Raw genomic sequence first — 72,089 nt, 5'->3', positions numbered from 1 at the left:
GTTCTAGAGGGAGGGGGTATGGTTGATTGACATACAGCGGTGGTGGTGGTGGTGATTTAGTTGCTAAGTCGTGTCTGACTTTTGCGATCCCATGGACTGTAGCCTGTCAGGGTCCTCTGTCCATGGGATTCTCCAGGCAAGAATATTGGAGTGGGTTGCCATTTCCTTCTCCAGGGGATCTTCTCATCCCAGGAATTGAACCTGGGTCTTCTGCATTGCAGGCAGATTGTTTACCAACTGAGCTATGAGGGAAGCCCCTGACATACAGCAGAAACCAACATAATCTTGTAAAGCAATTATCCTCCAATTAAGAGTAAATTTTAAAAAATATAAAAAGCAAATAAACAAAAAGACTATGTAGGACCTTTCTAACTAGAGCTTGTATCTTGTGGGATGACGCATTTGTTAAAAAAGGAAACCAATAAAATCAAGAACCATACCGAATAGTGAGAAGGGCTATGCTAAGAATAAAGTCAAGTGTGGCTGCTGAGGGTGATCAGGTGGCTCTTTTGGACTGGACTCAGAAGGGGTTGTTGACCCTGAGAGTTAAAAGATGAGTCCACCATGCAGAAGGTCAGGGACACAGTGTGCCAATCAACGAGCCTCGTGCCAAGACTCCAAGAGGAGAATCCTCCTGTGGTTGAGGAATAGAAACGAGCCATGGCTGGAGCATCCTAAGTGAGGGGAAGGTCAGGGATTGGGTGGGAGGTGGACAGTACCCAGACCATACAGAGCTTTGATTTTACTTTAAGTGGGATGAGAGTTTAACTGAGAGGGGATATAATCTGACTTACATTTTAAAAAGGTCCCTTCTGCTATAGCTCAGACTCTATCGGTGTGTGATGCCCAGCTATTAAATATACTATCACTACCGCTGGAGAGAAATTGCTTCTTACAGGTTTTTTGTTAACACCTATATAGTGCTTTATAGTTTATAAAGCATATTTATATACCTTATTTCATTTGATCTTTGAAAAAAAATCCCCTGAGACTAATCTTACTACAAATCTCATGTTACCAACAGGAGAAACTAAAAGCTAAGAAGAATGAGATTATTCTAAGGCCGCATGTCCTCTAAGAGTTGACATTTGAAAATGGGGAGATTTTACATAAAAATTTGGGTTTTTTGCTTTAAGGTAATAAAGATGTGTCCCGACCGAACCCACATTCCTCATGGAGAAGGCAGACAGGGGCTGCTGTGGGGTGGCCCCTTAGGCTGAGAGCTGCCTGCTCAATCATACCAGATCTGCTTCAGTCTCTATTATCTGTTGATCCCTGGCTTTCTCTGAATTCTAGCCTCCTGCTCTCAGGTGACTTTAGCTTGCTTCTTTGGTACATCTTAAAGAGCCATTTCCCTCTCCCTGCATCAAATCCGTTCCCAGAAAAAGAGAGAAAGAGGGAGCCTGGTGCCGCCTTGCTACTTCCAGTCAGGGGATGGTGGTCTTGTTGTCCTGGGGCTAAGCCCACTGCAGCCCATGTAGCATGCAAGTTTCTCTGATGTACATGCTTCAGCTTAGAAATTTATGCAAAAGTTACCTTTGCTCTATAATATGGCTACCAGGTGGTGCAACAGTAAAGAATCCACCTGCCAATGCAGGAGACTCAGGTTCCATCCCTGGGCCAGGAAGATCATCCCCTGAGGGAGAAAATGGCAACCCACTCCAGCATTCTTACTTGGAGAATCCTATGGATGGGCTACTGTCCATGAGGTCGCAAAGAGTTGAACACAACTGAGCATGCATGTAGCACACACTTGAGATTCTGATTCTCCAGAAAAATAAAACCCTTGTTTATTCTATCTTTTCACTTCCTTTAACCTCTGGATTGCTGGGAGGCCCCCTAAAATTATATGCAAATTTTGTGTTTGTGTGTTTTTTTCCTAGGGAGAGGGTTTATAACTTGATTTAGACTTTCCAAGGGATCCAGATCACAGATCCAGAGTCATTTCTGGCATAGGGATTGAGAGTCAGACTGAGCAGAGTCAAAGCTTGGCTCTGCCACTAGTTAAATCTGAAGTCCCCCAAATCTCTGACCTTTTCGGTTTTCTCATTTAAAAAATGAGTTTATTATTCCTGAGCTTGTAGGGCACTGATTAAATGAGGTAGCATACAGGAAGTGCTTAACTCAGAGTCTGGCACACAGGAGACCCTCAGCGGCAGAAATCAGTGTCATCATTGCTGGTGTTGGATCCGTCTTCTCCCATAATATCTAAGTGATTTCTGTGGACTAAATTGTGTCCCCAATTCATATGTTGCAGCCCTAGCCCCTCTTCTCCTCAATGAGACTGTATCTGGAGATTGAGCTTTTAGGAAGAAACTAAGGTTATATGAGGTCATAAGGATGGGGTCCTAATCTGATAGGATTGCTGATCTTTTATTTTATGTACATACGTATGAATGCATTTTTGGCCACCAGGCACAGCATGCAGGATCTTATTTCCCCAACCAGGGGTCAGATCCTCAGAGTCTTAACCATTGGACTAGCCGGGGAAGTCCCAGGACTAGTGACCTTCTAAAAAGAGGCCAAGGGAGTCTTCTCTCTCTTCATACATAGTAACCAAGGAAAGGCCATGTGAGCACAGAGAGAACCAGGCTGCCTGCAAACCAGAAAGAGCAGTCTTACCAGAAACCACCCATGCTGGCACCCTGATCTCAGACTTCCCACCTCCATAACTGCAAGAGAACATCTCTGCTGTTTAAGCCATCTAAGGCATACTGTTATGGCAGCCTGGGAGGTAAGGCAATGCCCAACACCCTGCTCTCTTAAGCTGGTTCCTTCTAGAACAGAGACAACAGAAGGAGCCCCTACACCATCCCTGGAGGTGAGGTTGGTTGAAATTAGTCTGGCTGCTGTACAGTCTAGAAGTCATTGTGCCTGAAGTATGCTGATGGTTACTAAGATGCAGCTTTTATTTTTTATCTTTCTACAATAGGAACATATTTATTTAACATTGTACACCTTTGAATTGAATTTGGAAAACTTTTTTTTCTCCCCAAGATTTCCACGATCCAAATCCAAAGAATATTCTTTCTAATATAATTCATGAAAATTAGTATTGAATTTATATCATCTGGTTTTTTTAATTAATTTTTTTTACTGAAGGATAATTGCTTTACAGAATTTTGTTGTTTTCTGTCAAACCTCAACATGAATCAGCCATGGGTATACATATATCCCTTCCCTTTTGAACCTCCTTCCCATTTCCCTCCCCATCCCAGCCCTTCAGGTTGATACAGAGCCCCTGTTTGAGTTTCCCGAGACATACAGCAAATTCCCATTGGGCATCTATTTTACATGTAGTAATGCAGGTTTCCATGTTACCCTTTCCATACATCTCACCCTCCCTTCCCCTCTCCCCATGTCCATAAGTCTATTCTCTATGTCTGTTTCTCCACTGCTGCCCTGTAAATAAATTTTTCAGTACCATTTTTCTAGATTCCATATATATGTGTTAGAATACAATATTTATCTTTCTCTTTCTGACTTACTTCACTCTGTACAATAGGTTATAGGTTCATCCACCTCATTAGAACTGACTCAAATGTGTTCCTTTTTATGGCTGAGTAATATTCCATTGTGTATATGTACCACACCTTCTTTATCCATTCATCTGTCGATGGACATCTAGGTTGCTTCCACGTTCTAGCTATTGTAAATAGTGCTGCAATGAACAATGGAATACATGTGTCTTTTTCAATTTTGGTTTCCTCAGAGTATATGCCTAGGAGTGGGATTGCTGGGTCATATGATGGTTTCATTCCTAGTTTTTAAAGGAATCTCCATACTGTCTTCCATAGTGGCTATATCAATTTACATTCCCACCAACAGTGCAAGAGGGCTCCCTTTTCTCCACACCCTCTCCAGCATTTATTGTCTGTAGACTTTTTGACGAGGGCCATTCTGACTGGTGTGAGGTGATATCTCATTGCAGTTTTATTTGCATTTCTCTAATAATGAGCAATTTTGAGCATCTTTTCATGTGTTTGTAGTCATCTGAATGTCTTCTTTGGAGAAATGTCTGTTTAGTCTTTTTCCCACTTTTTGATTGGGTTGTTTGTTTTTCTTATATTGAGTTGTATGATCTGCTTGTATATTTTGGAAATTAATCCTTTGTCAGTTGTTTCATTTGCTATTATTTTCTCCCATTCTGAGGGTTGTCTTGTCACCTTGCTTATAGTTTTCTTTGCTGTGCAAAAGTTTTTAAGTTTATTATTATTTGTTTTTAATGACTGGTAGGTTGACCTGTGCTACAGCCAAGCTCTGGCTGTCTTTCCTACTGAGTGAGTGTTCCACTTCTCTGTTGATTAGAGCATAATCCTTATCATTAGCCTTTTGAAGAAGCAGTGTGTTTAATGTTTAAAGACGTGGATTCTATAGCCACCTTGCCTGGTTCTGAAGCCACTCACTAGCTGTGTGACCTTGGCAAGTTACTTAACCTCTCCGTGCTTTAGTTTCTTCACTTGTTAAAATGGTATTAATAATAGGGGGGTCTGTATAGGAGGGTCACTGTCAGATTAAATAATTTAATGCATGAAAAGTGCTTGAGTCCTCACCTAACCTTGGTTGATCCCTTCCCGTGATGGTCTTGGAGTTGATCCCCTCCCATGATGGTCTTGGATTTCCTATTAGAGCAGCTACTTGTGGAAGTCCTACTCCAACCGGACGTAGCAGGTGCCTGATGTTTATAACCTCACCTGGAAACTCTGGCCACTGTAACCCACTTGCTAGACTCTTCTTTGTAATGCAGTATCCTAAGCAACCCAGATAATGGGATGAAAATGTGAAATTCATGTTGATAACTTGAGGCCTTTCTCTGTTCCTAATAATAATTAAAAGTGTGCATGGGAAATATTTGTTATTTCTCTATATAAGATCTCATCTACTAAGAGGGTTATGTAGTCTGATTATGGGGTGAGGAGAGGAATATAACTCTGGTTTCCAAACATAGTGGTTAAGGAACAAAATCTCTTGCATGCTGAGTCACACCTGACTCTTTGTGATCGCATGGACTGCAGTCCCCCCAACCCCAGGCTCCTCTGTCCACGGCATTCTCCAAGCAAGAATATTGAGTGGGTTGCCATTTCCTCCTCCAAGGGATTTTCCTGACCCAGGGATTGAACCTGAGTTTCCTGTGTCTCCTGCATTGGCAGGTGGATTCCTTACCACTGAGTCACCTGGGAAGCCCCCCAGATCCCTTGAGGGACTTATTGCTAACCTGGATCCCTAGGTTCCACAACCACAGCCTTTGTTCAAGCAGGTCTGGGGTGGAACCTATAAAAATGTATTTTTAATAAGCACCTCAGTTAATCCTAATGCTGCTGTTTAGCTGACTTTTTTTGAGAATTACTTGGCCAAATATTCTTTCAAGGTCTCTTTTAGCTTTCAACATGTAACATTCCAGAATGAATATAAAGACTGGGAAAGATGAGAAAATAACCTGGAGCAAGGTTCTACTTCTTTAAAGTGCTTCCCAGGTCAATAGCTGCCTGACAAAACCACAGCCAGACCTGCTCATGTTAGGTTTTAACTAGATTTTCACCTAAACGAGGTGCTGAATATCTCTAGCTTACAGCAACCAAAGAACTGGCAGTGACCATGTCAGAGAATGGAATCACAGAGTAAGTTATCATAGTTCAGTGTGTAAATAGCCATTCTTAAAGTTCTAGGAAGGGTCAGTGGAATGGTGGTCTCATTTAATTTACTATAAATTACCTTCTGGGCAAACTAAATAGCTGACACCTGTGGCAATGTTTATCTGTGAGAACAAATTATCTACGGTGGTTAAACTCTTTCTTGTACTAACTAGACTTTCAGAGTAGCTGGAATAAGAATCATCCTTTTAGGGAAGACAAATCTTAGAAATGACTACCTTGGAAATAAAATGCCATCTTCATGCATCCAGTGAAGACAGTCTGGGGTTTGTTGAGAAAGCTAGCTGGTGTCAAGGAGGCTGCAGGCATTGCCCATTGAAAGGTGTCTCCCTTTTGACGAGTGTTTAATTTGGGCTTGTTAGTGTATGAAGTGCAGACATTTAATTTGTTTGACAGAATCAAGCCCCAGGCTCCTCCTGTAATACTGAGCCACAGGGTTTCAAGAGTCCTACCACATGTTAGGCGTAATCTGGGAGTCTGTATGAAATAAACTTCCGGTCAGAAGACTAGTTTGACAGTAAGAACACCAGTTTGACAAAGATGCACTTTAATTAAAAGACACAAATCTCTCTTTTCTGAACCAGGTGGAGGGACATAAAGGAGTTCCCCCTCTGCCATCTTGTTCTAAGGAAGACTTCCTTAAGAGATTCCTTCCTGTAAGAGGTCAATGGTGTCTTGAGGCAGGCAAGTAGAAATCTATCCATGGGTCCTAGAATGTCTGGTGTTTCTGGCCTCCTGAAACATTCTCTTTCCTTCAACAATGCTGGCTATCTGCCACAATATCAATTATCTCTAGCTGAGACAGTAATGATCTAGGATACCACTTTTTTAATATTATGTTCTAACAAAGCAGAATTAGGAAACTCTACAAAATTCACACACTTTGACATCCTGTGCATTAATATCCAGCTGCTCATAAATCAACCACATCCATCAAGCTTTTCTGCCTCAGGCATGTTAAATGACCATATTTTAACCATCTATTAATTATTTTCCCAATCTGAGCATTCTTTGTCATTGTTCATGCCAACTGCTTAAGCTTGGTCATTTTTGTGTGAAGAGCATGTAGTTCCCTACTCCTCTGGGAGAAATCTAAGAGGTGACAAACTAGGCTAGAGTGTACTTGAAATACACGTATGGCTCCTTTTCTTTGGTGAGGGGGAATCATTCACTCTGAATTTCCTTTTTCTCACAACATGGTCTAATCTTCCCTTTCCATCTCATTTTCTGCCACTCTCTTCCTTGCTCAGCATGCCTGATGGCCATCTTGAGTTCCTTCAAAACGGATATGGAGACTTCCCTCACAGTCCAGTGATTAAGACTCCGACCTTCCACTGCTGGGGTCACGGGTTCAGTCCCTGGTCAGGAAACTAAGATTTCCACTTGCCATGTGCTATGGCCAAAAAATAAAAATCGATACAGCCTCCTACCCCAGGTCCTTTGAGAGAGGGATGTATCTACTGAGAAATGTTCCCCCTTTATTGTTGGTTGTGACATCCCCAGGCCCCTTGCACTAGTTCCTTTGTTATATTTACTGAGGTCCCACATTTGCCAAAGACTTGAGTGAATGAAACTGATTCACCATCCCCATACCACTCATATTCTTGTTGGGGGTGAGGTGGTACTCAGACCAAAAAGAAACATAATAAATAAGTAAATTGTTTGTTAGAAGATGATAATTGATAGGGAAGATTAGAGAGGAGTAAGGTCTATGAAAAGTGCTTGTTATTTTGAATAGGGAGGACGTCTTTACTCACAGGGTAAAATTTAAATTAATTCTCAATTGTTCTTAGAATTTAGCTCAAATTAATTTCCTCAGGGATGTCTTCCAGCCTAGATCTATCAGCGAGTCTTTGAATACCTAGGCCATCTTCTATTATATGCTCTCATAATCCCCAATACTTTTCATGCAAAGTTCTTAGCACCATTTGTAATTACATACTCACATGATTATTTATTAAAGAATATCCTGTCTACTGTATTGTAAACTCTATAAAGGCAAAGATGAGATTCTTTTTGAGTACTTCTCTATCTCCAAAGCTTGTTCAAGACAAGTGTTCACTTTATATAAATTTGTTGAATGAATGAAAGGATCAGTACAGTGTGGACAAAAAATATACTTTCAGTCTCTTTTTTAAGAGAATCAATTGAGATAATAGTGAATGAATGATATGAATGATTATGAATAAGTTGCTTTTATAAATTGCAAAGTTTATAAACATGCATCCATCATTACTTCTGTGGCTAAAAACCATCTTGTATCAGTGTGATTCTGTGTTCATTGATATTATATAATTCGGAATCTCCTTTATGGAAGCAGTGAAGTTTAGTGGATAAGACTGTGGCTGCTGAAACCAGACTTGCCTGGGTTGATTCTTATCTGTCACTTACCTTGTGGTCTTGTTGTGCTTCTACTTCCTCATCAATAAAATGGAATGACAATGGTACCAACCTCACAGTAAGATTAAAAGAGTTGGTATCTCTAAGGTGTTAGAAGAACACCTGGCATATAGTAGGTATAAATGAATGTAGGTAGTCATAAATATTATTATGACTATAGCTGTTATTATCAGCCTTGCTTTCAACTGCCATCCAGGGATGATTTATTGACTGAAATCTTTCTTGGTTTCTTCTTAGGGACAAATTAATAATTCCTAGTTAAGTGAGGTTTTCTTTAACATAAGTCAAAGAGTGAGGGTGACTCTTTTTCAGGCCTCTTCCTATAGGTTTCAGCATCTGTTCTGGTTCATCAGTGACTTTTGCTTTAACTTTCCAGTTGTCTTGGCAGCTGGAAGTAAAGCTGGCTGAGAAAACTGGGTCTAAATCCTAGTTCTGCCACTTACTGGTGGAAAGACCTTTGGCAAGATATTAAACTCTGAGGTTCACCCTCTCATCTATAAAATGGGACTCATAATTGCTCACCACAGGGTTGCTGTGGGGACTAAGTGAGCTAATGTCCATGAAAAAGCTTAGAGAAGAGTTCTACAAACATTAGTTCTGCTTCACTTGCCTTGCGTGCATGCTGCATGCTAAGTCACTTCAGTCATGTCCGACTCTTTGTGACGCCATGGACTATAGCCTGCCAGACTCCTCTGTCCAAGGGATTCTCTAGGCAAGAATACTGGATTGGATTGCCTCCAGGGGATCAATCTTCCCAACCCAGGAATCAAACCCACTTCTCTTGTGTCTCCTGCATTGGCAGATGTTTTTGTTTGTTTTTTTTTTGTTTTGTTTTTTACCACTTGTGCCACTGAACAAATCTACATTTTAAAAGGAAACTTCTGGAGACATGGTGACATTGGTCTATGATGAATGCTCTGACAAGTATTCTAAACCAGGAAGCTAAAGTTGACACATTTGGAACTCACTACACATGCCCTAAAATGATTCATATTATTGGCAGAGATCGGTGCAGTAAGCACAGTGTTTATTTGTTAACCTATAATCAAGAGGAAAACAGTCATTCAAAAAATATTATTTTTATTATCAGAAGTATATCAATTTATAGAGAACTACCTGACTAGCTAATCAACTAGAAAAGCCATACGAAGTATATTGTCGATTGCAGAAAAATTTTACAAAACAAATTCTTATTGCTAAAACAAATATTAGTTAGGGATATCTGATGGTATAATAGTCATAGGAACTTAGAAGAATCTGCCTGAATGTTCAAAGTTACTGCTTGCTGATTGCAGTTAGGCATTGCCCCAGGTTGTGTGTGAGTGTATGCATATGATTTGGACAAAAAGGAAAATAAGTCCAGAATGTTCCCTTCACATGCACAAATGTTCTAGATTCTCTTTTTTCTTCCCTGGATGTTTTTGCTGACCTTAGATGATAATTTTCCCCAAGTTCTCACTTGCAAAATATGTTTTTCAATATGTCACAGTTCAGACTTGGCAAATTCTGTTCCACTTCAAAAGACCTGGTTTTGATTTCCAAATCTTTCTCCTATGTTTGCAGTTTTTGATCAACAAATGTTTATTGAGGCACCACTGTGTAAATGGCAGGCTCCCAGAGTGGCTTTTCCAGGGTCCTTGGTGTTCCAGATGTTGGGTAAATTGGAAATCTATGGATCTGAGGTTAAAGCAGATTTAAAATTATGTGTGAACATGAGCTGAGCACTTAGAGGGCAACACGCTGTTCACCATGGGCAGCAGCAGAATGGGGGATTTCTTTTCTGCTTATTGGCTTAAAATGTGGTATCTAGCTGTGCGGGAGCCTAGCCTACCTGTCCTGAGGGACTCTTCATGCCAAAGCTGCTGCTGCTGCATCGCTTCAGTCGTGTCCGACTCTGTGCGACCCCATAGAGGCAGCGCACCAGGCTTCCCGTCCCTGGGATTCTCCAAGCGAGAACACTGGAGTGGGTTGCCATTTCCTTCTCCAGTGCATGAAAGTGAAAAGTGAAAGTGACGTCACTCATTCATGTCTGACTCTTTGCGACCCCATTCATCTGACACTTGTTTGCTTGGTGAATATTCTGGCCATTCATTGTTGTTCTAGTCAGCGTCTTTGATAGCATTTCATAGTCAAATTCTGGCATTCTAGGCTCTTTATGGTATGGATTCTGCTTACGTGTCCAGCCCTGTCTTCTTTTTACTCCTCTGCTAGCTCCTAAAATTTAGCTGGAACCAACTTTTTACTCTTCCTCCTCGTTTTCTGAGTACTTACTCTTGGCCAAGCACTGCTTCCTTAATTTTAAAGAACATTTGATTCCCTCAGTTTTCCTGGGAAGTAGTTATGGTTATCTTCACCTGATAGATGAAGATACTGAGACTCAGAAATATCAACTGAATTTTTCTAATTCATGGGTGAGCATGTGGATGAGTTGTTGATGTAACGTAGGTCTCTAACTTCAAAGCCACAGTGGAAAGGGCTCCTTCCATCACACTAGGTGCTTTCTTCCTCACAAATGTTGCATACCTGTCTCATTCTGCTTCCTCCTTGTAATGGCAAAATAATGGCCCCTTGAAGATGCCCATGTCACAGTCCTTGAAACTTTTGAATAGGTCACCTGACATGGTAAGGAGGATTTAAGGTTGATAATCAGCTGACTTTAAGATGGGGAGATGATCCTAGATTATCCAGGTAGATCCAATGTATAAATGAAAGTCCTTAAAAGTGGAAGTGGGAGGCTGAAGAGGAGAGTCAGAGAAGATGTGAGGATGAAAGTACAATCAGACACAAGCAATGCTGCTGGCCTTGAAGACAGAGAAAGGGACCAGGAACCAAGGGCTATAGGTAGCCTCCCAGAAAAGGCAAAGAATGGATTCTCGCTGCTGGTCCATAGAAAGTTGGGGAAGGAGGTGCCTGACAGGGTGACCTCAGCTAGAAGCATGAAACCTACTGTTCTGTGGTTTATTTTCTATGCAACTGCTTAGGGCCATCTTTCCACACTGTCAAGCTTATCATGCCCCCAGTCTTCAGAAACACTTTTCATCCTGACCCTCAGCTCCTTCTCTAGGGTGACTTGCTGCTCCTCCACCTCAGGCATTCAGCGCTTTAGTTGCTCCTTACTTCCTCTTGTGGATGTATCTGCTCTAGTGGTGACATTGCCTGGAATGTACTTACCCACTTTATTTGTCTAAAGCGCTGCTACTCCCTTATTATATAAGGTTTAATGAAACCCAGCCCACACATGCCTCTGTGAAGCCTTCCCTGACCTCTCCCTCATGAGTCTGGGGTACCTGGTGTCTTATACAGATCTCTTAGTCCACTGCGCATATTACAGTAAATTAACTCTTTATTTATCAACCTCCTCCATCAAACTGGGTGTTCCTGGAGAGCGGTTTTGTGCATCATTCATCTCTGTATTTCTAGCACATAACTGAGATTCAATAAATGTTTGACAAATGACTGATTGACTGATTAAGTGAATGAAAGTCAGACAGATCTTCAGAATTTTCTAGTAGCTAAGACTTGTAAAAAGGTAGATTGGGAGTCCTATAAGTAATTACACTATCACATTCTGTAACGGATTGGTGCTAGCCAGGGAATGACAGTATGTCCAAAAGGTAATGAATTAAAACCTCACTTTGTCGTATCCTCTTTCAAAAATGGGAGTAGTCTTTCAAGTGACTTGAAAAATAGGCTTCAGTAAAAGTATAAGAAAATATATGCAATTAGACTCAATCAATAAAGTTGTCCTTGACTAATGTCTACATTTAAGGGAGTTTAATTAAATTATGAAACAGCCTTTCTGATTTAACTGTCAGTCTGGTTTATTGTGTATGAACATGAGCTCTGTATAGGGTTTTCTTTCAAGATTTTGAGACCCTCAACCAATGCAAAGATATAAATTATCAACACATGGCTTAAGAGGCGAGAGTCTAATATGTGACTTCAAGAAAGCAAGGAAGAAAGGCAATTTTTCCAGGAAGGCTGATGGAAATAGAAATTGTGTGGAATGACTTTTCTCCCTTCATTCATTCAGACAGTATTAATTCAGCACATACTATATGTCAGGGGTTGCCCTAGGTGCTGGCAATGCCATGGAGTGGAAAAGGCAGACATTCTGAAGAAATACAAATAATGATAGTTTATGTTTATTATGTTTATGCTCCCCGAAGCCCAGAATGCCCTATCTTCTTTATTTTGTTTATATAACTTCAACAGCCTTGCAATAAATAAGAAGTAAGGAATAATATAAAAAATGTGTGGAATCTGCTGTATGTCAGACACTATGCTAGAAACTGGGGACACAAAAATACCTTCAAGGACCTTACAGATTTAGTGGGAGAAACAGACATGTGAATGATATAAAAAAGCAAAACAGCAGAAAAGTGTAGTGACAGAGGTAAGCACGGGTGCAGTCAGAGGAGCATGGAGCAGGGGCGCATCCTTCTTTCCTCCACACGGCACAGTGGCTGCACAGGGGATGGGGAGAAAGTGAGTAACATCACCAACAATTTTTCCTCCAGATAGCTAGCTTTGCAAGGAACTCTACCCCTCTTCCTACCTCCTGTCCTACATGAGAAGAGAAAGGGTGGGCTGCAGGCAGGGTCATTTCTCCTGGACAGAAAAGGGAGAGAGAAGAAGTGCTGCAGTTAGGAGCTCATGGACAGAGAAGAAGAGCTGCCCAGAGTAGCAGTGGTCCTAAAGGTTGCTTTTAGGGGCTTGACCCTGCAGGAGACTTTGCAGCCCACCTGGACTGACTCCATCACACACAGTTGCTCTAAGCTGCCCCAGGCAGAAGGGACTAATGTCAAAGACAGCAACAGAACCAATAACGGCCAAGGAAGATTCAGCTAAAATTTCTTAATTTTTTTAAGGTTTTTTTTTTTGGTTTTAACATGGACCATTTTTTAAGTCTTTGTTGAATTTGTTACAGTATTGCTTCTGTTTTATGTTTTGGTTTTTTGGCCTCAAGGTATGTGGGATCTTGGCTCCCTGACCATGGATTGAACCTCCACCTCCTGCACTAAAGGCTAAGTCTTAACCACTGGATCACCAGGGAAGTCCCTAAAATTTCATATTTGAAATCTATTTAATTTCACTGATTCTATTTAAAACATCTTAAATACTTCTGAGATCCACTAAATAAAACAAGTTCTGAAATACCAATAGTATCATTTTGCTTTGGCTGTGACCAACAGCCCACCTCACAACTTGCAGTCACAGGACGAATTTCGAATGCAGACATATTTTGCTGTTCAAGCGCATTTAACAATTTTAGAATAGAAAAAATGCCTTTATAGGTGGGGCAGGCTTTCTCTGCTCACCATGGCTCTGAACACCACCTGTTGGCAGCTACTGTCATCTATGTGACCTTCTTGGTCCTAGAGAGTGGTTGAGGTTGCAACCTCTCCTTTAGGCTGAGTCCTTCCTTTTGCTGACGAGGAAGTGAAGACTTGAAGAGAAAAGTGACTATAATACAGTAGAGCTAGGATTAGTATCTTGGGGTCCCCACCTCTCTAGGCTCTTCCTGTGACAGGGGCTGCCTCTCAGAGAAGCACTTTGTGAACTGCACCCAGGCTGCACGAAGCAGCCATCTCCAGCTACCTGGTGCAAAGGGAAAAATTCCCTTTAGGAGCAATAACTGCAGGTGATGGGATTCAGAGGGAAAGGCCTCTGCGAGCTATGTGGTAGTTTGGTCTTGTGCCCCAAGATGAGTGACAGGCTGCTCCCACGGGATGGCCATGTAACCCGTCTCCCTTTAGCGTGTCCATGCAGGTGAGAGATGGGTGTCTGTGAATGGAGCTCGGGGCAGGGTTTGGCTGGCGAGAACAGAGCATGTCGAAACCCCTGGGAGCCAAGGTCACTTCTGAATATCTATTTGCAAACTCAGATGTGGATGGGTGGGGAAGATTATGCATTAGGGCTTATCTCTCCCTCTCAGCTGGGTTTCTGTTATCCCAGGGCTCTGTGGTGGAGGCTGGCAGAGGAGCTGACCTATTTGCTTGGCAGATTTGATCAACACGTGCTCATCTTCACCGCCAGCAAGGAGAGAGTCTAGCGTGTGGGTGGGGTGGGGGAGGTGGATTCAATCAGAATGCAGCTAGGAAAAAGAAATCAAATCTACTTGTCCAAACATAAACTTACAAAAATATGGGATAACTGGCTGGCCCTCACTATTCAAGCAAGCCAGGCCAACCTATTTAGGGAGAATTTGCTTCTGGGAGGAAGGCTGATAAATAGTCTTTTTCCCAGGCAAACCATGCCCTTGCCCAACCAGCATACAATTCTTATAACTCATTGCCACTAATCACAGGATGGAGTGAGGTAGGGGGTGAGAATGGGGGTGGGGGTGGTCCCTGAATGGGCTTTATAAGGCTGTGACTCCCTACAATTAGGTGCACTACCTAGAGATTTCTCACCCACACGGGCACCCTGAAAGGTGACAGGGAATCAGGCCATCTGTTGCAGAGAAGCTTGTCACTTTCTCAGAGGGTCCCTGGCAGACAGTCACTTACTTTACAGAGGCCGTGTAAGTCACTGCCGGTCCCCTGTCTCAGTCTCACCACACACATCCAAGGACATCTGGAGGGGATCTTCACTCTCGTAAAAAGGTCTGGGTACATGAGTTCAGTGTCTTCTACCTTGTGCTGACAGATGGCTTCTGAGGCAGCCTCTGTCATAAGAGCCCTGGCCCTGGAGTCTATTTGAGTGACATCTTGCTTTCTCTACAGACAGATCCTGAAGTGTTACTTCCGCAGATTAACGAAGGATCTTATAACATCAAAGAAAGGTAAAGGACCCTTGTCCCAGACATGACATTCTTAAGAGAAGAAATGATGACTTATCTAGGACCTGTACTGCTTTACAGGGCCAATACTGTGGTTGACACAGGGTTTGGTGCCTGACAAAGGAGCCTCAAATAAATTTGCAGGGTGCTAATTACAGAGTATAGTACTTTCCCACTGGGCTAATCAGGACACAAATAAGGTGCATGCTTAATCCACAAAGCACTTAAATTTTATGGGGAGAAGATGCAAATAAGGAGGTTCATTCACAGAAAAGAAGAAAGGGTGATCATCCACTGTGGAAGGAAGAGCACAAGCAAGGGTGTGGAAATGGACAATTTCTCCTGACATTGCCCTCCTGCAGGGGCAGGGCACCTCGTTGATTTATGAAGAAATGGCGCAAGCCTTGTGCCCCGGGTTTCCCATTTCCCTGCAGAACTGTGCTGGGTTGGGTTATAGGTGCTGTGTCTTATGTGTGGGTCTCTGGCCCACTTACTGTGTTTCCTACAGGTAGTCACCCTGTCACTGGAACCACTGTTGGCGATCAGATTCACTTTAAGAACAAGTTTTCTGGACGTCTTTTAGAGCTCATTTTTGAAAGATGGTCCACCTGGTGCCTGCTCCCCAGCTCTGGATAGAGGCCAGGGGATGACAGCAGCATGAACTCGCTGTGGATAACAAGTCCTCTGTTATGACTGGGAGCGTTTGCAATGCTATAAATAACTCTATCAATATTGTGATAATGGCACTTTAAAGAGGTCTATTTTACAAGTGCTGAATGTAAGAGAGACCGCAGCTGCGCTCATTAATTCTGAAGTATGCCTCCCGCCATGTACGACTTGCAGGTGTAACAATAGGCATGTTGACTCAATGAAAGTCTAGATAATGTTTAGATTAAGAAAAAGGTTAGAGTAACACTGTTAGTTTTTCCATTGTGTTTGGCATAATGAAAACAAATTATAATAGCTTAATTGGAAATGGAAAAGAAAAAGGGCAAAACATAACTTGCTTACAGATTTCAGAGGCTCACAAATAGCTCCTCCCCCCTCAAGAGCAAGTATCATAATTGACAGCAGTAGATCTTTTGATAATTAATTGCAGTAAATTATCACTTGGCACAAAGAAGGCATAATTGTAATTAATTTGCAACCTTCCCAGCATAACACTGAATTAGAAATGGCACTGCCATCATTTTTCCAAGGGAGGAAATCGGAGTGGGGTGGGGGAACAGTATGCTTTTCCTCTGATGCACATTTGGAATTTTGAGGCAAGCCCTGGTTGTAATTTTTCCGGTATGATTGTGACATCTCTGCGACTCTCTTGGGCTAGGGGTGTTTAATTTAGATTGTGACTATTGGCTCTGGTCTATGATGGTTAGCAGGAGGGGCCCCTGCTGAGTTCTGCCATGGTTTTCCATCGTGTCAGCCACCAGCTAGTCACTTAAACTCAGCATTTTTCCATTATCTTTCTGTATCTGTCTCATTCACCAGGGTGCTGAAAGACCTCATTAGTTCAGGCGATAGATATTCTTTTAGGTTAAAATATTATTATATTTTTAATTGAATGAATTAAGGCCCTCAAAATATTTTTCCTCTTTTTTTTCCTCCAGAACATCTTACTTTTGTGGTGATGCCTATGATTCTTAAGACTCTGAAGTGGTACAATTTTATAGTGACTGCTACAGATCAAGGTTCAATCTAATTGCTCAACAATTAATTAGAAACAGAAATGAGGAATAGAAACTATTTTCAGTGGATACTAGGGAACTGTTTGTATTTCATCAGAGTGCCTGGGAGAAAAAAATCATTGAGCTATAAAAGATTCCATCTGGGTTTCAATTAAAGTCAAGAAGATTCAGTAAGCCAAATGGTGGCCCAGGGATTACTGCCATGGTGTGCTACACTGCTGACCAAAGCCTTCCAGGGGTCATGGAATTCCTTCCCTTGCTTCATGAATGTCCACTTGAGACAATGAGGAGGATCTTCTGACAATAAAGGCAAGGAATTGTTCTGTGTAGTGGTTAGTCATAAAAAAAGAGATAAAGATCATGGCCCTATTTCAAGTAGACCCATATAACAAAAATAAGCTTTATTAAATTATTCTGGACACTCTTCGAAGTTCTTAAAGCCATTGTTATAAATGCTGAAATAAGGTGAATTTATAGCCAGAGCCCTTTAGCACAGCTGCCCTAGCAATGAACTCAGGTTTGACCTATATGTAACACCTTCTCTGGGGGTTAACAAATCATTCAGTCTTCATTCATGCAAGTTTTCTTTCTCAAAAAGCAATGCCTTAAGTCACCCCAGCTACCCTGCATCCCGCCAATAACTTCCTCCAGTTGGGCTGGATTAGTCATGATAGTTTTACTGTGTGAGCTAATACTCACAAGTGTCAGAGTTCAAGCCACCAACATATTTCACAGGAGACTTCAAATTGAGCTCAAACCTTAGCCCTAGTTGCCAAAGGCCCTGATGTTTATCTTCCTGAACGCCCCATATGAAGAAGCAGAGCACGTAACAAGGACATGGAGACACCACGTACAAGTGCTGGGTTTTGTGCCCATGACCCTGTTAGGTAGGAATCTTCACTGGGCACAGAGCTTTGCTTTTCTGATCTAAAACGGAAACATGATTTCTATGGAACAAATGGAGGAAAGACATTTATGAGAGGCTCTTATTTGAAAAAGGAGGTAGCTTTAATCTGTATATCCTCAAAGAGCAGAAGAAATAAAATCATGAATGAATGCTTCAGGGAGATAGGTTTTGGCTTTCAGAAGAATCATTTTCACATTTACAGGTGTTTGAGGGGCAAAAAGATGCCCACAGCAGGAGGAGCTGTTAGAAGAGAACAGAGATCTGTAGGTAGGGAGAGTAAAGAGATTCAGGCATGGGATCTGAGAGGGAAGCCTGAAGGCTTTAGATGACATGCTTTTAAAAAGCCTCTTATGATTTAGGAATATTTTATGGGTGTTTGCATGATGTATGGCAGGAAGTTAACACAAAAACCAAAGTCTAGGAATCTAGTTTCTGCTGTGGAGGATGGGATAGGGTGGGTAGTTCTCAGTGGGTAAAGGTCTAGGCCCCCGCTGAGGATCTAATGAATTAGTTTCCAGTTCTTTGGGCCGAATTGCTGATAAATGAGTGGTTAAGCTGAAGGTCATTTGTTTATTCTTTTCAGTCATTCATTCATTTAACTAGGGTTTCAGCCACTTCCTGGTGTGCTGGGTCCTCCTGATGTCCTGAGGCTCTGCATTATTCAGCTATAATCCCTGCTCTGTGACCGTTCTTAGTCATGCTGGCCAATGTGCCTCAGTATCTTGATATTTTTATTTCTTATCCTGATGAGTGTCCAAATGAAAATACATTTGGTAATGAGAAAAAAAAATGAGCAAAATTTTCTGAATCTTGGCTTCCCTGGTGGCTTAGTGGTAAAGAATCTGCCTGCCAATGCAGGAGACATGGGTTCGATTCCTGGTCTGGGAAAATCTCACATGCCGCAGAGCAATTAAGCCCATGTGCCACAACTATGGACTCTGTGCTTTACAGCCCGGGAGCCGAAACTACTGGAGCCTGCTCGCCCGAGAGCCTGTGCTCGCAACAATGAGAAGCCTGTGCACCACAACTCGAGAGTAGCCACTGTAACTAGAGAAAAGCCTGTGTAGCAGTGAAGACCCAGCAGAGCCAAAAATAAATGAATAAATAAAATTATAAACTTTTTTCTGAATTCTACATAAGATTTAGCTTGATCATACAAGCTTGGTCTGGCCCCTGCTTAGCTCCCCTCACTAACCTCATCTCATGACTCTCACCATTGTCCTTTCCCACCAGCCACACTGGCCTTCTTTCTTCCAGTTCTGTATTTTTAAATTAAATTTATTTATTCATTGGCCACTTTGCATGGCTTGCGGGATCTTAGTTCCCCCACCAGGGATTAAACCCATGCCCCCAGAAATGGAAGTACAAAGTCCTTAACACCGGAGCACCAGGGAATTCCCTCTTTCACTTCATTAATTACCCCATGTTTTTTCCTGTTGTAGGATCTCCATTCATGTTGTTCCCTTGGCCTCCCCACACTTCCGCATCCTTTAACTCCCAAACATAACTTTCTTCAGTAAATCTTCCTTGCTCCACCAATCTCAAGCCCCTGAATGTTCTCTGGGCATCTTGTAATTTTCTTTTCTAACACTGAATCACAGTTTAAAAATATTCAAATTTATTACAAAATTGAAATGTGATTCCCTTATTTGCAGAATTCCTAAAACATCAACTGACTCACAGTTTGAGATTCAGTGGTATAAAGGATTGGGCTAAAATCTTCAGCACAGCTAAAAAGGTGCTGGGTGCACTAAGTCGCTTCAGTTATGTCCAAATTTTTGCATCCCCATGGAGTGTAGCCTGCCAGGCTCCTCTGACCGTGGGATTTCCCAGGCAAGAATACTGGAGTGGGTTGCTATACCCTCCTCCAGGGGATCTTGCCAACCTACAGATTGAACGCAAGTCTCCTGTGGCTCCTGCATTGCATGCAAGAGAAGCCCACAACGGTGTTAAACTAATAAGGCAATAATAATATCTTAAATTATAAACATGTTATAGTTTACATTATTTTAACGCATATTTCTCTTCTGTTCCTCAACACAGACTTGTATGGCAGGCATTCGTTTCTCTCCCATCTCACAGATAAGTTGTCAGAGGTTGCACAGCTAGGAAGTGGCAGAACTGGCTCAAGAAATCAGACCCCATGACTCTGGTTCAAGATTCACTCTATTCATAATGGCAACTTCCTTCTTCAGTGTGTTCTTACAGTTAGATGGAGGTCTTCTGGGTCAGAAGGTAAAGAATCCTCTTGCAATGCAGGAAACCCAGGTTGGGTTCCTGGGTCAAGAAGATCTCCTGGAGAAGGGAATGGCAACTTACTCCAGTATTCTTGCCTAGAGAACTCCATGGATAGAAGAGCCTGGCAGGCTACTGTCCATGGGGTCACAAAGAGTCGGACATAGCTGAGCAACTACACTTTCACTTTTCATATACACTTATGCAAACTACCGCACGATTGCGAACTCATCTCACACGCTAGTAAAGTAATGCTCAAAATTCTCCAAGCCAGGCTTCAGCAATATGTGAACCGTGAACTTCCTGATGTTCAAGCTGGTTTTAGAAAAGGCAGAGGAACCAGAGATCAAATTGCCAACATCCGCTGGATCATGGAAAAAGCAAGAGTTCCAGAAAAACATCTATTTCTGCTTTATTGACTATGCCAAAGCCTATGACTGTGTGGATCCCAATAAATTGTGGAAAATTCTGAAAGAGATGGGAATACCAGACCACCTGATCTGCCTCTTGAGAAATTTGTATGCAGGTCAGGAAGCAACAGTTAGAACTGGACATGGAACAACAGTCTGGTTCCAAATAGGAAAAGGAGTACATCAAGGCTGTATATTGTCACCCTGCTTATTTAACTTATATGCAGAGTACATCATGAGAAATGCTGGGCTGGAAGAAGCACAAGCTGGAATCAAGATTGCTGGGAGAAATATCAATAACCTCAGATATGCAGATGACACCACCCTTATGGCAGAAAGTGAAAAGGAACTAAAAAGCCTCTTGATAAAGTGAAAGAGGAGAGTGAAAAAGTTGGCTTAAAGCTCAACATTCAGAAAACGAAGATCATGGCATCCGGTCCCATCACTTCATGGGAAATAGATGCGGAAACAGTGGAAACAGTGTCAGACTTTATTTTGGGGGGCTCCAAAATCACTGCAGATGGTGACTGCAGCCATGAAATTAAAAGACGCTTACTCCTTGGAAGGAAAGTTATGACCAACCTAGATAGCATATTCAAAAGCAGAGACATTAGTTTGCCAACAAAGGTTTGTCTAGTCAAGGCTATGGTTTTTCCTGTGGTCATGTATGGATGTGAGAGTTGGACTGTGAAGAAGGCTGAGCGCCAAAGAATTGATGCTTTTGAACTGTGGTGTTGGAGAAGACTCTTGAGAGTCCCTTGGACTGCAAGGAGATCCAACCAGTCCATTCTGAAGGAGGTCAGCCCTGGGATTTCTTTGGAAGGAAGGATGCTAAAGCTGAAACTCCAGTACTTTGGCCACCTCATGCGAAGAGTTGACTCATTGGAAAAGACTCTGATGCTGGCAGGGATTGGGGGCAGGAGGAAAAGGGGACGACAGAGGATGAGATGGCTGGCTGGCATCACTGACTTGATGGACATGAGTCTGAGTGAACTCCAGGAGTTGGTGATGGACAGGGAGGCCTGGCGTGCTGGGATTCATGGGGTCGCAAAGAGTCAGACAGGACTGAGCAACTGAACTGACTGACTGACTGACTGATGCTTAAGTGGACACTTTTTTTTTTTTCTCTCCTCTTTGGTCCTTTCTCCTCCTTTATCATCTCTAATTCCCCAGCCTCCAGTCTCCTGGGGTACAAGCAGAATGAGTTGGGACAAAGACAAAGAACTGGGGTTAGCCCTGTGACTGATCTATTTTGGAGAAAGTGTATCCCCATAGTCTGTGGGAACTGGAAGGGGATTAGGTGGTCCTGTGATTGCTTGAACTGTGTTCTGTGGAGCTTTAAAGTTAGTACTGCTCCACTGCACAATCCAGGGGCACCTTCCTCATGATCTGCTAGGTGAAGTGTATGTCCACAGCTCTGTGTGTCTGAGGGTCCCTTAGGGAGGGCCACAGTCACCTTCACTCTCTTCTAGACAACTCTGCTTTGATCTCTTTTGTATATTGAGCTACTGAATAAGATTTTATTTGAAGAAAGTGTTCTGCTCCTTGAAATAGAAAGCACTTGACACCTCATGATTTAATAATGCCCCAGCTGATGCTTGGGTAGCTGACTTAAAATCCAAGAAGGTCAGAGTTGAGGCTGAAATCCAAACCTCTGGGGTCTAAGCTAGTACTCTAGTCTTGGCCCTGGGCTGCTCATGGCAAGTCAGGGATGTGGTTTAGTGGGAAGGGAAACTGGATTCCTATTGGAAGAAACCTTGTGATACAAAGGGTTAAAGTTGGGGATGCTCCAAACTAGCCACACTTTGAGAACCTACCTGCTTGGTTAAACATGCTCATTCCTTTGATCTTCTGAGAGAAAATGTCCCTCCCTGACCCTCATCCCAGCTCCTCTCCTCCTCTATCCTGAGGTTTTCTCCCCATGGGAGACTTTTCTCTCCCAACTTGAAGGACATTGGAAATGAACACCAAGGTCCTTTCTCTGTTTCCCCAAATTCCTGGGTGTCCTCAAAGTCTCCCTTACTTTTCAGATCTGATCTAATTTATTCACACTCAGCAGTGATCTGTGTCTGTCTCTAGGACTTTCCAGCACCTCAGATGACCATTTTTGAAGAGTGAGAATGCTTGTCTTATTGTTCTTGATCACTAGTAAGAGCAAAGGCTAAATACTCTGTGACCCTCTTTTATGCTTTTTGCTTTGGAATGAAGCAATCATTCTCCCTCGACCTCATGACTGCACTAATCTCATGTGGCTCGGCGAGAGCTAGCGGAGGTGGGACTAAAGGATTTCTGGTAGTACTCAAACCCAGGCAAGGACAAATACACCAAGCAGAAAGAAAGTTACTCTCAACTAGAGTCAACAAATGTTACCGGCTTGAATTAACAACTGTTACTGTATCTTAACTCACCAGGTGCCCTGACAGCACAGGCAAAATCTGTGTTTCTACAGTGTTAGAAGGGCTGGCTGCCTGACATATAAATTGAACATCAGATGGTATCTTCCCATGAATTAAAACGAAAACAAGACAGACTCAGATGCCCATTTCATGGAGTGTGTAAGTAGTAAACTCTCCCCAAGATGATGAAGCATTGCCCAGAGCCTTCTGTTTTTGCGATCAGCTCTGGTTTTGAGCTCCAGTTTTAATTCATTCACTGCCTTTAGGGATTTTCTCACTGTTCCACTCACATGTCTGTTTCTCTACCTCACCAACTGAGATATGAACTCAGTTCATTCTCCTGGTTTCCTCCAGGAAAGCCACTTACAACAAGGCATTTGAGTTTAGAGAAGGCTTCCCGAAAGCAGAGGAAGGGGAGGGATTTTGATTGCAGCAGCACAGATAACTTAAAATTTCATGTTAGAGATTTTTGCTTTTAAAATCCCTCTAGTCCATGTGGCAAACTGGACTCCAGCTTCTTGCCAGGTGGCAGAGCCTGGCAGGCCCACTCCATCTCTCTCCTGTCCACTCCAGCATCTCTAGCAAACAAAATGACTTGTCCCTTTCTTTATGCAGTGAAGTTAAACTCCCTTAAGCCTTTACCTGCTAAATTCACACCTATACTCACCAAGGTCCTTAGCAGAACAAAAGACCTTTTATGTAGCAAGATGCTTGTCTCCTTAGAAATGAAAAGTAGAAAGGCAAACAAAAATTGCCCTTGTTCATATGAAATCTGTGTTGGGTATGGGACTGAGATGAGGTCTTTGGTGGGTGTTGGCTGGCACAGGTTGCCCCAGACCCCAGGAAAAAGGTCTGGGTTTCCAGGTATAAGGAAAAGGGGCACAGGGTGCAGGGTCGCTATGGGGACTTTGCAGGCAAAGCGGCTCCCCTTCTGCTGACTCTGCATTCCCGGCTGCTGTCACCATGTGCTCTTTGGAAAGGGGACCGCAGAAAAACGTGCCCTGCTTAGAAATGACAAGCCACCAAGCCTTGCTGGAGGCAGAGGACGGCTGCTAAGTGCACATCAGGAGGATGTGGCCTGGGACCACCGTTACGACCGCTGCTAACATGCACAAGTGTGATTCTGTGCTGTGCTCCTGTGCTGAGTTGCTTCTTATCACTCCCACCAAGAGATGGGAATTTGAAAGATGGTTGACAGATCTACGAGCAAACAGCAAAGCCTAGTGCAGGAGGCAGCTGGATCTGATGGGATGCACATAAGTTGGGTCAGGAGCAAACAAGCAGGTGTTAGTTGCTGAGTCGTGTCTGACTCTTTGCGACCCCGTGGTCTGTCCATGGGATTCTCTAGACAAGGATACTGGAGTGGATTGCCATTTGCTTCTCCAGGGGATCTTTCCCACCCAGGGGTGGAACCTGGGTCTCCTGCATTGCAGGCAGATTCTTTACCATCTGAGCTACCAGGGAATGGGAGACACTGTTTTAATTCTGATTCTGCCTTGTCCTTGCTGAATGACCTTGGATAAGTCATTCCCTACCCTCTGGCCTCTGTTCTCTTACTATGAAATGAGTGGTCTTGGTTTTCAAGGTGTGTTCCCAGGAGTTCTGTGAGTCTTGGCATGAAGATGGACTGGTCAGCTGAGAAGGATGATTCCCACTCCCAAGCCCCACCAGAGCAGCTCTGGTTTTCCCTGTTTTATTGCTAGAGGGGCTAAAATTTTTCTTTGCATAAAGGATTTGGCCATAAAAGAAGTCTGAAACCTACCGCTCTAAAAGATGGCCATCTACTATCTCCTTTATCGCTGACATAACATAATTCTAGATGGAGGCAGGAGAGAAGAATGGGTGCTGGGAAAGACGCAAGCATAAGAAAAAGAAATTCCTGCTACAAATAAATCCCCTGGCCGATCTCTCTTAATCTCTGAAAGTTTAAAGATTTAAAATCTACTTAAAAAATAAAAACTGCAGTTCTCAGCAAATAAAGACTACTTTAAATTATTCAGGTTTGTTACACCCACAAATCACCCATACAGTACATTCTAAATAAAAAACTAATAACTCTCTTTGCAAGAAGTGTCCCTTCCAGAGGCCACGGATAAGGCATTAACCTGTACTGGGAGAAAATAATACCAGTGATTTCCAAATTACACTCATTTTAGGAAATAACTTAAATAAATGAATTTGGCCAAATGTAGCCTGCTTATTTCCTCTGCATTGAAATGCAGGGGTAATATTTTTCTGCCAGGAAGTATTGGAAACAAAATCATTTAGAGCCATACTTAAAGAACATTTTAGAATCTTCCACAAAATTAGTTTAGTTACATTTCCTAAGCCTTGGCTTTTTATAGTGTTTGGAAGAGTTGGGGAGGGGCTGGGGTTGAGAGGGACCCCAGGCCTGTGGGCTCAGAGTTCCACATTCAGAGACTGTGAGAGTCACCTCAGGTCACCCCCACCCACAGCAAATGCTTCTGTCTCTGCTTGTAACATTGTTGCTAAGAGTTCATCCTGCCTCTAGGTGCCCCCTCCAGCCATGGTCAAGGGTCTCTTCTCGTTTCTGATAGATTTAGTTATTGAGAAATGCTTGACCCAGAGTGAGCGCTCCAAGTTTGTGAACTCACGTGAATATTCTACCCTCTGATTTTCACCCATGGGTCCTGGTCAGCCCTCTGTGGAAGCCCACAGGACAACACTCCTTCCAAGGTGACCCATGAAGATCTTTTCTCAAGGGATAGTTGAGCCATGCTGCCTGGAGGAGGGAGAAGCCAGGACACATGCTTTCTTGATAGCACTGAATGGCAGGGCTTGTTCTGCGTACTAACTCTGGGTGGAAAAGCAGAAATCAATTGAAGCAGGACATCCCTGGTGGTCCAGTGGCTAAGATTCTTCACTCCCAACACAGGGGTCCTGGGTTTGATCCCAGGTCAGGGAACTAGACCCCACATCCTGCCACTAAGACTTCACATGCCACAACTCAAAACAAAACAACAACAACAACAACAAAAATGCTGGATGCTGCAATTAAAGTTCCTGTATGCTGCAACAAAGATCAAGGATCCCGGGTGCCACAAGTAAGACCCAGCACAGCCAAAAAATAAATATTAAAAAAGAGAAGTCAGTTGACCCATCTAAGGCTGAATAGGGCAGGGAGGGGAAGGGGACGAGGGCAGGGTGAGTTTTAGGCCCAGCTGGGGACCCTCCTAAAGGCTGATGCCGAACAGTCATGCAGTGTATCTGAACTTCTATTTCCTCACTTGTCAAGTGAAAATAACTATGTACGCTGGGCGGGATGGTAGTGAGGATTCGGTCCAGGAACATTTGTTGTGCACCCACACTCTCACCTGGAACTATGCAATCTCTTTGCCTTGAAGGAGTTCAGAATCTGAGGAAGAGTCAGAAATAAACAGAGCCTGGTGAGGGAATGTGGAAGGCGCTGCAGTGAGAGCAAGCACAGGTGCTGGAGGACTGCGGAGGAAGAGCCCCAGCCCAGCCAGGGCGTGGCGGCCGGCCGGGCCAGAACTGACTTCCTGGAGGACAGAAAGTTGAAGTGAAGGCTGTGTCCTGTGCTTTGGGGCGTAAACCAAAATCACGGGCACCTTTGGCTATTACGCTAAGTACCTGGGCTGCATTCTGGGTGATGGGAAGCCACAGAAAGTTCTGGTATAGTGATAAGGTTTGCTGATGTGTCGGAAAGTACCTGGCACATAGCTGACTCTCAATCAACGTTCATTTACAATTTTGAACTGACATCATTTTCTTTTTTTCCCAGGAGAGTCCCTGCACATCTGTGCTTTATGCATGTGAAGTGATTCATGATGAGACATTTAGCTGTAGGAAGAGCACTGAACCAGGAGTTGGGAGACGTGAGTTAGCCCAGGCTCCTCTACTCACTAGGTTTCCCAGGTGGCGCTAGTGGTAAAGAACCTGCCTGCCAATGCAGGAGATATAAGAGACGCAGGTTTGATCCCTGGGTTTGTGAGATCCCCTGGAGGAGAGCATGGCAACCAACTCCAGTATTCTTGCCTAGAGAATCCCATGGACAGAGTAGCCTGGCAGGCTACAGTCCATGGGGTCGCAAAGAGTTGGATATGACTGAAGAGATTTAGCACACGTGTATGCTTCTATTCACTATGTGATTGCAAGAGATTCACTTTATATCTCTGATACTCAGTTTCATGACCTGCACCTGCCCTATCTACCCAGAGTGCTGGGAGAGTAACCTGTGTCAATATCCAGGGGGTGGTGCTGTGTTTTTTGTGACTCTCCAGAGGATGCTGGGAGTCTAAGCTTCTAGGGTGGGGAAGGAGCAATAGGTAGTGTCATGAGGACAGAGTTTTGGGACAGTGTAAATACATATCTTTCTTTACTTTCTCAACCTGCACCTCCCATGTGAGAGAAATGTATGCTGTGTGCATCTCGAGATGGCTGAGCAGAGTGGCTGAGGACGGAAATAGCCCTGCTGATTTATGAGCAGGAGGCAGATTTGCTTTAATATCGCAACACAAGAAAGTCAGGTCTCTTAAATAATATGGCTTGCAGATTTACGGCTGTGCTGCGTGTTCGCCTCAGCGCTGTCTCTGACCATGGACGGTGCTTTACTCTGGAAAGGCTGAAGTCAGCAACTTTTGAGACGCTGGGAAATAGATCCAGTGGCAGCAGCCAGTCCACAGGGTCAGCTGTTTTCTGCAGGCGCTCCATTCCCTCCCACCACTCTGTCATATGTTGTCAGGACTCGGGGGACCTTCCCAGCAGGTCTGGGACTGGTTTGGGTCTTGTGAAGCCAGATGTATAGCAGAGAGAAAAGGCTGGCACTCACAGGACACTTGGGAGATGCCAGGAAGCTCCAGTATTACCTTTGCCTATAGTCATTGGTCTTGGCCGCTGACACATAGGGTTTCTTTCCCCTAACACTGTTTGAAAAATTGCAAGTACAGTCATCCCTCGGTATCCGTGGGGGACTGGTTCCAAGAGCCAATCCAAGGATGTTCAAGTCCTTTATATAAAATGCTGTAACACAAAAGCCATCAGGTTCTCTCTCCACTTCTCATCTCTCTTACTTTTTGCCTGTCTCCTTCATTTCTGTCCCTTGCCCTGCTCCAGCATTGTTATGCCCCCCACCCCCCGCACACCCCCAGACTGGCTTCCAGTGTTCTTCTGGTCCATGTGGTGAAAAATAAGACTTCTGACAATCCCAAAGCTTTTAAAAATGCTGTAGTTCAATGAATACAGTTGGTCCTCCATGTCTGTGGGTTTCATATCCTCAGATACTGAGGCCCCACTGCATCTCAGGAGAGGGGAAACAGTAAAACACTGGTTCCTAAAAATAATAAGGTACTTATTCTACCGATTTTTAGAAAGCACGTGTTATATAACCCCAGTACTGTTCTAAATGCTTTATAGCTATTGACTATTTTACAGCCCCTAGAGGTAAGTCTGCTATTATCTCCATGGTACAGATGAAGAAATTGAAGTAAGTGCCTGAAGTAAGTAACTTGTCCAAGGTCCCAGGGCTAGCGAGAGGTGGAGTCGGAATTTGAACCCAAAGGTCTGGTTCTGTAGTTCGTGTTCATAGTTACTATGCTACCAATAACAGCACAACATGAACTACAATAGTTATACATGGGGACTTCCCTGATGGTCCAATGGCTGGGGATGTGGGTTCAATCCCTGAGAGGGGGAAGCTGAAATCCTACATTCCGAAGGCCAAAAAAACCAGAACATAAACAACAGAAGCAATGTTGTAACAAATTCAATAAAGACTTTAAAAAATACTGAGGCACAGTCACTGAGTACTGGACACCAGGCACCTCCTTTCCTCCTCTCCTAACCCTGTAAGCTATGTACTATGATGACATCCCATCTCATAGAAGAGAAAGCTAAGTACACGGCTTCCTGAAGACCACCTAGGGAGCAAATGGCACAGCTGGGATTTAAACTCCGGCAATCTGACTCAAAACTGCTAAATGTGAATGCGGTGATTGAATTTTTTCTCCTGTACTTTGGGGAAGGAAGTGATGCAAAGAGGGAGAGAGCTGTTAAGGTGAAATGTGGGAATACTATGGTACCCATTCTAGTTTGCACCACGGGATGTCCCCGTCGGTTGTGCCAATGGGTTTGGAGGATGAAGGGTGATCAAGACACCATGGAAACTGCCATGTACGGAGCCACCAGGCTCCCTGCACCTTTTGTTCTCATTAACAGGAACATTTGATTTCTTTTCTGTCTACTACTTCTGTCTTCAGTCTACTAGCTCAGCAGCTCCATCAGCTATCAGAAATATTCCCCATCTTGGGGTCTTTTGTCCTGCTCTGTGAGAAGATCTCTTCGCTTTCAGTTTTGGCACTCGAGTCCCTGACTTCTTCCTGTACTCAAAGGTCCACTTTGATGATCTATGTTCTACTTCCTGTAAGACTAACCCCTGCTTTGCTTTCTCCAGCCTCCCAAATGCTGGCGGCTTGACTTGGACCTCCAGACCTGTGAATGGGTCTTGTTCTTTCCTGCTGTCAAACCTCTCTACATTGATGGGGCACCAGCTTTCATTCCTCCATTCATTGAGTGCTGGTATGTGGAGCTGAGAGGGCACTACCATGTGCCTGGCACTGTGTTAGATGCTGGGGATGCAGAAACGCACCATTGGTCCCTCCCAACAAAGAACTCACAATCCGGCAGGCATGAGACAAACGTGCTATTGCAGTACAGAGGATGAAGTGGTGTGGTAGTGTGAGCACGTGGCATTGTAGGAGCAGAGAAGACTCCTGAGGTCACATGGAGTGTGTACCTGTGTGTGTGCAGGCTAATGTATGTGGACCGGGGGTGAGGGAGACATGCAGAGAGGGAGGAAAGTTTGGGGAAATTGCAAAGGTGAAGGTTCCCCAGTGTGGAACAGCATGACAGTCTTCGTAACTCTTAGCAGCCTGGTACGGAGTCAGGGGACACAGGAGGGACCTAGGGGGGCATGGCAGCCTAAACTAGAAGGTAGGGGAGAGAACAGGAGGGGCCTTGTGTGCTGAGCTAGGGGATTAAACGTTAGATGGAGACCCAGTAGGAGATGGGCACGCTCATTGTCACCTTCCAGTGTGGCCCGCTCAGGCTTGCTGAGACCTGAACTTGTGCTCAACCCCCTGCTCTGTAAAAATGTGCCGTCTTCTCATTCTGCATATACTCCAGTCAAATCGGGTCACACCCACTGGACTGAAATTCCTGCAGGTACATGAGATACTCTGCCATTCGGAGCCCATTCAGGGGCTCCGCTTCTGTGGCCCACTACTCCTGGGCCCTCTGAGGAACAGTAAAGAAACAAGGGAGTGGGTCCAGGGAGAGTGGGAGGAGGGGAGTTAAGATCCATGGTAGGGAAGGAAACAAAGGGCGTGCCATGAGGGGCGCCATGGGCCAGTGAAAGAACTTGACCTTGCACTTTCACTGAGATGGAGAGTCATTGGAGGGTTTAAACACAGACATGACATAATCTGATTAAGGTTTTAATAGGATCATGCCAACTGCAGTGTTGAGAAAAAACTGTAGAGTGGCAGGAATGGAAGCAGGGAGACCAGTTAGGAGGCTGTTGCCTAATTCAGGTGAGAGATGACGGCAGCTTGAATGCAGGTGAGAGTTGGGGAAGTGGTTGGATTTGGGGCATATTTAGGAGTAGAGGTAACAGAATTTCCTGCTGTATTGGATGTGCATTGTGAGAAAACAGAGGAGCCAAGGATGGCTCCCAGGTTCATGGCCCGTGCAGTAGAATGGCAGGGTTGCCACTGACTGATACGAGCAAGACTTCTGCGTCTACAACCTGTTTGTCAGTGTCCCTGGCAGACTTTGCATTAAGTGTGGTGTGACAAGGGGATGAATGGAGAGACCCAGGAGATTCAGGGGATGCTTGGGGAGTAGCATCATGGCCCTGTGGCTCCCACCGCAGGGTTGAAGATTTGCAATTTCATTACAGAAAGCCTTCATTTCTGGAAAATATGAGTAAAAATACGAGTAACTAAGTCACTTCAGTCTATTTTCCATATTTAGATATTTCCGGGCACCTGCGTGCCACGTCCACAGCCCCACTATATCTCTCAGAAGGTGCTGTCTTCTCCTGCCTTTTGCTAAGTGACAGGATTTACCGTGGCCCCTTGCATTAGGTTTAAATCAGGCTCTGTGATGGCGGCATTTTGCTAAGCAAGAGCTCTGGTGCAGGGGCTCAGTAATGAATGGGTCTTTCCACAAGCCTGGTGCATTTAATACTGCTAGGTTATCCCCAAGTGATTTCCATGGGAGTGGACCCCAAATTGCCTATCAGTCCAAATGAAGTATGCCACAATTTCCCCTGCATTCCAGTTACTCTCTTATTTCAGCACCACCTGCTCCTAGTATATTCCACCAGGGCTGACTATGCCAGCATCGTCATTAAGGGCCTTGTCTTTCTGTGATGTGTAACTCATCATTGCATTGGCCTGTCCCTGCTCAGTGGCTAAAAGAAGTATTTGGCAGTGTGTCAGCAAACCTCTGGTCTGAGGGGCAAAAAATAAGCTGCCCCTTTAATATCAGAAGAGACTTTGAACCTATTGGTATAAGTGTACCACATTATTATGTTGTGTGTGTAAATTATTCTTGGCATCAGGGTAAGTTTTACCCAGGCATGGTATGTGGAAACACCAGGGATTTTGGTGTCAGAAAGGACTGGGCTCAAATCCTAGTTTTATGATTTACTAAGCTGGTGACTTTAGGCAAGTTAATTGTGTTAATTAAATGCTTCACGTTTCCCCAACAGTAACATGGGTGTGGTTCCTGCCTCATGGGATTGCCGTGAGTAGTAACAGAGCACATGGGAAGCCTGAAGACTGGCCTGCTACTTGGTGCTTTCCTGCTGCATGTCACTTGCCTCCCGCTGTCTTATGCGTGTGGTCTCGTGAGTTTTCTCATCTGCAAAATGGGGATATGCTGAACACAGCTGGAGGTGGAGAACACCAGCTCTGTAGCCAGGGAAACTTGGGTCTGAGGCCTGGTTCTACCTCTTACCAGTCACATGATCTTGGGAAATTACTAAATCTCCTTGTACTCAGTTTTGAATTTGAAAACCAGAGATAATAATAATTCAGTCTTCAGAAGATTGTTGTAAGGATTAGGCAAGTTAATTAATTCCTGGAAAAGCCCTGAAACAGTGTTGGGCACAGAGCAGAGCTCTACAAAATGTTAGCCATCATCCTGTAAGGTCCCTTTTCCATCAGGGTGATATTTCATTTGTAGTTAATAAGTTATATCAACCTTGCAAAGTCAACTCAGATACTTGATGTCACTTGATGCTCACAATTTTAGGAGGTAGATGAAAAAGTTACTTATTTATTTTATTTTTATTGTTTGCATTCGGTTTATTTAATTTTTAAAAAAAACCTTTTAATTTTGTACTGGGGTATAGCCAATCAACTTGGATGGTAAAGAATCTTCCTGCAATGCAGGAGACCTGGGTTTGATCCCTGGGTTGGGAACATACCTGGAGAAAGAAATGGCAACCCACTCCAGTATTCTTGCCTGAAGAATCCCATGGACAGAGGAGCCTGGTGGGCTCTAGTCCATGGAGTCACAAAGAGTCAGACACGACTGAGTGACTAACACTTTCACTTCCATAGCCCATCAACAATATTGTGATAGTTTCAGGGAAACAGAGAAGGGACTCAGCCATACATACACATGTGGAGTTTTTTAAACTGTCATTTAACGTATGTGAAATTCTGAGACGCAGCAATGAGGTCACAGACTAAGGTCATAGACTAGGTTAGTGGCAAAGCCCAAATCAGGCCATGTATGCTCCTAGTTCTCCCTACCGTATAATTCTGACTCCCATCACCAGCTGAGTGAAGCTTATGGGCCAAGTCCCTGGAATCATATAGACACTGGTGGCCCATGTGACTTGAGTCTGTGACCCTGTTCTCATTCAGAATAATAGAATCACTACAGGTTTACTGAGCATTCTCCTGTGTCAGGTGCTTTATATATATATATATATAAATAAAATCTTGTTAAATAACCCAGCAACCTTTATATCCTAATCACTGGCAATGCTTGGTGTTGAAAACAAAAATACTGGTTATTTCAAGCCAAATTCGATTCCTTCCCTTTCTCTTATGGGTGCTGCCAGCTTCGTAGGTATTTGCAGCAGATTTGCAGTGGTGGAAGCCAGGCTGGTTAGGAAGGCACCGTGGCGCAAAGGTTCCTCTCCTCCACCACCAAAGCACTCATGCGGAATGAAGAACCACTGGAGGGTTTTGATCAGAGGAGTAACATGACATATTTCAAAGAATCATGACTAGATGATGGATAAAGAATGAATTTTGGAGAAGGGGAACTCATGGAGAGAAAGATTATTGAGGACTTTTCTAATAATCCAGGGAAAAGAAGATGCTGGGTTGGATCCAGGTGGGACCAGTGGAATGGGTAAAAAATAGGTCAGTTCTAGACATTCTTGGAATGTAGAGTCAACAGGATTGTCTCCAAATCATTGTTGACTAAACAGTGTTAACTTGCCTTAAGAATATGGTCTCTATTGAGGGTTTTTAAACATGTTTCAGTGTGTTATCTCATGTGATCCTTATGACATTCTTGTGATGTAAGAGGGGCTGGAAGCCCCATTTTCAACACTGAGAGGTCAAATGGTTTTCCCTGGATCACACAGCATGGATATTTGCTGAAGTGGGACTCTCAGCTCCCTAGTTCTTTTTCCATCTTCTCTCCTACTGGCTACCTTTAGAGCCAGTAGCGATCTTATTTAGATTTTACTCTCTATTTTCTGAGCTCCCACTGGACCATCACCATCTGTAATGTCCTCACTCATATCCATCCAAGCCTCCAAATGCAGTGATTCAACAAAGGCAAACAGGAGTCAACAGAGGCTTTCTAGCTCTCGGGTCTTGGACCCCCTCCTTCTGTCTTTCACCTCCACTCAGTCCTCTTCTCCCTCGAATCCTGCTCATCTGGACTGAATTCAATTATTTCTCACACTCTCATTACCGTCTGACCAAGATTTATGAGTTGATAATGGTCTGAAAGTAAGACCACAAAGTATCATTTGTGTTGGGGGCTAACCTTCCAGGTGACCTTTAGGATTAAAGGCAAAATGAAAAGTGTGATTTCTGCAGAGCCAAACAGGGTAATGTGATCCAACCTGGCTAATCATCCAAAGCCTCCGATTTCCCTGGTGGAGGACACATTAAAGCTGGCACAAAGGGGCACGACTAATCCGGCAGGTTCCTTTCACAAATTAAATTTCTGGAGGCGTCACAACCCCCCTCCTCGGCTCTAGGGTGTATTCTGAGTGACGTTTTCCAAACAGGATGATGACAACAGCTCACACCTCCACTGCCTCTATCAGATTATTTTTACAGGCTATTTAAAAACACATTTTTGAGAAGCCCTAATTGAAAACAGACCTTTTCCCTCATCTGGGTTTGCCAATGGAGCATCATTGAGGGTGAGAGGAAAATGAATTCATGGAGACTTTCCCAGGTCGGTGGGTGAGACCCGATCATGAACTTCCCTGAAGCCCTGCATGTGGGATCCTGGCCCTTTCTAATAGCTCTTTCTCACGTGCCCCTATCAGTCAAAGACAAAAGCAGGGAAAACCCTGCTTGAGACTCAGTGTAATGCTTCAAGCCAGACTGAGACACTTGTGAGGCCTCTGTGGTTCCCGGTGGGGAACATGCAGTACTGTGTCATTCTGGTTAGAAGGTCACTTCCTAAGGGAAGAGGGGCCATTGGCCCATGTCCCATGCAATGACTCATAAAATGAGAAGGCATTGTGGTAATGTCTTCCCCCTGCTCCGGCAGCCTTGTATTTAGTTCAGCGCCTATTTATGGTCCCAGGCATTTTTCTAGGTCCTCTGGAAAAAATCTGTACAGTCTCAAGATGCTCATAGACTAGAATTTCCCCTCTGGGACAAGGACCCAGTGTCTTCCCAGGCTGGGCTGCAAAGTGGGCCCAGGCTGCAAGGTGGACTGACTTGTATGCAATGGGCCTTGGAGCAAGAGGAACCAAAGTTGTTGTGTTTAAAGAAAGGAGACTCAGGAAGCAAGGACTGCTAATGGTGTCAAATCCAAGGGGCTGAATGTGTGAGTGAAGGAGTAAAGATTGGAGCTTCAGGAGGGCAGGAACTATAGTTGACCCTCCTCCCTGCAGAGTACTCACAGTGCATCTGGTTCACCAAAAGGCAAGATCAACCACTGCTTAATTTAACCCTCCTCCTCACCCATAGGCAATGTGTGGTGATACCTCCTAACACAGATATTATATTGAACCAACTATTTGAACACAGGGGGCTTCCCTGGGGGCTCAGAGTAAAGAATCTGTCTGCAATGCAGGAGATATGGGTTCGATCCCTAGATCAGGAAGATCTTCTGGAGAAGGAAATGGCAACCTACTCCAGTATTCTTGCCTGGGAAATCTGATGGACAGAGGAGCCTGGTGGGCTACAGTCCATGGGGGTTGCAAACAGCTGGACTCGACTTAGCGACTAAACCACCACCATCCCTTTGAACACAGGCTGGAAAACACATATTTGTTCTACTTTTAGTGTTTCTTCACGTACTGTTTGTTTTTCCGCAGAATATTTTAAAGAAGCCTAGCACACACTTTCATGCATTGGAGAAGGAAATGGCAACTCCAGTGTTCTTGCCTGGAGAATCCCAGGGATGGGCGAGCCTGGTGGGCTGCCATCTATGGAGTCACACAGAGTTGGACATGACTGAAGCGACTTAGCAGCAGCAGCACACCCGTGCAGCTGCAGAGCATCGGAAGGGCCACCACAGACTCTGGAGTTGGGCTGTCTGTCTCATCTTTGAAATGGAGCTATCAGAAGTGAGATAAAGCATGCAAAGCATTTACACCAGCACCTTGTCTATGTGGAGGGCCCCATAATGATTATGAAGTGCTCATGAATGACGATCAAGAGCATTCATTAATAAATGTGAGCTGCACCGTCTCTCAGAGTTCCTTTTGCATTCCAAAAACCTCCTCACGTGTTCCCGAATCATTCTCTTTGTTCTCTGTCCGACCAAATTTTGGCCCCAAGTCAACTCTGCTCCGCACCTTCTTTGCGCAGTCGGCCTCTGGCTCTTCTGCTCTGCTCTTAGTACTTTGTCTCCTCTGTGTCTGGCTTTCAGCTCTCTGTAAAATTTGGCTTGGACTGCACTCCTAGCTCTTGCACTTCAGATGGCTTCAGGTAAGTTCTCTGCTCACATCTGGCCTCTTGAATCCCTGCCCTGGCCCTGAGGCGCCCTGGTCAACCCTCTGTCCAAGTGAGGTCCACCCAGCAATGGGCTGGAGTAGAGTGCCACCACCCATAAAAGCCAGTTGTTAAAGGTTGCAGGAATTTCGTGTGCTGGTTGTTAAACATAACCACCTTTAAAACTTAAATCATCTCAATTTGCAATCAGATATACAACACTTAGAGTTAATAAGTACTCAAAATTCATTGCTTCCAAATTATTTTATTACATTTTACCATGTGCCACAGAAATCTGAGAAACTGCACTGCTCACATTTATTAAGATCTATAGTCTTGATGTTACTGTACCTGTATGGTGGAGGTACCATGTACTGGGGTGCCACTGGGCATCTTTGCCCAACTCTCTGTTCTGGGATGTCATGTTGGCAGCTTGAAATTGGTCATAGTGGGAGTATTTACATGATGGAAATTGGCAAGAGCTACAAATCCTAAAGGAAATCAACTTCAGAATATTCATTAAAAGGGATGATGCTGAAACTGAAGCTCCAATACTTTGGCCACCTGATGTGGAAAAGACTCTGATGGGGGGGAAAGACTGAGGGCAGGAGGAGAAGGGGGTGACAGAGGATGAGATAGTTGGATGGCATCACTGACTCAATGGACATGAGTTTGAACAAACTATGGGAGACAGTGAAAGATAGGAAAGCCTGGCGCACTGCAGTCCCTGGTATTGCAGAGAGTCGGACATGACTCAGTGACTAAACAACACTCAAAACAACAACAAATATGGGCTTCTCCCCTGGAGGCGCCTTAATTTGTCCCTTATTGCTTGGTGACCAGGTTGAGGGTGGGGACCAATATCTATTCGTCTTTGATGCCCACACTCTCCTCCCAGCTCCCCCCGCCCCCCGGCCCCCGCTGTGCTGCCCTGCCCCCAGCCTATTTGCGGGATGAAAATTCAGATGTGGGTTTACAGAAAGGTGGGCTCTGGTACCATCTGTCAAAGTTTCCTGGCCCTTTCCCTTGATCTCACAGGGTGGCAGGTGGCAAGAGGATGAGTGACAGCAAGGGCTGTAATCCCATCCTCACTATTGTGACCGGAGGGAGTTGGTTTTCAGTTGGGGTGGAGTTTTTTGGGACACTTGGTGGCTAATCTTCTGCTGCAATGCATCTTGGGCCAGGCAGTTTCTATCAGCAAAAATTATCTTTTCAAAATGGAATTGTGTTTGTGTGTGTGTGCTGGGTAGATAGGAAGAAAGTTCACATTGTTGGTCTGGTAAGAAGGTGGCTGTAAATATTATTTAAGGATGCTAAGCACTGTCCAAAGTTAGAAGAGTTTTTTGGTGATCAGACTATTGATATAAACGTTTGCATTCAGGGTCTTTGCCTTGAATTTGATGCTGGCATTGGAATGTTTAAATAGTGAATACCAGCTCCTTGTTACTGCAAATTTTTGAAGGGCCTAGGAAATAACATACAGCCCTGGGGTGTGTACATTCATAAATTTCATGTAACGATAACTAGTTAACACTTTTCAAAGAGTTCTAGGAAACAGCCCATATGAACCTTCACATTTAAAACTCAGCTTCACACATTTTATAATTAAACTGCCTTCCAAGTGACTTGTAACCTGGGATTTCTCTTTTTTCCTAATAGTCTGCTTTGGCACCTTTTGGAACTTGGCTGTTAACCTGGGTGTCTGCCTTTGGGGAATAAGCCCAAATTTGGAGAATAAAAAGCCCTTGCTTGTGCTGCTGCCGAAGCACGTCTCGCACGGGAGACCCATGTTACGGGTGCCTCGCTCCCCAGGACCCTGAAACACGTCATTAGGTGAGTCTGCTAGGATTATCACTGGCTTAGATTTCTGACTCTGGGCACAGTGAGGCACTGCCAGAGAAGAAACTGCTCTTCAGTTGAGAAGTCATCTTCCAATAAGCAGTTGGGGACCACTGAGATCTGTAGGGCAATCGATCTGAATCTGTTTCAAAAATGGCCTCAAACAACACGATGGTGGCTTTTGTTCTAAAACGGTCATTTTGATCATGTGGCTCCAAGACTGTGGACACACAGCCTGTGTCTGAGGCCTCTTCGCTAAATCAGAACGAGGCACTAAAGCAACTTCACGAAAATTAATGCACATTTATGGTCGTGTCTACTCAAAATAATTATAGCCCTTGCTAACATTTCTCTGAGTGTGGCTATATTCAGGCATACTCTAAGAATTTATGTACCATTTCATTTTGTCTTCTATGCTGGGTGTTATTATTATCATCCCCATTTTTTTTTTTTTTAACCAGGGAAGAAAACTGAGGCTTCGAGAGGTTAAATAACTTGCCCAAGGTCACATGCCACTAAGTTGTTGAGATAGGCTTTTAAAGTCAGAGCAGGGCAGGGTGGAGAGGGCAGAGGGGGTCTGAAGGAGAAAATGTAAATACCCAGCCTAAGATACATAGCCAAAAGAGGGCCAGGTACTGTTTAGAGAAGCTTTTATTTCATTTGTACGTTGGGGTAGGGCTGGGTTAGGGTTTCCCAGGTGGCACTAGGGGTAAAGAATTCACCTGCCAATGCAGGAGACATAAGAGATGCCAGTTTGATTCCTGGGTTTGGAAGATCCCCTGGAGAAGGAAGTGGCAATCTACTATTTTTCCCTGGAGAATCCCACAGAGGAGCCTGATGGGCTGTAGTCCATGGGGTCACAAAGAGTCACGACTAAGTGCCTGAGCACACAGCACATGTACTGAGTTACCATGTGAAATGTATTTCTTACTGTGGATAAAGGTAAAAAAAATATCTAGGGACTTCTCTGGTGGTCCAGTGGCTAAGACTCCAAGTTCCCAATGCAGGGGGTCTGGCTTAGATCCCTGGTTCGGGAGCTAGGTCCCACAACCCACGTCTAAGAGTTTGCACGCTGCAACTAAAGACCTCAAGTCCTACAACTAAGACCTGGCACAGCCAAACAAACAAACAGATAAATATTTTTTATAAAAAGTCTGAAAAACACTTTAAAGACAACAAAGACTCACAGGGACGGTGGTGGTGATGGGTGTTCAAGCACGGACATGACCAGGTGACTGGATCAGTTCTGTCACTTAGGGTGGTCATCTCTGGCTACTTTGTGCAGGTGGGGTAGGACCAAGGCCAGGCAGGTGACTTAAGTGGCTACAATTGTCCAAGTGCTGGCTGGTTTCCTCCTAGTCACAGGAAGAGTGTCCACTGTGCTCTTAAAAAACCTGGCCTATTCTGTCCTACTGAGAAGCAGGGTGGCCTGAGCAGATGAACGTGAGCTCTGGCTAGGTGGTCTTGAGCAATGTTTCTAGTTTATGTCTGTCTCAGTTTTCTCATCTGTATACTAGGGATAATAATACTTCTGGCCTTGTAGGTTTGCTGAGGCCTGAGTCCTCAGTTAGTTTAAATCCCTAGACCAAGGCTCAGTACTTGTTGCCTAATATAATTTTGAAACTGACACAACTATGGCAATATTCTAATTGTGGATTCATCTAGTCATTGTCTATTTGAAAGCTGGTTACTGAATAACCATTGTGTGCCTGGAACTTTGCCAGATCTGAAGATACAGGCCAGTAGGGGAAACAAAGGGTGATACCATAGAAATAATCATAAAAAACTAATTATGAGGGTCACTCACATTGCTTTAGGGTGATGTCCTCAATAGACTATTAGCTTCATGAGGACATGGATTTTTTTGTCTGTTGTTTTTATTCCTTGCTGTATTTTGAGCAATTAGAGCAGTGCCTGGCATATGATAGATATTTACTGTCAGGTTATGGCAGCCACTATTCATATGTATATCATATTCACATACATATGAATATATATGAATACCCACATATTTATTTACAGATTTAAATGTAACAAGGCACCTGATTTCACATCAGCCCTATGAGGTACAAACTCTTCATAACTCCATTTTAGCAATGAGATAGGTGAGCCTCAAGGTTACTCAGTTGGTAGGAGGTAAAGCTGGAATTTGAACCCAAAGCAGCCTGATGCCCATTATCCCTGCTCTTAACCACTCTGCTTTGCAAAAGAGATAGTGCATTAAAGACCCTCAGATGTGCCATGGCATTCTCAGGGGCATCACTGACGCAAGAGAAGGTCCACCCTGGGTCACCGTGTTTGGATCTGAACTACTGCGATGGGGGATTAGCTCACTGACACAACCCAACTCTGGACTGTATGTTTTATAAGACTCTTCCAGACAGAGTAAACATCCCAGGACCATCTTTTTGTTCACACCTCATTTCCAAAGCACTTCAACCCATCAAACAATTTACTAGGCATTTACCATGTGCTGGGAACTGTTCTTAGAGCTGCAGAGAAGATGGAAGAAAAGTTTGGGCTTTCAAATTCCATCGACCCCATCTGGGGAGAAAGGATCTCCGTAGAAGGAAAGGTCAGTAAGGACACAGGTGTTTGGAATGAGCTATAGGAATGCTGAAGTGGCGAGGCCACGGCCATCCCAGTGGTAGTTGAAGGCCTGATGGAGCTTGGGCTCACATCTCCCAAAGCGCCATGGGATGGATGGAGCCCCACTCCTCTACACGACTCCACTAAGTCAACTCTTGCCAACTCTTCTTCTTGGCCTTTGGTTTCTACTGCTAAAGGGACCCTGAATCATTTCTGGACAGTGTGGCCTTCTCCACAGTACTCTCTTACCCCCTGGAATCTGTCTTCTTTTGGTAGGTTCAGGTAAAGACTAAGAACTGGAAGAGAGGATGGGGAGCCTTGGGGGTGGGAGAAGGCTTGAAGAGCGGCAGCATGTGTTACCTGGCAGAGAGGCCGCCTTGACTGAGAAGTGGATTTCCCGCATGGTAGTAAACGTGAGCTAATGTCTGTGCTAAGCTGGGCGCCTTTGAAAGAGAATGATTATGGATGTTTTCCCTTCTTATTACACGCACTAATTTCCCCCCAAAATAACAAGTCCTGAAGGCTGATGTCTGCTGGGAAACTGGATCCTCAGGGACCATTTTCTGCATTTAAGTTCATTTGGAGTTTGCTCCCAGCTGCAGGGCGTGCCAGGTAACCCTGCCCCTCCTGGTTCCCAGCATTCCCCTGGGCACTGTGTGGGATCCTTTATAAGTCTGAGAAGCCCCCTCCTGCCTCAGGCCCCCAGGCCCCCAGGTTTGCACCCGGTTGGGTGGGTGCAAGATGTCTTCTCTCCCTTGTGAACCCTGGAGAGCCCTGGCGGGGCTGAGTACAAACTGCTGAGTGGCTTGTTTTGGTTCGTGGAGCCGACCCACCAGTCATCGGCTCCATGATTGATGCAGGGCCTGTGCTCTGGGTTAAGAAAAGCCAGGGTGTTTTCAAGGGAAAATTTTGGTCATAAGGCAAAGCCTAGCCAGATTTGAGATAAGTGTGAAAAATACATTACAAAAGGAAACCAACTCGAAGTTTCCTGACAAGGGAAACATTTAACCCCCTGTAGAAGGAGTTTGAGAAGCACTCAGGCAGAGATTCTGGGTCTCTGTGTGTTCACGTCCTCATTGGAGAGGAGGGCTGAGTGTGTCAGAGGCTGTGAGTCTGCAGTGTGTCTGTATATGTGTGTTACAGGGAGAGAGAGAGTGAGCAAGAAGGAGCATCAGGGAAGGCAGGGGTATTAATCATGCTAAAAGCAATCTGGTCCCACGGGAATTTAAATATAAATTTAACTAAAATCAATGGGAAGTTTTATGAGACAATTTTCTTCTCGCTGCCTCTGGTGATTGTTTGAACTCTCATCGAGCTTAGGACGGCTCTGGCTCAGAGCTCCTCCAATTCTCACACCTGTGCATGAGACAATGTGCATTTTCCACGTTAGCAGCCCTGAGCTGACTCATCTCTAAAGGCTGCCACGGAGGGGCCCCCGCCGGCTACCAAGTGCCTGGCTCACTAGCTCTGACTGCAGCATCTCGCGAGAGGTCAGAAGATGCGTGAGGAGGGGAGGGGCAGAGGGGCGGGTGGTGGGCGACCTTGGTGCTGTCCAGATAATGCCGGCTAGAGAGAGACCGGCTAGAAGCACGCACACAGGCTTGCGGCTTGCAAATAGCTTCAGTGGTTCTCTATTGATTTCCGAACATGGTCCAGACACCTCGGAGTGGCTGAATCCCGCTGACCTGTCGCGTTCTCTTTCTCAGCGCAGCATCTTTCACGCCACTCACAGTGGTGTTTGTACACCTGGACCACTCCTGGGACCGGCTGTGCTTACATTATTCTTTGCTCCTGGCCATTTCCTCAGCCTAGAAAGCCTGCTACTGCTGCTAAGTCGCTTCAGTCGTGTCCGACTCTGTGCGACCCCATAGACGGCAGCCCACCAGGCTCCCCATCCCTGGGATTCTCCAGGCAAGAACACTGGAGTGGGTTGCCATTCCCTTCTCCAATGCATGAAAGTGAAAAGTGAAAGTGAAGTTGCTCAGTCGTGCCTGACTCTTCGCGACCCCATGGACTGCAGCCCACCAGGCTCCTCGGGCCTACTGCTCCCCATTTCTCACCTTGATGTGGGTCTTCTGATTTAAATAGGATTAATTATGAACTAGTTCAGATTTCCATCCAGAAAAGTACAGAAATTCTTTGCCAGAAACTCAGAGAGGTTGGCATTTGCAAAAGTCCTTTTCTTTTTCCTTGCCCTTACCCTGGAGGTAAGCACTGGGGTGAAGCTGGTATATAATCATTTCCAATGCAATTTTATTATATTTAAATGTATCCACAAATAATACATAACACTGTTTATGTGATTTTATATTTTGCATAATTGTATTAATCTGCCCATATCCACTGGGGAGCCATTTGACAGTACTTGGTAAGTAACACATACCAGTCATTCCACTAGTAATTGTCTATGGTAGGGAAAGAGCTCCAAAGTGGTTGAGGCATGGATCAGGACAGTCAACCTAATAGTGCAAAATGGTAACCGCTTAATTGTCCCTTAGTAAATCAAAATATGCTGTGGTTTCATAAAATGAAATACTGTATGGTAGTTAAAATAGATAATCTCTAAATGTATTGTAATCATAAGGTGAGATTAAAAAATAGTCACATTGCAAAATGGTCTGCTCATCTTTCATGGCTAAATTAAAAATGTAATCCTTCTCCTTAATGAACTGTTCTCTAAAGAAAATCCCATCCAAATGAAATGAATTATACTTTCTACAGAAACTTATTTATAACTTTGTTTCAGGGTTACTTCACACCCTTCCATCTCTATCACATGTACATTGTGAACATCTTAACTATAGAAATCTGGTCTTAGTCACGTTTATGTCCCCAACATCCCAGCCTGAGAGCTTGCTTGTAATTGGTACTCAGTCAGTTGTTGTGCAGAGGGACAAATGCACGTGTATGTGTTTCTAAACACTTCCACATCGTTCATGACTTTCTTCTGTCTTGACATCTTTACCTCTACTTTCTATGAGGAAACTGACTGTCGTACATTGTATCACGTGACTTGCCTGTGGCCAATGAGGGCAGTGGTTGACAAGACTCTAGCTGTCCTGTCTCTTGCATTAAACCAGCCTGTGTTAGATTTTAAAAAAGTGGAATGATTTAAATTTTGTCACTTACCTAATGTATTTGGGAGAGATGGTGGAAGACTTTCTTGGAGTCTTAGAGACAGAATGAGAAAACAGCCCAGAGAAGGGGAGTGATTTCAACTCAGCATAATTGAATAAATATGTTTGACTATTTGTACTGTGCCAAGTAATTGCTTGAGCTCACCCAGGTGGAACAGTCGGAGAAATCGCTGGGGAAGTGCCTAGTAGAACACTGGCAAAGAGTAGGTTTCAATAAAGATCAGTTCCCTTTCCTTCTTTAAGGACAGATTCAGGACTAGAACTCAGATCAACAGAACCCAAGTCCAGCATCTTTTCAACTCTATCGGGGTCTTCCAGAGGTGCAACCAGGAAAATGAATGTGTCAGAGATCACCTCTGTAATACCCTTGCTGGAGAAAACGATACCACGGAATTTCTGACAGCTCTTTTGCTCCATCACTTCAGCCCCCATCTCATTTTATGCTCACATGGCCATTATTCTCTATTAGCATACTAATAAATGTTTATGAGATTATACTGTATAAACTATAAACTTTTACATATTATTAATTAACCTCGTATGTTGGATTGAGAGCTCCTGAACATTTACAGACTTGTCAAACAGGAGAGTGGTGTAGAGGGAACCATGTCTGCAAAACTGGTCCTGTCTGCTCTGTCTGGAGGAAGGCTTGCATTTTCACTTGTGTGTCTCTTAAGTGCCAGCCACAGACGGCACTGTACTGATATTTAAGAACAGCAGAGCCGATCTTGTCTCTTCCCAGATATGACCTCGAACAAGTTTTCTAACCTCTCAAAGGCCCAGTTTCTTTGTTTGCAAAATGAATGTAATAATAGTGCCTGTCTATGAGGTGCTTGGCATCTGTCAGGTACCCAGGAAAACAGAATAAAATCGAACCAATGCAGAACCAATGAGTAGACAGACCAGGGAATCATAGTTCTGTTTGTTTATGACACAAAGACCTATAGTAGGTAATATTGAATGACCTGCATTTCACTGTGGGAAGTGGTATGTTTTCATTGGAGGTGTATAAGAAAAAGCTATTTGCATGGGTGGAAATGTACACCATGTAAGGTTTCTTTTATTCTTACTATCCAGGGATGCTATGACTGTCACTTTTTTAGGGCCAGAGAGAAGGCAAAAGGGGGAGTGGTAGTCAAGGAGTCTTAGATTTCTGGTTGTAACTTAGTCACTGACTAATTTTACGTTTGTCTAAACTTGAGACACTTAGAAGCTCTCTCTATTCTTTTATGTTTAAACTTGTTACACAAATTCAGTGTGGTGTTAGAGAATGAGAAAGCACTTTTTTTTTTAACCCGTTTAGTCTGTTTTACCTCCTATGGTGTTCAGAGAACATGCTAGCAGCATTCATCCCGGAACACTGCAGAGATGTCATAGGAAGAGCCCAGACCTGGGGTTCAGAGCCAGTCCAGGCTCTGTCACTGATAATCATGTAACTTAAATCTTTTTACCCTGTGCATCACAAGTAATTTTTATGTCTGATTTTATGTCTGTAAAATGAAGCTAGCAAATCTGCTATGCCAATATAATTAGATGTCCTGAAAATCAAATAAAAGCTGGATTTGATTTAGTGCTTCACAAACAGGAAAGGTCCTTGCATGGGTGCCTTATGCTTAGGACACCTTGTCTTATTCAAATCCATTATATTCTCATTTTTCGCCCAATCAGGCTTTGAGACTTTTAAGGACTAACCTGTCTTTTATATCTTTGAATTTGCCAGTGCCTAGCAAAGTGAATTTTTTGTTTCTATGCACATTTATGAAACCCCTATTATGGCTCAAGTCTAGTGGTAAATGTTGGGTTAAGACATGAAAAACATATGGCTGCTGCTCATGAGAATCTGGCTTTTGAACACAGAAATGCACTACGGACATATCAGGGAATAAAGTTAAAGGATATGAGATTTACTCTTTAATGGGGAATCCTGTTTGTGAATGTTGCCTCTTCCAGGGTAGGAAAAGCTTCATCCCCTCTGTGTTCTCCTAGAGTTAAGAAATGGTGGGATCCAACTTCCAAGCTGTTTATAGTTACCTTTTTTTCCATTAAAATTTTTTAAAATTAGATGATAATTACTATACAATACTGTGATCGTTTTTACCATATGTCAACATGAATTGGCCATAAGTATACATATGTCCTCTAACCCTTGAAACACCCTCTCACCTCCCTCCTCTTGCCACCCCTCTAGGTTGTCACAAAGCACCGGCTTTGGGTTCCCTACATCAAAGTTCTTACATCAAACTCCCACGGGCTATCTATTTCACATATGGTAATGTATATGTTTCAATGTTATTCTGTCAAATCAAACAATATATATGGAATCTAGAAAGACATGTAACAACTGACTGGTTCAAAATTGGGATAGGAGTATGATAAGGATGTATATTGTTACCCGGCTTATTTAACTTATATACAGAGTACAATGGCACCCCACTCCAGTACTCTTGCCTGGAAAATGCCATGGACGGAGGAGCCTGGTAGACTGCAGTCCATGGGGTCTCGAAGAGTTGGATATGACTGAGTGACCTCACTTTCACTTTTCACTTTCATGCATTGGAGAAGGAAATGGCACCCCACTCCAGTGTTCTTGCCTGGAGAATCCCAGGGATGTGGGAGCCTGGTGGGCTGCAGTCTATGGGGTCGCACAGAGTTGGACACGACTGAAGTGACTTGGCAGCAGCAACAGAGTACATCATATGAAATGCTGGGCTGGATTAAGCATAAGCTGGAATTATGATTGCTGGGAGAAATATCAATAACCTCAGATATACAGATGACACCACCCTTATGGCAGAAAGCGAAGAAGAACTAAAGAGCCTCTTCATGAAGGTGAAAGAGGAGAGTGAAAAGGCTGGTTTAAAACTCAACATTCAAAAAACTAAGATCATGGCATCTGGTACCATCACTTCGTGGCAAGTAGATGGGGAAACAATGGAAATAGTGAGAGACTTTATTTTCTTGGGCTTCAAAATCACTGCAGATGGTGACTGCAGCCATGAAATGAAAAGATGCTTGCTTCTTGGAAGAAAAGCTATGACAAACCTAGATAGTCTATTAAAAAGCAGAGATATTACTTTGCCAATAGAGGCCTGTCTAGTCAAAGCTATGGTTTTTCTAGTAGTCATGTATGGATGTGAGAGTTGGACCATAAAGAAAGCTGAGCGCCAAAGAATTGATGCTTTTGAACTGTGGTGCTGGAGAAGACTCTTCAGAGTCCCTTGAGCTGCAAGGAGATCCAGCCAGTCAGTCCTAAAGGAAATTAGTCCTGAATATTCATTGGAAGGACTGATGCTGAAGCTGAAGCTCCAATACTTTGGGCATATGATGAGAGGAACTGATTCATTGGAAAAGACCCTGATGCTGAGAAAGATTGAGGGCCAGATGAGAAGGGAATGACAGAGGATGATACAGTTGGATGACATCACCAACTCAATGGACACGAGTTTGAGTCAGCTCCGGAAGATGGTGAAGGACAGGGAAGCCTGGTGTGCTGCAGTCCATGGGGTTGCAAAGAGACATGACTGAGTGACTGACCTGAACTGAGAAAGACAGTACTGATGGTCACCTCTCTTGATGACCAGGCAGTTGTTGGTTTTGTTTCTCTGCTGTTGAACACTCTCCCATGGAGGGCACAATGGAAACACAATCTTGGGGTCCACTGACAAGGAGGCTGGATGCAAAAGATTGGTGACATGATCTAAAGCTTATAGAGATGGGTAAGTCCCCACGGGCTAGAAGGTACTTTCCAAGGAGGAAGAGGATGCCTCTTATAAATACAATTACTGACTGTAATTGTATTATAAATACAGATATTGATTACTGTCAGATTCTTTTATCTTACTCTTGCCCATTAGGCTCTCTTGTTGCTAGAAGCGCTCTCTTGCCCTCTGTTTTCTATTACCAGTAGAAGAGCCTCTTAAATGAGCCGTGTGGAAACCTGGTGATTCCTGAATAGCTCATAGGTGTTATGAGAACATTTGGAAGAATACTTCAAAGCTTAACAATAAATAGCCATTTTTCCGATTATGACATAAGTGGAAAGAAGGGCCACGTCTCTTTAGTATTCCATCTCTGAACGGTGGTGGCAACAGCAAGGTTGGTTCATCTCTATACAGCTGCTTAGCAACCAGAGACCTTGAGTGGGGACACTTTTGTTTTGGAAGAACTTTCTCTCCCTCATTTTCAGTTCTGAACATTTGGATGCCTCCACCGGTAGAATCCCCGGTGTGGGCATAAATCAATATATGAATTCCATCTTCTGGCTGCAGAGAAGGGCATATGATCTATGATCCAGTTCAGATCAATGAGAGAAGCTTATGAAGAACCTAGGAGAGACAGAGTTAGGTGGTATGATGTGTGTCTGAAGCTGCTGGCAGTAGAGAAGGGGACTGCAATGTGAGCCTGTGCACGGAGCCATCATGGGAGTAGCAGAGCCAAGGTTTTTGGGTCTGGGTGACCTCATCTGAGCCTGAGTCAAACTGCATCTGAAGCCAAATCTGCTCAAAGACTTTCCAGGACGTCCGTTTTTCTAGCTTGAGTCAATTTAGGTTAGCTTTTCTGCATCCAGAATATTCCTAATACAGTACAGTATGTGATGATTTACTGCACTTTTGAGACTTATTTGGCTAAACAGTAATATATTGAGTTATTATAGTTTAATTATCATGCAGGGTTAGGAGATAAGCTTTATGATCTTGTTTTATTATTAAAGAAACCGAGTCACAGAGAGAACAAGTGACTAACTTGAAGGAACACAGCTGGCAAGTGATTGGGATGGGATAAGAACATGGATTTCTGATCACAGTAATTGCAAAGACATATTTTTCCTAAACCAGACACTTATGGAAAGCAAATAGAAAATGAACACAAAGGGAACCACAGGTAATGCCTGTTACCACAGTATATTATTTGCTGGGAAGTTTCTTCCAAAAATACAAGGGAAATTGGGGATGACATGTACACATTGCTATATTTAAAATTGATAACCAACAGGAGCCTACTGTATGGCACAGGGAACTCTGCTCAATATTCTGTAATACCCTAAATGGGAAAATAACTTGAAAAAGAATAAATACAGGTACATGTATAACTGAATCATTTTGCTGTCCACCTGAAACTGATACAACATTGTTTATCAACTATACTCCATTATAAAATAAAAATAAAAGAACCCAAATACAAGGTTCCGTCCAAAATTAAAGAACCCTCAGCTACCTTTCCTAGGTCCATTGCTTTGGCCCACCAGGGCTTAATCATTTCTTATGCAGTTTACTCCAGTACTTACTGGGTGGTCTTTCTGCCCTCAGTTTCATCCCCTTACTATCCATCCTCCCTTCTATGATGGAGCCACTTTTCTAGATGGAAATCAGATTATAGCCTTGCTGCTTACAACCCTTCGTTAGCTCCCATTAGCTTCATTAGCTTTTAGAATAAAACACAAATTCATCTTTGCACACAAGATATTTCATGATCTGGCTCCTCTGTATCTCTTTAGCTTCGTCTATCCCATTCCTATAGTCATAATGAAGTGACCGATACTTCTGCAAATGCTCATTCATTACTCTGCCTTCTCTGCCATTCTCGCTGTGTGAAACCTGCATCCTTTTTTTCTTTCTTTTTGCTTGGCATATCCCTCTTTATACTTAAAATCACCTTTATGCTCCAGAGTGCTTTCCTCTGGGAAGGCTTTTGTGATCCATTAGATGGATTTGCACGTTTCTTCTTGGCGACCCCTCTGCACCCTGCCCTTATGTCCCTCATCACACTCCTCACACTATATGGTGACTGTATTACATGCCCTGTCTCCTCTAGACTGTGGGAAACAATTGTGCCCTTTTCATTTTACATCAGTAGGGCTAGCAGACTTCCTGGCACATGGCAATCCATAAATGTTGTGTGTGTGTGTGTGTGTGTGTGTGTATGTATTTCAAGAAGGAAAGAAGAAAAGAGAGGGAGGAAATATACAGGCATCATATACTGATGATACACATTTTGTTTTATTAAATTCAGATAGTGCTTCATGGCTTTCACATTTGAATCAATTGCTTTGTTTTGTTTTGTTGTACACATTTTTAAAGAGAAAAGCTTTATGGTCATTGCAAGCTAGATAAACAATATTTATGTTCCTCTAATCTTAAAACACTTAGAAAATTTTGCATGATGAGGTGGAAGAGAAGGATGCTGAGGCTTTTGTGGAGGGTGAGAGAGAAAGCAGAGATTAGGAAGCTAAGAGTTGGGGTCTCCTGGCTCCATGGCTTGCTGAAGCCCTTGGCAAGATGAAAATGGTTTCTGTTAGGGATCTCAGAATTATTAACTTCAGTCTCTTTGGACAGAAGCATTTCCCTCCCAAACATGTCAAGCTTGGGGTCTTCTGCTTACTGAATCTGATGGTAAAGAATCTTATCTCCAATGACTTTGCCATAAGTTTGCCCCTGAAAACTTTCAGGGGGAATGGCTTGACTTTTTTCCTTGGGTTTATGCATATCCTTCTAATTATGGTGCTTACCTGCTGTTTCCTGTGAGTATTAAAGTGTGCACATGCTGAGCAGGAATTTTCCATGTCAGGTCTATTATTCTATGAGACTGAGCCTTAATCACTGACCCCTACCTTTTCATAGAAAGTTTAGCTTCTATCTCTGATTCAAGAAATTTATGCATCACAAGAGGCCCCATACACTGGCTCAAAAATGTGAAAGGAGCTTTTGGCAGATTGATTTCTGTTTGGAATACCTCATGAATCATCCTCTATTCAGCCATCCATCCAATAACCATTTTCTGAAATCCCATATTGTTCCATTTACTTCTATAGGAGTATGGGGAGAGATACCTAAACCAGAGTGGGAATGGGTGGGAAGTAGGGGCAGGAAAGACTTCCTGGAGGAGAAAGTAGATGCCTAAGAAGAATGGAGTTAGCTCCTTGGCTAGGTTGGTGGCTGGGATGGGGGAATGCTATTTCAGAAAGATAGGGCACTTTGGGCAGGTTGCAGAGACCTAAGAGAGTATGATGAGATTCAGGAACTGCAAGCAAGAGGAACAAATACTTACTGAACACCTTTCTCTTGACAGGTGCTCTACCTGGGTCTTCTGGAATGAGTTTTGCCACACAACCTCTATGCATGCATGCTAAGTAGCTTCAGTTGTGTCCAGCTCTTTGTGATCCCATGGACTATAGCCTGTCACACTCCTCTGTCCATGGAATCCTTCAGGTAAGAATGCTGGAGTGGGTGCCATGCCCTCCTCCAGGGGATCTTCCTGACCCAGGGAATCGAACCTGCATCTCTTATGCCTCCTGTCTCCACCTTGTTGTCAGGTGGATTCTTTACCACTAGCACACCTGGGAAGCCTGCATAGCTACGATAGTGAAAACCTAGTGCTTTTGCTGGGATATTTATTATTACTCTTTATGGAGCATTTAATAACTAAGTTAGATGTAATGGCAGAGGCAGTGGAGAAGCATAGAAGAGGGACTACATTTTATTTATTGTCTACTATGTGCCAGAAACATTATATTCAAATACTCTCTGATGTTTCATGTACTGTGGTAGGAACAGTTCCCATTAGAAATAAAAGATGAAGAAATGAAGTCTTTCGAGAAGACATGCAAATATACATTGCCAGCTTTTGGAACTAAAAAAATCCACAATCTTTCCACTATGTCATCCTGTGGATCACCAATAAAGGTCTTTTATTTGACTAATGGCTCTGAGGATTAGGCTTTCTCCTTTTCCCCATACAGAGCTGGAAACAGCTTCATCATGTAAGCGATGGATACAGAGAGTTCTTTCTGGGAAAGGGCCCTTAGAAAGGGAGCCTGGATAGAAAGTGAATGTCAGCGAGAGCCACGTCAGTTTGGTGCTTTGGGCCAACTTTAACCATCTGTCAAGACCCAGCTTAAATCCCCTCTCCTTTGATAAGCTCCCCAATGACTCTACACACTTCTATCTCTGTCTCATTCTCTCTTCTCAACTGTTGATCCCTCGCACTGATATTTCACTCTGGTCTTGTAATTCATCTTTGTATTAGGTTGGCCAAAAAGTTCATTCTGGTTTTTCCATAGCATCTTACAGAAAAATCCAAATGAGCTTTACAGCCAATCCAATATATGCATGTCATCCTTTGCCCCCAATTAGATTTATAAGCACCTTAAAGGCAGAGACCGTCATAAACATACTTTAAATCCTCCCTTCCTCTCCAATATCTAGCACAGTGCTGAATAGTAAAAGCTTAGTAAATATTTTTTTAAAGTTTCATATAAAAGGCCACTGCAAGAATTTCTGAACCAAAAATATGCTAGAAATCTATTAACTTGGCTTGAAGGCCAGGTGTTTTCTATTTATGACCTATGGTAGAGTTCAATACTGCCACAATAATTTGAAGCAAGTCACGTCAAAAGGCAGCATGTGTTCCTACTGCCTCGATCTGGGCTGGTCTTGTGATTTGTTTGGACTAGTTGAATGTGGTGGGAGGGATGATGTGTGAGTTCTGAGCCCAGGTCTCAAGAGCCCAGTGGAGCCCAGCAGGACTGTCCAGCTGATACCAGCCCAAATTGCAAACCTGCAGACTTGTGAGTTAAATGAGCACTTGTTATTATGAAGCATTAAGTTTCTGGGAGACTTGTTAGACAGCAAAGGCTAACTGATACATAATCTTGAATTATTGTGGTAAGCTCATGAGGTACATGCTATCATCATCCCCACTTTATGGAGTAGGAAGCAAGGCTTCAGGTCAAGAGCTGCCTAAGGGACAGAGATCTCTCTGACTTGAAAATCTGTTATTTTTTCTTTTACATGATGCTGTTTCTGTTCTTTAATCTGCTAGGGTTTTACCTTGGGCTGTGGCCTGACCTGCTGAGTGCTCATGAGAAGATTTTTTAGGACTTTAGTAGTAACCAGGGAAAGCTTTCTATTATAGAGGATTGGGAGCCATAGCCATGTATGAATAATCATAATTGGAGTCTTTAAGACCTGTCATAGGGACTTCCCCGGTGGTCCTGTGGTTAAGACTTCGAGCTTCCACTGCAGGGGGCACGAGTTAGTATCTTTTAGCAAATGTTACGTGGGTGGGGAACACATTAGAAGGTACACATCTTAGCAAGAACTGGCCTATCTGATGGGAGGGAGACAAAAGGGTGTTTATTGGCAGATGTCAAGAAAGGTTCAGACCATGGACCTTGGCTTATCTACAATGGTTGAAGGAACAAAGGTAAGGCAGAACTTGAGGACTTTTGGATCCCGGCATTCAGACTGAAACAACTAAATAAAGAGGAATGTAAAAACAACAACGACTACTAAATTCATAGACTCCCTCTTACGTGTCAGAGTCTCTGCTGGGTCTCTGTCTCTAATCCCTACTCCTGTCCTAGGAGAGGCTGAAGGAGATTAAATAGGTCTCATAGCTTGTAAGTGATTGAACTGGTAGTAAAACACAGATGTGTCTAACTCCACGAGGAAATAACAACAGAAATAAATGCCTCCTTCAGAATATTGTCTGGTCTGTAATATGTTCTACCTAACTTCCAACAAACTGAATGGGTATCTATATGTCCTTGATGGCAAAATTCTTTGGATGTCTTAGAGAAGATCTATATATGTCAGAAAACGCATGACTTGCCCCGTCTTGGACATAGAGACGTGGTTCCTTCAGTGGGACAAGATCAAGTCTCTCCTATTTCCTCTGCAGTATGCTTTATAATAAGGTTATCTGGCTTAGCAAAAGTTCTGAAAATGGTTCTTCTGGAGAGAATTCTCTCTTATGCTTTTGCAACAGGGTGAGAATGACCTTCAAGCAGAGGTCTTCAGAGGCCATCAGGAGGTGGTTTCTTCAGGACTAACCCACACTACATCCCTTTCATGTATCCAGCGGTCTGCACTGTGTATGCATCAGTCTTGTTGAATTGAGCAGCACAGCAATTCTCAGGGATCCACAGGGCAGCCCGCAGGATTCTCATTTTATAAACGGAGAAAACTGAGACTCAGAAGAACTTATTTGATATGCTCAAGGTCACAGGGTTAATTTGTGGTTGAGCTGGGACTGGATCTGGTCTATTTGCCTCCTAATACCATGATTTTGAGCTATTCAGCTAAATCAACTGAATCACCACAACAGCACTTACTAGGCACAAGGCACAGGGAACGTGGAGAGGCTCTGGTCTAGGTCTCTGGACACAGAGACAGCAAAGGCCTGACCAGCACTCAATGTAGACCAGACCCTGCTCTGAATGCTTTACTTAGAGTAACTCATATAATTCTCATAGCAACCTTATGAGGAAGTACAGTTATTGTCCTCCTATTATACATTCGGAAATGGAGGCGAGAAGCAGTTAAATAGAGCCGGGGTTCAGATGTGGGCAGGCTTGGTCAGGGATCCTTTCCTAACCACTACACATACTGCCTCAGGGAGGCTCCTGGGGATGGGAGAGAGATGCTAAACAACAAAGATAGCTATTATTGCCTCCAGACAGCAAGTCTTTTACTGCTTGGGTTCAAATACTTGCCCCAGCATTTAAAGCTGTTTGACTTTGGTCAAGTTACTTTTTTTGTATCAGTTTTTTATCTGCAAAACGGGTTGTTACTTATCTCAGAGTTAGAGAGCTGTGTGTGTGTATGTGTGTGTGTGGGGGGGCTTCCCAGGTGGCATCAGTGGTAAAGAACCTGCTTGCCAATGCAGCAGATATAAGAGATGAGGGTTCTATCCCTGGGTGGGGAAGATCCCCTAAAGGAGGGCATGGCAGCCCACTCCAGTATTCTTGCTTGGAGAATCCCATGGACAGAGGAGCCTGTGTCTGTCAGAGTCAGACATGAACTGAAGCGACTTAGAGTGCACGCATGTGTGAGTGTGTGTGTGAGTGTGTGTGTGTGTGTGTGTACCTTAGGAGCAACCACCCGTGCTCCTGCAGTTAGTTTGATCTGACTGTATCATTGTTACAAGGGGATCAGAACATGGACTAATTTCCAGATGCTCAGCACAGACAAGTGTTACAAAGTCTCACAGGGAGAGAATTTATGTCCCACGGGAAAGATCAGGAAAGGCTTTAGTGGAGAGAGAGAAGATGTCCATCAGGTAGAATTGTAGAATTGGGGGTTGAAGTATCCATAGAACCCAGTGGTCTTTTTTCGTAGAAGACATCTGGGACCATGGCAGAGAGGCGACCTCTCCCTGTTTCTCAAGCTAGACTTTGACTAGAACCCAGTCTCGTCTCTTCTAGATCTTTCATTTTTCTATTCTGCCTCCAAACAATGCCTGACTGAATCATAGTGAAATTAGAGACTGTGATTCCTCTGTCCATATTGATGCTGTCTCTTGTGGTACCAAGTCCAGTCTGAGTTTCATCAGACCAAAGCCAGTGTGATGCCTTTTCTCTCATCACTTTGGGAGCGATGCAACTGAGCAATAAGCATGACAGTGATGGAAAGGACCTTTCGCGGAAACAAGTGACATAATCCATAAGCAGTCTCTGGATAAAAACAACGAACTTTTATTAAGCACCTACTATATCAGGTAAATTTTCTCATTAATCAACACAGTACTTACTCATTCAGTTCTTTATCTTCCTTTATATAAGTAGAAAAGCTAAAGGCTTAGTTTTATATTCGGTAGCTTTGTCCAGGTTGCAACAGTAAAAAAACTGATCAAATCAGGATTTAAACAATGGTCTGTTAGGCCCCAAGGCCCATGTTCTAACCCCGGGAAAGAAAATTGGTTGCATCTTGTTTGATGATAAAGAGTACCTGCCTGGAGCACTACTGGAGAAAATATTGAGGAAAAGTCTTAAATCTGTTGGCAAGAACACAGTGGCTGGTTAGCGATATCTGCTGTGGGTGAGCGAATGGGGCTTGGCGGCATTACAAGTGCACTGAAGGCCCTGCTAACACCAGCCTGTGCTACCTCTCTATAGCTCTAAAGTCCAGATTGAGGCTGTCATTGGGAGGACTCAGTTCTTTCAGAAAGGTGGAGCAGCATCTTCAGTTGCTTTATTCTTCTATCCATCCATCCTTCCATCTATCCATCCACACATCTGTTCATCCAATATTCACCCATCATCCATTCAGCTACCCATCCATCCATCCTCTATCCATGTCTTTGTCTGTCCATCCATCCCTCCATCTAGAAAAGCTTTAGGCAGAGTGTGCTCTGTGTAAGGCACTGTGCTCTGTAATATGGATCTAGGGAGACACATAAGTCTCCTGGCCCCGTAGAATTGAGTGGGACCTCCTTGAAGGGTACTCTTGGGAAAGCATTAGGGAGAAGAGTGATGAGATGGTTTATACAGAGACTGAACGTTTAGGGAGACCACGAAAAAGAGAATCAGGTGGGTTGCTTTCCCAGCCTTGCTTTCTATGGCTGCAGAGAAGTGCCCAGCTGGCCAGCTGGCCACTGGCACAGACTGCCTCTTTGTGTGAAAACCAGTGAAATCACATATGTGCTGCTCCCAGATGTGGCCCCGGCACCAGCACTTTCCAAGTGGGAGGTTCTGTCATGGTGTCACCTGCCAAATCTTGTCCAGAGAACTGAGGCCATTTGGCCAGCTGATCAGGGCTCTGCGCCTGTGAGCAGAACTGTCTCACCCTTTGCAGAGACGATCAGGCTGGGGGGAGTCCAGAAGAGCCGGAGCTTGGTGTGTGTGTGTGTGTGTGTGTGTGTGTGTGTGTGTGTTTGTGTGTGTTTAAGCTGCATTGAAGCCCTCTCTCCCTGTTCTCTTTACTTGTGATGTTTCACTAGGTGGGAGACAAAGGGGCTTTGTGTGTTCTTCAAAGTACTCTGTGCTGACTGTGATACACATCCAGGAAAAACCCAGCCCAAAGCCGTGACATTGCCCCTGGTTCAAACCCCAAATGCAACTTACAGTGGTTAGAAATGACAAAGGATAGGTGGCAGGACCCAGAGGAAAAACAGTGAAACCCAAAGGACCTTAAACAGATCTGAGGGCAACGATTTGATTTTTCAGGTGAGATCTTTAAGAAAATCTTAATCATAGTCTTCCTATCTGCACATACAGGAAAGTCAGTAGAGTGTATATTTCATTGTCTGCCCGGCAAAGGTAAGGTCCCCTTTAAATTTTCTTTGAAGATTACTGTTGTTTTTAATCTTTAGGATGTGTGTAGGGGAGAGGCACAGAGAGGCAGCGTGTCAGATGTTTTTCTTTCTTTTTTTAAGGCTCACCTGCTCTTAAGAGCGAATTGCATTTTGTCAGTGGCAGAAGAATGCCTTGGCGTTCGGGCTAGTGTTTGGGGTGTAATTGAATTGCTGGGTGCTTTAAACATTGCAGGGTTTTAAGCCGAGAAATAATTTAATGATGTGGCCTTTAGGATTGTTAATTAGCACTGTCTGTATGAACATGTAACAATAACACCACCTACCGTAAAAGCAATGTTCTACACTTCAGAACACTCATTTCTTTCGGGCTTCCTGCAGAGAAGCAGTCATTAACTCTTTTTTTGACAAACACTTTTAGACATGCTCTGCAGGGCCATAAATTCACCCCTCAGGCCTATCTCTGCATTTATCCACGGGGCAAGCTGGCAAACGGGGAAGCTTGGAGAAGGATGAGCCCAGCCCTCCACCATGGCACCGACTGAGGAGGAGGTTGTGGTGTTTTCTGTGCTGAATTCCTGAGACACTGTCACTCCAGAACCCAGGGAGAGATTCAGGTGAGAATGTGGGGAAATTGGAACCCCTGTGCTCTGTTAGTGGGAATGAAAAATGGTGCAGTCGCTATGGAAAACAGTATAGAGGCTCCTTGAAGAATTAAAAAAAAAAGAAATGGGACCTACCATATGATCCAGGAATCCTGCTTCTGGGTATTTATCCAAAAAGATTGAAATCAGGATTTGAAAGAGAGAGTAACACTCCCATGCTCACTGCAGCCTTATTCCCAGCAGCCAAGATACAGAAGCAACCTGAGTGTCCCCTGACAGACAGATGCCTAATAAAGATGTGGCTTATATCCACAATGGAATACTATTCAGCTTTAAAAAAGAAGGAAATTCTGCCATATGTGACAACATTGAGGAAACCTGGGGGCATTACGCTAAAATGACCTAAGGCACTCACAGAAAGATAAATATTACGGGATTCCACTTACACGAGGTATCTAAAACTGTCACATTCCTAGAATCAAAGAGCAGCATGGTGGTTGCCAGGGACTGGGGGAAGGGGAGAAAACAAATTTACTAATCAGAGGGTATGAAGCTTCGGTTAAGTAAGATAAGTAAGTTCTAGAGATCTGCTGTACAACATTGTACCGTAATCAATGATACTGCGTTTTTACACTTAAAAGTTTGTTAAGAGGGTAGACCCTCAAGTTGTGCTCTTGCCTCAAGTAGAAAAAATGTCAGGAAATCAGGTCATGGGAGGAGAGGTTGTTGGCTTGCCCCCTGCCCACTCTGCTGGAGGAAACCTTCAGTGGCTGATCCCTCTAGCAGAGTTCAGGGGGGTTGGAAGCACCACGAGTCTGGAAGGAGTCCACCTATGCAGTGAAGAGTGGGAGGCCGATGACGATGGGTGGAGGAGTAAGGGCTTCCCATGCTTTCTTCCATCCCCCTGGTAATGGCCCAGTGCTTTTTCCATCTTCTCCTCTTAAGTCACAAGTGTCTTTCTCTTCTGAAGACCTGTCTCTTCTTCAGCAAGACACTCGGCAGCCCTTGGGCATCTAAACACTAGATTGTGCCTTGTCTTCTGTTCAGCCAGACTGTCCCATGACCTTGTGTCCAGGCCTGGCCATCTCCTGTGAGAACTCCATCTTGGAAACCTCAAGTTCTGGTAGCTTCTCTGCCCACCATCTCCTTTTCTCTCAGGTCTCTCACTCCTTCACTCTCACAGACTCATCTGGCCACTAGTCCAGAGATAGCCACTACCTGGCTTGGCTGTTGCCACTCTTTCTGTGCCCTTAGAGAACATTCCTGACTGATGGTGCCATCCTGTCCCATGGAGCACAGAGGTAACTTTGGAATCCAGGATTCTATCATTTGGAGTTGACATCTCAGATGAAATCTATTTGATATCCAGCTCCAACAGCTTGACCCTTTTTCTTTCAGTCTATGAGGCCAGACCCTGTGGTCGGTCATCTGAGCTTTACAGAGCATCCCTGGTTCCCTTGCACACGCCCTTGCTGTGTCTGTCCAGTGAAGAGCTCCCTCCACTCTTACACTCAGACTGCTCAGTGCTGTTGGAGTGTTCTGGGTTCCTATGTGGATTTATGCCACAAAGCACTTATGCTTCATCTTTCACCTTCAGAGCTGCCGTTTCTTTTTTTCCCCTCTTTTTTCTTTTCTTTCTTTTTTTTGATGTGAACCATTTTTAAAGTCTTTACTGACTTTGTTACAGTATTGCTTGTGCTTTCTGTTTTGATTTTTTGGCTATGAGGCATGTGGGATCTTACCTCCCCAATCAGTGATCGAACCTGTACTACCTGCATTGCAAGGCAAAGTCTTAACCACTGGATTGTCAGCCAAGTCCCTAGAGCTGCCTTTTTCTTTTTCTCCTTTTTGGCTGTGCTGTGTCTTTGTTGCTGCCCGAGGACTGTTTCTAGTTGCAGCAAGCAGGCTTCGTGTTTTGGTGGCTTCTTTTGTTGGGGAGTGTGGGCTCTAGGCATGCTTCAGTAGTTGTGGCTGGCATGTGGCATGGGGAATCTTCTAGGACCAGGAATCTAACCTGTGTCCCCTGCATTGGTGGGTGAATGCTTAACCACTTGACCACCAGGAAAGTTTTGCTTGTTCTTTGTTAGTATCTTCTCGCATTTTCAAAGCAGACTCCCAGATCAGAACCTGCTGGTCCAGTCTCCTCAGCACTGGGACACCGGCAGAGGCCCCCCAGCCTCCGCCCTCAGCTTCCACCTTCGGCCTCCTTCCCTGCTTCCTGTGTACAGCCTCCTCGCTCTCTGCAGCTCTCCCTTGAGAGACTTTGTCATCGCCCTAGAGCCTAGAGTGCTGTGTCTTCCTTCTTCTTTCTTCTGAGATGTTTACTTTTCTTTCACACCCAATGGAAGCTCATTTACTTGGTAAACCCTTCCTTTCCTAACTATCTCCCACCACAAGCCAGAGTGGAAGTTGCCTCATCTTTTTTGCACCACATCTCCTCTGGACTGGGAAGTGTTTACCAAGGTATTTATGGCAGGGAACCAGCATCTCTCTCCTTTCTCATTTGATCTTCATCCCAGGCCTTCATAACATCTAGAAAGTGGCAAGAATTCAAGCTATGTTTGTTGAGTAAATGACCAAATGAATGAATTAGGAAATTGAAGCAGAGAATAGATTTTGTCCAGCTCCCAAAGCTGGTCATCCCCTCATCCTTCCTGTTAAAGTTCTTTATCTGCACTTCTCTTTTTCAATGACATTTATCATTTTTAAATGTCTGTCTATGGACAGTTATCTATGTACAAGTTTTATCATGGCTCCCACACAGCAGGTTCCCTGAGGCAGTTATCTTAGATCAAAATCAACTACATGTCTCCACAAACAGCCAGTCTAGTATATCCCACATGTTGTTTTCTTAATATTCTTTCAATGAATAATTCTTAAATTGTCCTTATATTACTTTGCTCAGAATAAAAACTCAACATGTTTATTGAATTAAATTGAATTTAACCCTCTGTTACACGTATGCCTAATATCTAGAAAGGCCTAAAAATGGATTGAATTATAAAGTTCATGAGGGCAGAGATGATGTTCTGTCTTATTTAATGTTGTTCCTACTAGAAGGGTGAACAAATGGCAGGCACTAAATAAATATCTATTGATTAAATGGTGAACATCTCCTATTTTACCCTTAGGAAGAAAGCAAACCCAAGTAGCCAAGAGTAATTCTAGGACCACTTTGTGTGAAGACCCTCAGAATGGATGGCATTTTTTCTCTGAATATAATTAACCAACCCAAAGTCAGGAATGGCAGTTGTCTTAAGCCCCTTACTCCCTTCCTTAGCTTGATGAATAAGCTTCCTTTTGATTTAGACCACAGTTAGGTATGTACCTTTTTAAAAAAATTATTTATTTATTTTCAGCTGTGCTGGATCTGTGTTGCTGTGCACAGGCTTTCTCTATTACTCTCCAGTTGCAGTGCACAGGCTTCTCATTGCAATGGCTTCTCTGTTGTGATGCATGAGCTCTAGAGAGCAGGCTCAGTAGTTGTGTTACATGACTTAGTTGTCCCGTGGCATGTGAGATCTTCCTGGACCAGGGATCCAACCCTTGTCCCCGCATTGGCAGGTGGATTCTTAACCACTGGGTAGGGAAGTCCAGGTATGTATGTTTTTAATCCTGATGCTCTGACATGGTGCTTGGGTTTCCAAAATCACTGGCTCAGCAGCCCACCATGTTGTCTTTCCTGCTGAAGCACTTTCCTTAATAGATGCAGTCTGGGGTGCTTAAATGCGAATGTGCTCCCCTATAGGTGAGGGGCAGTATTTTAGCTGCCACGATGGAGTGGGCAGTACTCTGTCAGATGAGTTACGTACAACTGTTTAGGGTTCCCTTGATTTTTTTTTCTCCTGACAGTTCACCTTGTGCCCGACATTCTGTTTCCTGGAGTCAGACCTGCAGAGCCTTATACGCCACTGACTGTCTCCGCTCCTGAGAACATGAGCCAGGGGCGCTGCCTGTCACATTCCTCATCATCCTTCAGATGAATTTCCCCTGATTACTAGAATGGGAACTTAAACCTGAGGATGGTATACAGCCCTTCCTCGTCTTTCCACCAACGTGCCGTGAGGAAAACCAGCATCCCCAGGTGCTTTCAAATAGACGAGGTGGCCCTCGAGGCGACCTCAGGCTTCGTCTAGCTCAGCTTGTTGTCTGTTTCTTCTGAGGTAACTGTCACTTTGACCACAGCAGACAGGACAAGCCACCACTGAGGTTCAGAAATGCAGGGTGTACTCCACCAGTGGTTTTCCTCTGTGTCTGGGCCGCTGTGAGCAGCAGTCAGGGGAACTTTTTGGTTTCCTGGCAGGCACGGTGTTTTGGTGAGACTTCATAAAACCCTGTCCTGGGGTGAGCAGAGGCAGTGATGGCACCCCATTCTGCTCTTTCAGTTTTCATAGTCTCACTTGGCAAAATCCAGTCCAATCAGAACGAGAGCGGTGGGCAGGGGCCACCATCTGGGGTATCAGGAAAGTAGCAGCTCTTTTGCATGTGGGAAAAAGTGCAAGGTGGCAAGTGAGGCCTGCTCTTCCCTTAAAATGTATTCAAGATGCACCCCCCCCCTTTTTAAAATTATTTGGCTACACTGTGGGATCTTAGTTCCCTGATCAGGGATCAAACTCATGTCTCCAGCATTGGAATAACAGAGCCTTAACCACTGGACCACGAGGGAAATCCCAGGATGTACTCACTTCTTTACTTCTCCTGTTTACACCAAATCCGAGCCACATTCCTGCTCCAGTAGGATTCCCACTATGGCTTCCCACTTGTCTCCCTGAATCCTCTTATGTCTCCATCAAATATCAGCCAAAATTATGTTTTGAAGATGCAAATCATGTTAATTTATTTATTTAAAATAATTTAGCTGCCTTACAATGCTATGTTAGTTTCTTCTGTACAGCAAAGTGAATCAGCTACGTGTATACATATATCCTCTTTTTTTTTGTATTTCCTTCTGATTTGGGTCACCACAGAGCAATGAGTAGAGTTCCTTGTGCTGTATAGTAGTAGGCTATCTATTGTAGCTATTTTATTTTAAAATTCTTCCATATCTTCAGCTCTTCTTTTCCAGTTTATTTATTTTAATTGGAGGATAATTTCTTTACAACATTGTGATGCTTTTAGCCATACATCAACATGAATCAGCCGCAGGTATACATGTGTCCCCCATCCTGAAACCCCTCTCACCTCTCTCCCCACCTCATCCCTCTGGGTTGTCCCAGAGCATCGGCTTTTGGTGCCTTGCTTCATGCATCGAACTTGCACTGGTCATCAATTTACATATGGTAATGTACATGTTTCAGTGCTATTCTCTCAAATCATCCCACAGTCGCCTTTTCCCGCTGAGTCCAAAAGTCTGTTTTTTATGTCTTTGTCTCCTTTGCTGCTCTTCATTGTCATTACTGTCTTTCTAAATTCCATATATATGCATTAATATACAATATTTGTCTTTCTCTTTCTGACTTACTTCACTTTGTATAATAGGCTCCAGTTTCATCCACCTCATTAGAACTGACTCAAATGCATTTCTTTTTATAGCTGAGTAATATTCCATTGTGTATATGTATCATAACTTCCTTATACATTCATCTGCTGATGGACATCTAGGTTGCTTCTAGCTATTGTAAATAGTGCTGCAATGAACATTGGGGTATGTGTCTCTTAATTCTGGTTTCTTTGGGGTGTATGCCCAGCAGTGGGATTGCTGGGTTGTATGGAAGTTCTGTTTCCAGTTTTTTAAGGAATCTCCACACTTGCCTGGAGAATCCCAGGGATGGGGGAGCCTGGTGGGCTGCCATCTAGGGGGTCGCACAGAGTCGGACACCACTGAAGTGTCTTAGCAGCAGCGGCAGCAGCAGCCACACTGTGGAGTTTTTTTTAAAGAATCTCCACACTGTTCTCCATAGAGGCTGTGCCAGTTTGGATTCCCACCAGCAGTGGCAGAGGGTTCCCTTTTCTCCACACCCTCTCCAGCATTTATTATTTGTAGACTTTTTGATGATGGCCTTCCTGACTGGCATATGATACCTCATTGTGATTTTGATTTGAATTTCTCTAATAATGAGTGATGTTGAGCATCTATCTGCATGCAATGCAGGAGACCTGGGTTCAATCCCTGGGTCAGGAAGATCCCCTGGAGGAGGGCATGGCAATACTTCTGCTCTTGCTTAGAATAAAATCCAGTTCCCATGACAACCTGGTGGCCCTGAGGAGACCGAACGACTCCTGCTGCAGGGACCTGACCCTGTTCTGCTGCCTCCCTGTACATTCTGATCTGCGGTGGCCTCCTTCTCTTTTGTGGATGCACCAAGTTCCTGGGGTCTGAACTCACTGTTTTACCTCCTAGAATCATTTTCAATTAGACGTTTGCATGGTTAGAGCCTTCTTGGAAGCTTCAACTTACCACTTTTTTTGATCACCCAATAAAGACTTTAAAAATGGTCCACATCAACATATGTTGATGGGTGGGACAAATTGAGAGAGTAGCACCGACATGTATACACGACCACGTGTAAAATAGATCACTATTGGGAAGCTGCACTACAGCATAGGGAGCTCAGCTTGGTGTTCTGTGATGACCTAGAGGGTTGGGACGGGGGTAAGGGGTGGGAAGGAGGCCTGAGAGGGAGCGGATATATGTATACTTATAGCTGATTCATGCTGTTGTACAACAGAAACACAGTTATACTCCAATAAAAGTAAACAGTTATACTCCAATAAAAAAAAAATGGTCCACATATAAAATACTTTAAAAAAAGATCTTGCTTTGCCATGTGCTGAGAACTCCCCCAGCCTCAGTTAACTCATCTCTATAATGGAGATAATAAAATAGAGTGACTCCCTAGGCTGGTTGTGAAGGCCAAAGGTCATAATATTTTATTGGTGTCTGACATACAGTAATTGGGCAATAAAAATTAAAATTTGGTCAGTTTCTGTGGGGTTGCCTGGTGGCTCAGATGGTAAAGAATCAGCTTGCAGTGCAGGAGACCTGGGTTTGGGAAGATCCCCTGGAGAAGGAAATGGCAACCCACTCCAGTATTCTTGCCTGGAGAATCCCCTGGACAGAGAAGCCTGGTGGGCTGCAGTTCATGAGGTTGCAATGAGTCGGACATGACTGAACGACTAACACTTCACTTCTGTGGGGTAGGGTGGATTTAACTCAAAGCCTTGAGAGGAAAAATGGATGCTTGCCAAGTCTGATTTTCAAGGGAAAATTTTCAAGTGCAGGCCTTAGTGACAGAGAGACTGGGTTCTAATCCTAGCCCCACCATTTAGGAGTCACTTCATTAGTTTTAGTTTCCTCCCTTCTAACGTGGAGAAAATGATACATCTCTCTCAGGGGTGACGTGAGGACTGTGGATAATGCCTAAAAAATGCCAAGTCAGTGCCTGGTTTTGGACTCAGTAAGTGGCAGCTGCTTTGCCTTGTCCCAGCTTCCTGGGTGGCGGGCTTTGCAGTGTGGAGAGGAAGAGAAGAAGGGAAGCAGGCAATCTGGCAATCTGTGGAACTTCTCTAACACTTCTGATAAGCGCGGGCCCAGGGGCTGTCTCATTTGACTTCCTCTTCTTTACTTTCCCGTCTGGTGGACAGTCATCAGGTTGGGAGCCACGCTGTGGCCCCTTGCTGATGGGTCAGCATCTTTGATTTCCCCTCTATCTTCTCTAATGAAAAGCATTCATATCCAGTAAATCTTTCCTTTACTCTTATTAAAGCAATTGATGTTGGTTATTGAGGTCTGTTCCAGGCTAGGTGAGAATCAATAAGGTGATCCACTTAATCACTTCAGCAATCAACGAGCTCTTTTCTTAGTTTGCACTCCAGCCAGTGCCTGCAGAACTCCAAAGGCTTATCAGGTCCTTATCACCTACAGAGCAGCTCAGAGATGTCACCCTTCGTTTCCTTTCCCCCGTGATCTCAGGGAGTCCTGAGTCCTCTGAGCCAGCCCTGCTCTGTGCTTGTTCTCTGCTTGCATATATTTGTCAGAATAATGACCAACCCCATGCTTCTGGGAAGCACTCCTTGACATTAAGGGCTGTGGACACTCAATTCCTGATCACAGATGCTCTCGTTTGGGCCCTTGTGTCTTTGTCCATGCTGACCAAGGACCTGGAATGAAAGTTACTTTCTCTCAACAGAGCAAAACCTCTCTTCTACCTGAAGATTCATATTCCGTCTTTGCTCAAGACCCTGAGGAAGACTCAGTTATTTGCTCCTTGTAATGTTTTGAACACAGGTCTATGCTGAGGCATGTTTCATGATATTTGGTTCTTCCCTGTATTCTAGCCTGTCTGTGGTCTTCTTAAGAGAGAGCTAGTGCCTTAGTCATCTCCGAGTCATCAGGACCCACCCTATTGCCTGGCACACAGTAAGAGCTCAGTTTTGTTCCTTGGAGATAAGGCAGAAAGGAAGGAAGGAAGAGAGGAAGGCAAAGAAGAAAGAATTAGTTCCTTTCTAGAGTCCTGGATTTTAGCATAGGTTCAAGGCCTGGCATTGCCAATAATTGCTGGGTAACCTTAAGTCGGATATATAATTTATTTCAGCCTAAATTTCCTTATCTGTCAATGAAGTAGATAATCCCCCAGATTCCTTCCAGCTGAAACATTTTGTAATCTTATGCCTCTAAGCCTGTGGTTCTCAACTCTTTCATACTCAAAGTCACTTTTTGTAACAAATATTTTGAAATCACTTTTTACCAACATAAAATGAAATGCTCCCATAGTATAATCTACCTTCAAACAATTAGAAAAAAGTAATGTTCTAACTGTAGTATAAAAGGAAAACCATATATGATAAAATAACATGTTCCTTTAGGTGAAAGTTCCTAATGGTTTTGTGGTTGTTTACTCACTTAGTTTGGAGAAGGCAATGGCACCCCACTCCAGTTCTCTTGCCTGGAAAATCCCATGGACGGAGGAGCCTGGCAGGCTGCAGTCCATGGGGTCGCTAAGAGTTGGACATGACTGAGCGACTTCACTTTCACTTTTCACTTTGATGCATTGGAGAAGGCAATGGCAACCCACTCCAGTGTTCTTGCCTGGAGAATCTCAGGGACAGGGGAGCCTGGTGGGCTGCCATCTCTGGGGTCGCACAGAGTCGGACACGACTGAAGCGACTTAGCAGCAGCAGCAGTGGTCACTTAGTTGTGTCTGACTCTTTGTGACCCTATGGACTGTAGCTTTCCAGGTTCCTCTGTCCATGGGATTTCCCAGGCAAGAATAATGCAGTGGGTTGAGTGGGTTTCCATTTTCTTTTCCAAGAGATCTTCCCGCTCCAGGGATTGAACCTGGGTCTCCTGCATTATCAGGTGGATTCTTTACCATTGAATCACCAGGGAAGCCTGAAAGCATGGCTAGGCCTCAACTAGAAGGCACGCTTGGAGGAGTGAGGTGCTGATATTTCCCCAAGAATCACCTTGAATGACTGTTGTTGACACCATTTGACTGTTTTTAATGATAAAGTTCTAAACGAGCAGCTTGCACTCCTTCCAGAATTGACAGAGTAGTTATATCATGGAAAATTCAGGGTATGTAAAACAAAGGTGTTTTTTAAGCTTAGATACTTACAAACAGAATTTTTACCTATGGGACTAGCTGCTGGGGCATTCAAAGGCTCTCTGGGGAGCAGGAATGTCCTTGATAGTGCTGGGCTGTCTCTGACACTGAAGAACTCTAGGACCTTTGTCCATGCACACCACCCACCAGCAGGGCCTCCAAACATTGCACCGTCCAAGAGCTTCCCCACCTACCAACATCCAAAGTGCCTTTTACAGGATGTTATCATTCCCCATCTTAAAGCACTCTAAGCTTTAAAACGTTATATGAAGGGCTGGCTTCATGGCTTGTGGTTTGCATACTAGCACTGGACCCTTGTTCTTAGAAGGGCCCTATGCTTGGGTTTCCCAGGTGGCTCAGTGGCAAAGAATCTACCTCGATGCAGGAGACATGGGTTTGATCCCTGGGTCAGGAAGATCTCCTGGAATAAGAAATAGCAATCCACTCCAGTATTCTTGCTTGGAAAATTCCATGGACCAAGGAGCCTGGCAGGCTACAGTCCATAAGGTCGCAAAGAGTCGGACATGACTGAGCAAAGCACACATGTGCTTGATTTAATGCTTCCTTGTTGTCTTAAAATCCTTAATGGTTTTTGAACAAGGGTCCCTGAGTTTTCATTTTGCACCAGGCCTTGCCAATGATGGGATTAGCCCTGGCTATGTATACTGATGGGGTCCCATAGATTTTCCAAAGTATATGAAGGATGTTTAGTCTTTGAATGATTGTCTTACTTTGCCTAGCAATGCCTTCTTTTAATTATACAAATTACCCCTAATTATTTGTATTGGTTGATTGATGAGCAATTTGTTCATTCATTAAACTGCTGCATGCGTGCTCAGTTGCTTCTGTAGTGTCTGACTCTTTGTGACCCTATGGACTGTGTAGCCCGGCTCCTCTATCCATGGAATTCTCCAGGCAAGAACAACTGGAGTGGGTTGCCATTTCCTTCTCCAGGGGATCTTCCTAACCCAGGGATCAAACCTGCATCTCTGGCATCTCTTGCATTACAGGCAGATTTTTTACCACTGAGCCACAGAAGAAGTCCAAAGTGATGCATATGGAGCTTCTATTACATACCAAGTAGACTCTGGACTCAGAAAACCTTAATTCTAATCCTGCAAGAACTCACAGACCCTTGGTGTTATTAATAATAGGGCTTCCCTCATAGCTCCCTCATAGCTTAGTCGGTAAAGAATCTGCCTACCATGCAGGAGACCCAGGCTCAATCCCTGGGTTGGGAAGATCTCCTGGAGAAGGAAATGGCAACCCACTCCAGTATCCTTGCCTGGAAAATCCTATGGACAGAGAAACTTGGTGGGCTGCAGTCCACGGGGTCGCAAAGAGTTGGGCATGACTGAGTGACTAACACTTTCTAATAACTCTCCTAACCTCTTGCCCAGGATAATTATGAAAGCAAAAAGATACAGCATATTTGGAAGTAGATAGTACATTATGTCAATTGCTAATTTGATTACTGTTCTCTGCATCTCTGGAGTGCAGCTTTCTCCTATTTTTTTCCCTGTTAGATGCCATGGAACATGACACTTTAAAAATTTTTTTAATTTTATACTTTTATTTAATTAATTTCTTTTTTAAAAAATTGTTGTGTAGTTGACTTAGTTTCAGGTGTACAACATAGTGATTCAATATTTTTATACGTTGAATATATAATATTTTTATACAATATTTTATACATTACAAAATGATCACCGTTAGTCACCATCTGTCACCATACAGAGTTATTAGAGCATTATTGATGACATTCTCTACGCTGTACAGTGCGCCCCATGACTTTTATTTTATCACTGAAAGTGTGTGCCTTTCAATCTCCCTCACCTGTTTCACTCACTCCTCTCCTCAACCCCTCCCCTCGGGCAACCCCTAGATTGTTCTCTGTGTCTAGGAGTGTGTTCCTGTTTTGTTATGTAGATTCTGATTCATGCCATCTGTTTTGCTTTGTAGATTCCACCTGTAAGTGACATTATACAGTATTTGTCTTTCTCTCTCTGACATTTCATATAGCATCATGCCCTCTAGTATTATGTTGTCATGAATGGCAAGATTTCATTCCTTTTTTTTTTATGGCTGAGTGATATTCCACGTTATGTATATGCCACATCTTTATCTATTTATCTATTGATAGGCACTTAGGTTGCTTCCATATAGGAAAATGATACTCGATACCAAATAGTAACTTTTCTATGAAAATCAGGAAATGAATAGAGTAATTGGATTCAGTAAAATTTATCAATTTGGGTTTCACTAGACTGAGCGACTTCACTTTCACTTTTCACTTTCATGCAATGGAGAAGGAAATGGCAACCCACTCCAGTGTTCTTGCCTGGAGAATCCCAGGGACGGCGGAGCCTGGTGGGCTGCCGTCTATGGGGTTGCACAGAGTCGGACACGACTGAAGTGACTTAGTAGCAGCAGCAGCAGTTTGGAAATTATGATAATTCATAAAAGAATTTTACCCAATTAAAAAAGAGATGTTAAGTTTGGTTGATCACAGAATTATGGAAGTTTTGAAATGGACTTCAAAAAATTATCCAGTGCTTGAATCTGTTATAACACCCTACCAAGTATTCATAGAGCCAGCTTTGGCTAATTCTTGTGATGTGTGCTGTGGGAGCATGTGCTTCCTATGCTAAGAATGTTTAAAAAAGCAATTTAGCAGACTTCGTATGCTAATTACAAATTATTCTTATCTACTCATTAAAGTGGGGCAGGGCAGCATGCCTTTTACTTGGCATGCTTATTTAATCTAGCTGTATTTTATAGTAACAAAACTGCTCTGAAAAGACAATTTATAATTCACACTTCTCACTAATTCAGCTCAGCCCTAAGCAATTAATTTTTTATTAGTTCAGTATTACCATATTAAGAAGAAATAAAGAAAATATAAGGACTAACTCTAGGAAGTATTATTCTTAGAATCCACTGGGATATAGTTAATTGATTCAGAGATTACTGTACAGCAACAACTTGTGCTTTGGAGGAAGTGAAAACCAGTCTTGCTTTAATTTGTTGAAGTTATGGGCAAAGTCCCAATATGGTCCAGGCATGGTGTCATATCAAGGATGATCCGAAGACTCATTTATGGGAAGAGAAAGGGCCAAGGCAGGTGGAAATTGAAGTTCTTCACTTTGTGGTCCTTTATGGAAATAGAATTGAAAGGGGTTAAATTCTTGTATGGATTACTAGCTGTATTAAGTTTCTAGCTGAGAATTTGCAAATTAATGCTCTTTGGTGACACTAAGGAACTGGCAGATTTTATTTAGATAGATTGTATATGCAAACCTATTTATATGCACATGGACGTCCATATGCATGTGTGCATGTGTGCGTTTGTGCTATGAAGCCTGAGGAAGTCAAACAGTCATGTTCTCTGATAATGCCAGGTGGAGTGGGCTATTTAATAGTATTGGAAGGACTCAAGTGCCTTGCAATCAGAATTTAAGTCTTCCTGCCCAGAGGGGCATGAAACCCTCCTCTTGCTAATAAAGCTCACAGAAAGCAGAAACTGTGCAGCTGCCTAAAAATGGAGGGGCAGATGATTCAGGTTAGAGAGACAGGGAGCTGCAGCAAAATACCGCGCGTGTTGAAAGGAATCAGAGTTTTCCCCAGAAATAAATTATTTAACACTTTAGTGCCTAGTATTTACAAAGGCTGAGTTCTAGGATAGTGTGTGGGTGAAGCCCAAGGTTTATTATTAATAAGGGCTCTGAAGTAAGGCATGGGCATTCCTGTGTGAAGGATGTAGGATGCGAGAGTGGTGGGCAGGAAAGACAGCCTGTTCTACACGTTTATTTGCAGCATTCTTCAAAGCCTGGTCCACCAACCACCTGCATGAGACTCAACTGCAGAACTCATTAAAAATGTGAATTCCTCAGCCCCACTGCAGGTTTGTAGAATTAGTAATATGGACTTTTAAACAAACTTCCTGGTGGATAATTTTAAAAAAGTTTTTTATTGAGGTATAGTTGATTTACAATGTTGTTTTAATTTCCATATAGCAAAGTGATTCAGTTGTACATATATAAATATATTTGTATATATATATTTATATTTTTCATATTCTTTTCCAGTATGGCTTATCACAAGATATTGAATATAGTTCCCTGTGCCATATGGTTGCAGCTTGTTGTTTATATCCATCTTATATATAATAGTTTATATCTGCTAATCTGGGTAATGCTTAGTCATGTTGAAGACTGAGAATCAATTCTTTTGGGAAGAACTGAATAAGTAATGGTTTGATGTCTGTCTCCCTTCTAGAATACGTGTTTCATGCGAACAAAGGATCACGTCTTGTTCCCCAGTGTATTTCTGGAACCTAGTTCAGTCTGTCAACCATAAAAGTCACTCAAGAAGTAGTTTTCGAATAAAGACATGAATGAATGAATGAATGAAAGAAACTATAAACTGATATCATAGCCTACTATATATCTTTTACGGTTCTTTGCATTTTGGTAATGGAGCCAAAAGATTCTATTATTTCACAATGGGCTTAGATATTTTCAGTAGAATCCATTTAATGCTTTTTAAAAAATCCTGCTTTAAAAACCGTAAAGCATTGTCATATATGGGGTCTTGTGTAGGTGGAATCTTCCTGATTATTACAGTGAAGATTTTGGCACTCTGAGGGGGGAACACCAGGTGTGGGTATCATTCCTCATAAAATTCTTTTTTAATTAAGTTTGCTTCTGTTTCTGTTTTATATCACACACCTAGCGAGAGAGGTACTTCAAGGAAACATGTATGACTTTACAGTTGAAACTGGAGGAAAGAGTTCAAAGCCAGAGCACATCATATTGTGGTGGTCTGACCATCTTTCAACTCCCTCCCCGTTACGTAACGTAAGGATACACTGGAGCTGCAACCTTACCCTGAGCCCTTCTTCCTCACACAGAGGTTGTTTCATAAAGTCCACTCAGGCCATTCTTCTCAAGTTCTTCATACACTTTTCACCAGAAAAAAGAAATCATTCATATCTAACAAAGAGTCCTGGATTCTTTAGATAGTTTCCATTATAAGTTTTTGGCACTGCTGTTACCCTCAGCTCAAGTTACCTTTCTGATCCCCCTTCTTTCATCTGCTGAAAATGGATTATTTCCTTATTAGCTTGAAACCGTTACTGTTCACTGAGAGCAGCCTGTGTATGAACAGTGCTAGCTCTGGAATATTCCTGAAGATTCATTGTTGCACAGAAACTTTCCCTGAAAACCAGCTTTCCTGAGAGTGGGATGGCAATTTGTTTTCTGGAAAGGGCTATTATCACAGGAAAACCTTCCAGACCTCTGTCTTGAGACAGGTGAGCACAGCTGACAGGCTGGGAAACCCCAGCAAAGCATTTTCTGGGGAGCCCTGAGTTCCGAGGTGATACCTCATGGGTCAGCTCCATTGTAGGTGCTTAAGGGGAGGGGACAAGAAGACCCAGGAAGTGAGTCTCCAAATCCTCCATACTCCTTCCACTTATGCTGTGAACTATTTCATCATTAAAATTCTCCTTATTTTTTTAAATTTAATTTTTATTTTATATTGGGGTATAGTTGATTTCCCATGTTGTGTTAGTTTCAGATGTACAGCAAAGTGGTTCAGTTATACATATATGTATATCTATTCGGGATTAACGTATACATACTGTGAGCGAGTGAGTGAGTGATAGTCGCTCGGTCATG

The 72,089-nt window shown here is 43.6% G+C and overlaps 1 long non-coding RNA gene across 3 annotated transcripts; it reads left to right on the top strand.

Annotated features, from left to right (window-relative positions):
- The first annotated feature begins 39,939 nt into the window (after nt 1–39,939).
- LOC147375478 (uncharacterized) lies at nt 39,940–70,833 on the top strand. Of its 3 annotated transcripts, XR_015160151.1 has the most exons (6): nt 39,941–40,364; nt 45,418–45,498; nt 50,295–50,434; nt 56,680–56,875; nt 70,225–70,312; nt 70,687–70,833. It is a non-coding gene; the product is annotated as an uncharacterized LOC147375478 (long non-coding RNA). The 3 variants fall into 3 exon arrangements; XR_015160152.1 differs by lacking the exon at nt 45,418–45,498 and having other exon boundaries at nt 39,940–40,364; XR_015160153.1 differs by lacking the exon at nt 56,680–56,875.
- The last annotated feature ends 1,256 nt before the right edge of the window (nt 70,834–72,089 follow it).

The sequence above is a fragment of the Bos grunniens genome, chromosome 3 (genome assembly GCF_055505025.1).
Source record: "Bos grunniens cultivar Pamir isolate PY7600 chromosome 3, Bosgru_T2T1.0, whole genome shotgun sequence".
Classification (NCBI taxonomy): domain Eukaryota; kingdom Metazoa; phylum Chordata; class Mammalia; order Artiodactyla; family Bovidae; genus Bos; species Bos grunniens.
Note: the sequence above shows the minus strand (reverse complement) of the source record. Positions and strands in the feature narration are given on the sequence as shown.